The 72,089-nt window shown below is 32.1% G+C and overlaps 4 protein-coding genes and 1 long non-coding RNA gene across 10 annotated transcripts; 3 read left to right on the forward strand and 2 right to left on the reverse strand.

Annotated features, from left to right (window-relative positions):
• The first annotated feature begins 7,190 nt into the window (after window positions 1-7,190).
• Window positions 7,191-8,873, forward strand: LOC146931985 (protein PHLOEM PROTEIN 2-LIKE A1-like). The gene is made up of 3 exons (XM_085703562.1): window positions 7,191-7,604; window positions 7,796-7,914; window positions 8,298-8,873. Exons 1-3 carry the CDS (start codon window positions 7,212-7,214, stop codon window positions 8,665-8,667), a joined length of 882 nt encoding a protein of 293 aa, XP_085559688.1. The 5' UTR covers window positions 7,191-7,211; the 3' UTR covers window positions 8,668-8,873.
• A 274-nt stretch (window positions 8,874-9,147) lies between these two features.
• Window positions 9,148-17,162, reverse strand: LOC146931986 (alpha/beta-Hydrolases superfamily protein). The gene is made up of 11 exons (XM_085703561.1): window positions 16,748-17,162; window positions 16,295-16,386; window positions 16,088-16,206; window positions 15,411-15,546; window positions 15,224-15,275; window positions 14,192-14,292; window positions 13,217-13,399; window positions 11,808-11,965; window positions 11,605-11,659; window positions 11,330-11,383; window positions 9,148-9,881 (listed from the first exon to the last, which is right to left on the reverse strand). Exons 1-11 carry the CDS (start codon window positions 16,992-16,994, stop codon window positions 9,462-9,464), a joined length of 1,617 nt encoding a protein of 538 aa, XP_085559687.1. The 5' UTR covers window positions 16,995-17,162; the 3' UTR covers window positions 9,148-9,461.
• Window positions 17,163-20,377: 3,215 nt separating this feature from the next.
• Window positions 20,378-24,022, forward strand: CYTC6A (Cytochrome c). Its single transcript, XM_085703563.1, has 6 exons — window positions 20,378-20,745; window positions 20,862-20,997; window positions 22,975-23,072; window positions 23,178-23,209; window positions 23,394-23,457; window positions 23,618-24,022. The coding sequence occupies exons 1-6, from the start codon at window positions 20,695-20,697 to the stop codon at window positions 23,756-23,758; spliced, it is 522 nt and encodes a 173-aa protein (XP_085559689.1). The 5' UTR covers window positions 20,378-20,694; the 3' UTR covers window positions 23,759-24,022.
• Window positions 24,023-28,020: 3,998 nt separating this feature from the next.
• LOC146931988 (uncharacterized) lies at window positions 28,021-32,178 on the forward strand. Its single transcript, XR_015006897.1, has 3 exons — window positions 28,021-28,268; window positions 28,846-28,963; window positions 31,895-32,178. It is a non-coding gene; the product is annotated as an uncharacterized LOC146931988 (long non-coding RNA).
• Window positions 32,179-34,385: 2,207 nt separating this feature from the next.
• LOC146931989 (protein NARROW LEAF 1-like) lies at window positions 34,386-40,088 on the reverse strand. Of its 6 annotated transcripts, none has more exons than XM_085703570.1 (6): window positions 39,870-40,088; window positions 38,165-38,662; window positions 37,689-37,832; window positions 37,354-37,594; window positions 35,594-36,094; window positions 34,386-34,957 (listed from the first exon to the last, which is right to left on the reverse strand). In XM_085703570.1, exons 2-6 carry the CDS (start codon window positions 38,648-38,650, stop codon window positions 34,791-34,793), a joined length of 1,539 nt encoding a protein of 512 aa, XP_085559696.1. In that variant the 5' UTR covers window positions 38,651-38,662; window positions 39,870-40,088; the 3' UTR covers window positions 34,386-34,790. The 6 variants fall into 6 exon arrangements, with proteins under 6 accessions (XP_085559696.1, XP_085559693.1, XP_085559694.1 ...); XM_085703567.1 differs by having other exon boundaries at window positions 34,386-35,212; XM_085703568.1 differs by having other exon boundaries at window positions 38,165-38,672.
• Window positions 40,089-72,089: the final 32,001 nt, after the last annotated feature.

The raw sequence follows: 72,089 nt of genomic DNA on the forward strand, positions 1-72,089 counted from the left end.
CTTTTTGCAGGACGCGTGAGAATGCAGCAGGGTGTGAAAAGTAATAATCATTTTTTTTTTGTGTGGATTTTGAATGGATTGGGCCGAACAAATGGATAATATGACATGACCCATGGATCCAACCCTCACAGACCTCCTTGCGATCTCTGTCACAATGTATCGTATAATAAGGAGGCACGAAGAAGAGATTACGAACAGTGCCCTTTTTGTGGCGATGTCTTATCCGGACGAAAAACCAGTCCACGAGCTACCTTATTCCATGAACAACATAACAATAATGTTGAGGTTACTTACGGAGCTCTATAACCTTCAAGAAGAAAACGTCACGGTCTTAACAGATATGAACGGACGAATTTCCAGTGCACTTGTAAAAAGGATATTGAGAGAAAGAATCGCCTCCCTCATGAGAGGAGATTCATTGATGTTCTACTTCGCTGGATATGGCAGCCGGCAAAGAAGTAATTATCTGAACAACACACATTATGTGGAGTCTTTTTGGTTGGGGGGCAGTGAATATATTTGCGGTAATTTAATTTCTGGGTTTAATTTAATCGTTTTATGTTATATAATAATTTGTGTAATGAATTTAATGTGTAATTCAGATGTCGAACTGCGAAACATCACTACTCAAGTTGTTAGGGGGGCCAAGTTCACAGTCGTTGTCAATTGCTGCCATTCTGGCGGCATTATTGAGGGAGCCATCGAACAAGTAGGGAGCTCAATTGAATAACAATTTTAAATTCAGTTACAAAAATAATGTTAAATGAATCAAATGTTCAACATTATATGTCAAAGTTTAATATAATAACATATATCGATATTGTGCATGATTAATGTAAACTTATAGAACATGATTTGAATTTGTATCATTGTACACTGATAAATGTTTTGAAGGCTATGAGACAAAAGTTTGTCATAAATAAATATATATAGTTTTTAAAAAGTAATTAAACTAATGTCCACCATTTTGTCTTAAACAAATCTACTGCTAATGATATAATAAACTAATGCCCATCATTCTGTCTCAAATGTTCTTGGTTAGACTCTTAACCTAACTAGTTTAGTGAGCTTCATGACAATTTGTTGTTAATTAATATGAAAAAAATAATGTATTACGACATAAATATAAGAAAACAATTTATTCTTCTCTCCTTTAGCATACATATAAGATAATAGTTCAATCTCACTGTTTATCCAAGTATGTCGTTTGTTAATCACTTAATCTCACTAATTTGCATATAAAATAAAAAATATTTAATAGAAAAACTACGTTAATGTTGATATTTTGAAAATAGTCACTAGTTTTCAAAATGTTATCGTATCAACTTTCTCATATCGACATATAAAAATTTACTTCCACATGTATAAAGACATAAAAACCACAATTAATATGGTACAAATATTTAATGGTGTTTTGCATATGAAATAAAAAATATTTAATTGAAACACTATATAAATGTTGATATTTTGGGAATAATCATGAATTTTCAAAACTTTATCATATCGACATTCTAATATTGGTATATAAAAATTTGTTTCCACATATATAAGCACATAAAATTCACAACGATCGTGATGTAGATATTCAACGAAGTTTTTCATATAAAATAATAACATATTTAATCAAAACACTACATTAACGTTTATATTTTGAAAATAGTCACCAGATTTCAAACTTTTATGATATCAACTATCTCATATCGGTAAATAAAAGTTTGTTTTGGCATATATAAACACACAAAATCCGCAACGAGCGCGGTGCAAATAATTTATGGAGTTCATCATATCAAATAGAAAAATATCTAATAGGAACACTACTTAAATGTTTACATTTTAAACATAGTTACGAGTTTTCAAAATTTGATCATATCAACTTTCTCATACCGGTACACAAGAGTTTGCATCAACAGATATAAGCAAATAAAATCTGCAACGACGCGAGGTGCAAATAGTTAACAATGTTTTACATATAAAATAATTTTTTTTGATATAAACATTGTATCAATGTTGATATCTTGAAAATAGTTATGAATTTTCAAAATTTTATCATTTCAACCATTCCACATCGTTATGCAAAAAGTTGTTTCCGCATCTAATATTTAACTGATTTTTGCATAAAATAAATGTTTAATAGAAACATTACATTAATGCACGTTCTTTGATCATGTTTCAACAACAACAATTATTAAAACAATAATTTTTTTATTACTGTCATACCCATTAGTCACAACAATAACAATCATTACTGTTGAGTTGTAACTCTTATTTCTTACTTCAAACCTCATTGTTTTAATCCAGTAAAGTTCAAAGAGTTTTGATAAAAATGCTTACCACATGTATTAGAAACTTATTATTATGCATTTATTAGTTCGTTAGTTTGATATGATCTTAGTTGGTTATAATTCCTCTTTTATCTCCACTTTTATCTAATAGTTTGTTGTTAGATAAAAATTGGTTATAAGATTAGTAGCATTCTCTTTTGGGTTTACTACTAATATATATATATATATATATACACAACACACACACACACACACACACACACACACGCGCGCGCGCGCGCGTGTGGTAAACCATTCATTGTATTTCAATTACTTTTCCCTAGTAATAAATAAAGGGTAATTCAGTATATGTGTGTTGTAATATGGTATCAGTGAAAATATCATTATACTTTCCGCAAAAATAATATCATTAGTATTTAATTTGGCAATAACCTCAAATGAAGAACCAACCACCTTCAAACAAGCTTGTAAGCATATTTGTTGGAGGGAGGCTATGGATAGTGAACTTGCAGTTCTTTAAGACAACAACACATGAAAAATTGTAGATCTTCCTCATGGTAAGAAGCCCATAGGATGCAAATGGGTGTACAAGGTAAAATGTCATGTTAATGGTAAAATAAAAAGACATAAGGCAAAGTTAGTAGCAAAAGGTTATACTCAAATGACACCAATGGGATGTACATAATGCATTTTTGCATGGTGAATTAGAGGAGGAAGTAAAACCAAACCAAACCAAATTTGTAGATTGAAAAAATTCATTTATGGATTAAAATAATCTAGCAAACAATGGTTCTTCAAATTATCTCAAGCATTGATTTCAAAAGGATATAACACAATCCATTTTATGATTCCTCTTTATTTACTAAATATTTTCGAAACTCATTTACTGCTTTGTTGATCTATGTAGATGACCTTATACTTGCTGGGAATAACATAGAGGAAATAAATTCAATCAAGATTTTTCTGAATCAATCCTTCAAGATTAAAGACAAATATTTCTTAGGATTAGAAATTTCTAGATCACTAATCTCAAATCAAACACACATCAAATAAGCAATTAAATAAATATAATAAATAAATAATCCTAGCAAAAATTGGGGTGTTACAAAACCCGTCAAATATTTGAACTACGCTTGTTGCGGATCTTAAGTATTTTTTTAAAAACTATGTATATATTTATTAATGACAAATTTTTGTCTCATATTTTTAAAACATATATTAGTTTACAATGATATAAATTCAAATCAAGTTATCAGAGTTTACATTAATCATGCACAATATCGAAATATGTTATTATAATAAACTTTGATACAATATCAATATATGTTCTTTGCAGCACAAAAGATCGTACCCGTAATACTTGCTATGTAAGAAACTATGGTGTTCCTTATGGTGAGTACATCTGGATAAAGAAAGGAACTAACCTAAGAGGACCCAAAAGAAAAATAGGTACCTAAAAAGTACTATTAATTGCCTTCTAGGTACTTGAAGACCATATGCAAATCTTGTCAAATTAAGATTGGTTTTTCAAGATACAAGACCATTTGATAGGGTAGGTTTAAAGCTTTATTGAATTAAAGATGATTTGAGAAAGATTGACACTTTGATATCAGCAATGACATCAAATCATTGTGGAGAAGATAAATTTTTTTTTTATATAAAATTTGTTATTTCCCTTATATTACGACCCGAATTTTACTTTTTTTCTTCTTCTTTTGGTGATGTCAAAAGGGGGAGAAAGTGTATGTTTGTGTTTTATGCTTAAATTGTTCCAGGTTATCCAATTGCAAAACAAAGGGGGAGATATACAAGATATGGAGAGTTTCATTTGATCAAACATTGTCAAAATGATATGGTTTGTCATCATAAAAAAGGTGGAGATTGTGAAGAAAATTTCATTCTTAGACTTGACTGGGTTTTGATGATAACAAACTGACATCACAAAAAAAAAATGGAGGCACAAGATGAAGATGAAGACTTTTAAATTATAAAGTGTGAATCATTGTAAGTATGATCTTTATCTTTGATTTATTACTTTCAACATCTATATAACTTAGAATGCTCAGAAATTCATTTAAACTTAATCACAAATCATTTGCTAATTTAAATATAAGAGTCTGTTTGAAGCAAGCTTTGAAAAATGTTAGAAAATTTATTTTTTAAATCAAGTAATCGATTACCTAAAGGTTGTAACCCATTACTTAAAGGTTGTAACCCATTAACAACATTGTGTAACCCATTACCTAAAGTGTGTAATTGATTACCAACTCTATGTAATCGAATACACTTGTTAAATTTCAAATATTTTGAACGTTGGAAATTGGAAATCGATTACCATTTTGGTGTAATCGATTACCACATGCCAGAAAGCAATTTTTCATGAACAAGGGCGATTTAAATGATTAGTCATTGTTCATGGAATCCCTTGGAACTGATGTCTTGCTTCACGAACATTTTCTACAATCTCTATAAATACATTTGACATCTAAACAACATTAAGCAACTTTCATATTCAAATTTTCTAAGATCAAATACCACTTTCTCACTTAAACTTTTAAACTTTCATTTTTGTGAAATTTGATTATATTTTCATATCCAAAAAGGTTTATGAGCATTAAGTTATATTCATTTGAAAAGTGATATTGATATGATATAGCGAAACAATATTTTCTTCAACCATTGTTTGTAAGATTTTCATCAGAGGTGATCTCTGAAATCTTTGATCTCCCTCTCGAAAGTCATTCTGTATTTGGTGATGATTGGTTCCCTGAATTTCATGTTGAATTCGAAAATATGCATCAATTGTTGTTTTCACCAAAAGCTAGAGATCTTATCTCTGCCAATCTTTTACCAACACAAAAAATGCTAAATATCATGAGTCAGTAATTGCCTCAAAATGGAACTTTCAACCAAGTCCGAAACAATGATCTTTTGCTTATTTACCACCTATTCATGAAAGAAAAACTCAATCTCCCTTTTGTGATCATATGAAATATGATTCATACTTTCAAAACCTCTAACTAAAAGTTCAATGTGCCATATGAAATATACTCACCAAAATTTTCAAAAAATTTAATCAGGGGCGGATCCAGGAATTTAAAGTCAGGGGGATCAAATACAGAAAAAATAATTTGATTAAAAGAATAATTGTTTAAATATAAAAGGTATATAAGAAACCCTAAACTAATATTTTCTCTCTTGTTAAAGAAATTTATAACGATATTTAGTAGACATTAATCAGTAAATATATCTAACATATAAAAAAATAAAAAAATAAAATAGTTGTGTATATGTTCTAGGGTTAAATATGCTGTTAGTCCCTACAAAATTATTCATTTTCAAGTTTAGTCCCTCAAAAAAATTTGTTCAATTGAAGTCCTTATTTGCATTTATATGGACTATTGTGAGGACTAAAAATAATTCGTTTGACTATTCTTATAGAGTGGAATATTATGGAGGATTAAACTTATACTTAAAATTTAACAGGGACTAAACTTAAAAGCTCGTAATTTTGTAAGTAACTTTGAAATTTATTTCAAAAGGAGAACTTGGAAATGAAAAGTGTATTTCTATGATACACAAAAAAGACAATCAACCAAACAAATAAGCTCAAGTGGTTAACGAGTTCCACCAAAGGATAAATTGTTCAGGAGGATCCGAGTTTTGATTCTTGAGTGGAGCAAATCTTGTCCAGTTACCTACCTCCTGATCGGACACATTTACCATGAACCATTTACCAAGAGAACTGGAGGGTTAACACAAAAAATAAATGAAATATATCATTGTGGTTAATTTTATTTAAAATGTGTTGTCGAAATGGCTGCGTCGATATATTTTACGAAATATAAGATAATTTAAAATAATATGAAGTATACAATTAATGATATGTTGCCAATTAATCTAGTAACATGGTAAACATTTTTTTAATAGAAAAAAATATACTCCCTCCGGTCATATTTATAAGCAAAAATCAACTTTTTAGGTTCATTGAATAATTATTGCATCTAGTCACATTTATAGACCATGTACATTAGTCATTCAATGAACCTAAAAAATTACTTTTTTCTTATATATATGTGACCAGAAGGAGTACATTTTAATTAAATTAATTGGGGGGACCATAGCCTAATTATCCTTGATGAAACATTTTAAAATACTATAATTACAGTGTATAAATCTTTTTTATTGAAAATGTGGGGGAACTATGGCCCCCTAGTACCTCCGCCACTGAATTTAATGTTCCGTTGAATGATGAGGAGTCCAGCTTCGAGTACTCCAAATTTACTCCAAAAAATGTCAACCATATACAATTTAGATTCTCCAAAAAATTTAGATTCTCCCTTATTCTTTCGTTGTACTCCCTCCGTCTCAAAAAAATTATCTCTTCAGCATTTTTTTCTGTCTCGAAATAATTGTCACTTTAGAATATCAATTCAACATTTATTATTATTTTTCCACCATTATACCCTTATTTATTGAATTTAATCCAACTTAATTACTCTACTAACTATAATTAATAAGGTTATTTTAGTAAATGATATTAATTTTACTATTGAAATTAAAACAATTAATCATTTTTTTAATAATCATACACAAACCTTAAACGACTCATGTTGTGAGACGATGGGAGGGAGTAAATGTAATTCCAAATACAATTCGATTCTAAAGCAGAAAAAAAGTGCAAGGAGCATAAGAGATAGACTAGAATCTTTGTTAAAACATGAACGTTATCATTTGCTAACCGTTCAACTAATGCACATAAAGGTATTTTGAACAGACAATATTCTCCACCATCAACTTACGGTCTAAATCGAGTTATAGAGAATATATACATATTAATATTTCTTTCTAAAGTAATGTAATATTATTGTTTTGTATATAAAGAAAAGAAAGCATGCACGAATGAGCACATATAGCATATGAAGTGAAATGGGTGCTTCTCTATCAGAGCTAGAGCAACCACCACAATCACAGCCACAACAAACACATCAACATTCACAGTTACAGCCACAACAACACCAACACCAACAAAATGAACCAACCAATAAGGAAGAATTACGATCACCTTCGAGAAGGGAAAATCTGTTGTCGTCTCCTCAACATCAAACAAAATTACCCTCCAGCAAGAAGGCAGTACAAAACTCTACAGTTGTAAAATCCAATGAGACTCAATCAGCAACCAAACCTTTGATCAAAGAACTAAGTTTGCCACATAACTATGAGTACATATTGAAGGATGCAGATTCACCGGTTGATAAATCTTCAAGGGAAAAGATGTGTGATCAGCTATATGCTGGAGTGTTCTTACATCATAAGACTAAGGTAAGTTCAATATCATTTAGTTTCAAATGAACGAGCGTTTGAATATATTTTTTTTAAAGTGTGACGATGATGACCATTTTACAATTGTCCTCCTTGAAATTGAATTTAGTTATTTGAAAGTTTGAGCTAATTCTAATTGAAGAGTTGTTTTTATATATTGAACAAATTTTAATGATTAACGTTGTTTGTAGAAATATTGGGTAGAGAAGAACTCCAAAGCCAACTGTTTCATGTTGTATGCAAAAGCACTCTCAATCACCTGGGCAGAAGATCCAAATTATTGGAAATGGATACAGCAAAAAGATGTTAGGTACGCATCCTTATATCATTATCTTTTCCTATTATATCAACAATTTAATCCCAGTGATTACAAATAATTTCAACTTCATTTTCTTTATTCTGTTATGTTGAAGTCATCAGAAGCATCTATTGCTTAATTTTTCCTTTACATATAACTTAGAAAAATTAGAATAAATCATCAATTTTGTACATAAACTATCACTCCATCTTCAATTTAGTCCCTAAACTATATAAATTTTTTAAGCAGTCGCTAATTTTACCAAGAAACATCTATGAATTACAAGCTAATTCTATCTAGGACTTTTGTCTGGTTAAAATGAATCTAATATAATTTTGTAGCATACTCATGTCATATGATTTTTAGTCCTAATTAGATCAAGCTATGTTTTGCAGTGAGGGGATGACTGAGGTGGCTGAACTGAAGAGAGTGTGTTGGTTAGAAGTTCATGGAAAATTCGACACAAGGAAGCTTTCACCAGGAATTTTATATCAAGTTTCATTTATTATAATGTTAAAAGATCCAGCTCAGGGTTGGGAACTTCCGGTGAATGTTCGACTTGTCCTTCCAGGAGGAAAGAAGCAGCAACACAAGGAAAATTTAATGGAAAAGTTAAGAGCACGGTGGATAGAGGTTCCAGTTGGTGAGTTTGTGGCATCTGAAAAAGATGGCGGTGAGATGGAGATATCAATGTTTGAATATGAAGGTGGTATGTGGAAACAAGGGCTTGTCATCAAAGGCATTGCTATCAAACCAAAGGAATGAAAAATAGATAGATATTTACGTAATGTGTGAAAAAAGCTTGTTTCCATTTATAATAAATAAATAAATAAATAGAAGAAACAAATCACCATGAAGAGTCTGTTTGTGTAATTCATAATATGAAGGTGTGGTGATCCATGTTTGACACAGCAGAGCTAATTGCCTCTTATAAATTTCATAAACTCAATAATATATTTGCTGTCCCAACATATTATATATTGTATGATTGTTCCATTTTCTATTATTATTATTCTCTTATTTGCTAATTTTATATTACAAAATTACATATAACTACTGTCTCTATTGAAATAAGTTATTCTTACATTAAAACTGCTTCAATCCTATTTAGAAAATTAAAATTAAAACCGTCTACCCTGATCATTATCAAGGGACTGAATTATGTTTATTAAGTCCGAGTTCCAGATCCTCATTTTCCACCCAGGTCTGATTGTTCTTCAATAGGACATGGGACAAACAAAAACATACCAGAGAGAAACATAAAAGGTATTAACATTAAAGTTGCCAGGCTAACAAACAGTAATTTTTCAAATGAACTTAGTACATAGCTGGTACAAATATTAACAACACGCCACTCTTTACAAAGTCGGATAAATAAGAATGTCAGAGATGGTATTATTTTATCACAACTGACATCATATTATACAACATAGAACATGGAGGAATATGGCGGCGCAGCATCATATGAATGTCCTTATATATATACAAAGAGATGTCACCCACAATCAAATATACAGCAAGCATCCCCACCATGTTCACTCACACTTCAACAGAATGATTCATGAGGCATCAACTGAAACAGCTACAGCATTCAGTTCAACGTGCTGCTTACCGTCATTGTCAGTGTGGACAAAGACAGTAGCATGAGCCTCAGAATGGGTTTTAACGGCTCCTTCTTGAGAAACTGATATTGAGCTCAAAGTCATTTTATTATCACCAGTATTGCTTTGGCCATCATGGTCTTTGGAAATGATTTCCCATTCCTCTTTCAGAGATGCTACTTCTAGACCCTTCTCTTTATGTCTCTCCATTTCAAAAGCAGTAGGTAGAATCACATAATCATTGAGAGGATTGTAAAAGGGATCAGGGTCTCCTGCCTTCAGCCAGTGCTTGAGAATCCTGAATAGATGAGGCTCACAAAGTATACCCCGATGTTCCCCTGGTATTCCAACCCTCTCCTCCGCATTGAACCCATCAGCCTGCATATATAGCCAGAAAAATGCTAGATGTACTCGAGATAAAGGATAGACAGAAAAATGTGCAGGGGTGTAATGATGCCTCAGAGGAATCAATTAGCATTTGGGTTTCCCTTTCATTTAATCAGTTTAGCTTATAATATGACATTGCCATTTACTGAGAAACAGATACAACAGTAGGACCTATTTCAGGAAAAAGGTCCCATGAGCAGAGTAGCATCTCAAATGGCATAAGTCAAGTCAGGAACAAAAAAAGTGAAAGGATCCAAATTGCAAATCCAATTATGAAATTAAGGTATAACATCCTCAAATTCGTAACAATTAGATTTTTCCTACATAATTAAATTTGATCATAAGATGCATGATAAGTAAAGAACTCCCATGGTGTTTTTACAAAAATTGTGTTATTGTCTTATATTTTATTAAAATTAAAACTTGATCTATTTAGATAACAAACTTCAGTTCTCATTCTTAATAGTTGAATAACTTTAGTAAGTGATGCCATTCTCATATTAACCAAGTTCTCTCACATTTGTTGTACATGTATTATGGCTTTCATACCAAATCAACATTTCTCTCTTTAACTTTGCTGAGATTTTACATTCTTTAATTTCTTTATTCAATGCTCAAATTGCTTCAATCAACACTAGGCTTGGGGGGCCATTCAAAAAAACACTAGACTTGAGAGGATCCAAGGGGTGTCAGCTCAAGTGGTGAAATGTGGGTTAACTAGGATTTTGAGTAAGGATGTTAGGGGTTCTATCCCTTTCCCACTAGCAAGGAGCAATATTAACCCACTCACATTTGATGTTAAAAAAAACAAGACGTGGGGCCATTCTGAAGCGCTTATTTGAGCTTGTATTCTTATAACATAAGCACCTGTGTTTGTTAGGAACAACTTATAAAGGGTGCGTTTGTTTTAGCTTTAAAAAAATAGATTTTATGTAAAGAATCTAGAGATTTTTTTAGATTTTAAAAAATAAATCTGAAGCTATTTCTGTTTGTTTACAACCATAAAAATCACTTTTTTTTTTTAAAAAAAAAAAGTTTTAACTTGTACATGTATTGCCTCCTTGTTTTTGAAAAAAATGGATTTTAGGAAAAGCTAATCCGAATAGGTTTTCATTTTAGAGTCAAAATATTTTTTTGATAAAATGATTTTTTTTTTTAAATCCTCGGCAAACACTTGACAAAAGTGAATTTTTTTATTATAAAAAAATAGATTTTTAATTAAGAAAGCATAAGCTCCACAAAATAGCTTGTAAAAACAACATATACAGAGATTATTAGACAAAGAGTAGGGCCTGATTCTTTCTTCAATTCTCGAAATAACTTAATTAGTAGAATACCAAGAAAAAATGTACAACGTTGGAGATGTAAGAAGGCCTTTCATGGTAAACTTAGATTCAATAAATACCGATTGCATAAAGATATGAAGAGAGTTGGCAAACCTTAGCTGACTCTACCGGAACTGTTCCATCACCATCAACGCACACATATCTGGCCTGAATATTTAAAAAATTTACAAAATCATTACATTAATATACACAAAAAACCACACATGCAAACTTGCCCAGACTTTTCTCAAAGTATAGATAAAATGTTGTATTGCAAATTAGGGGAATCAAAACCATGTTCACCAGACCATATGGCTTTTGGCTACCCTCTGATATGTAAGATGCACCGATAAACATATATTTGGAAATTGGAACAATTACAAATGTACCTGCAAATAGCGTAACTCTTGCAGATCTGAGACAGGCTTGTCCGCATTTCCATAGCTGCGGAATAGTTGTCATGTAAAGTGAGGATCACAGATATTAAAAGGAATACTAAATACATACGTGCATGTACTAGACCATTCTAAATGTAATTGATACACATTTCTAGTGTAACCATGGTATAACCCAAAGAATTAATAGATATTACCAAATGCTATGAGGCGTCGCAAGATTGGTCCCATAAATATTGTAAAATTTAACACCCAACGGAAGTTTGGCAGAAGATAGGATCTCCCTTGTTTTGTTTGCCCATTCAAAAATATGTGAGTTGAAGGGCATAGGCAATTCCTCCCCGTCATGATTAACCTGGATATCACACCAATCTAAATTAAGGTACATACAAGTAAATATCCTAGGGTTTGTTTGTTTCATGGCTTGAAATTACATTCCTCGTATGATTCCCAGGAATAACATTCCTACTCATGTGTTTGGTAAAAAATATAAAATATTTCCCATGAATGTTTTTAAAATTTGTTTAATTTAAAAAATATAACAGAAACAAATACAAATGAATGTGAGTGGTAGTGGGAAGTTATAGTTAATTAATATTTATTCCCACGGGAATGTTAGATTCCTACTCTTAAGCATGGGAATAAAAAGTGAAGAAATAATGTGTAAATAACATTCCTTGGAATAAAAAATACCTGAGAATAATTTTTTAAAACTTGAAACAAACATGTGAATATCTTATTTCCAATCTCACATTTCCAGGAATAATTTTATAAACCTTACAACAAACACACCCATAGATAACTTTATCTTGAATAGCAACATGTGTACTTCTCAAACATATTAATGTATTTCAAGCTGTCAAATAGTGGCTATAGTGTTGCAGAATTTCCACTATTATTGTGATACACTATTTAGTACAAAATATTTTCAAATAGGGACACTGTAGCATATTGGAATTTGAACAAATCATTAATTTCCGCTATCTGCAATTGAGAACACTATTTCAAGCATACGAAACCTCCTCCTTTCCCCCCACCCCTCCAAAAAAAAAGTTTAAACCACAAGAATAAATACATCAAGTGAAGTTCCAAGTTCAGCTCAAGATAGGGAAAAGGTAATGTTTGTAAAGTGTTCTGACAATCAAGTCGTGAGACTATGATACATTCGATATGATGGAAATATAGACGACACTCAAATTAGCTTAAATAGACATTTTCTGTCCCAGTAAATATACCAGTAACCACTCTTGGTCTCCGTATTTGTTTTTGGTTTTATTCCCTCAAATGTAAAATATTAGAAAGTTTCTTTTTGTACTTGTTACTTTGGGTTTGGTTCGTATAATCTTTGTTCTTGTTGGAATTAATCCTTCTGTCATCCATGTTCCAAGGACAAATAATATGGTCCACAAATCACAGGGAGAGGACTGTGACCAACGTAAGCAAACATTACAGGGACATAAATCAACAGAACAAGAAACAAAAACATAATTTACTATGCTTCAAGGACTAAAACAGCAACAAAAATTACGCTCCAACAAAAAACAAGAACATTTCCAGGGACAAAAGCATATTTTAAACTACACAGATTTAACTATCTGCAACTCACTTTGTTGTTAACAAGGGCTTGCTTGAAAATCTCAACGCTTTCACGTGGCGGGTATGACTCCAGAATAACATTAGATTTCCCATCCTCATGAAGTCTCTCACGCCACAATTCCAGAAGAGGAATGTGTTTCCAATGAAAATTAGGACAAGCCATCAGTTCATATATTGATGGACATTCAATCAGCTGTGACATTAGAACAAGCTTCAATAAATAAATCTGAAAATCAAGGCATCTAAATACCAAAAGAAAAAGTACAAATGTATCATAAGTTCATACCCAAATGCACACATAAAGAAAAACAGCATCGAACAATAAATAGAAAATAAAAAGCATGCAAACAAAATCAAGTATACATGAAAATGCTATTTAATTGATATAATAATAACTTTACAAACTATAAATAATAGCAGCTAAAACTATTTTATATTTTTTTCTTAGGTACTACACCACTGCATACTATATTTCTTTTTATATAGACATAAATATCAAATGCATGATTGTGAATTTTGATTATCATTTAGTCATTTTAGCTTTTTGTCCATGGTTTACGCTTAATATATCTGCACAACTATATCACTAAAGGATAAACTACTGAGACGATCAAATAAACTCAGGACAATGAATACAAGTATAATACTCAGCTGCCTCAAATATCTGTATCCAACAAATATTATAGATGCTATGAAGCACGGACACTCCTCGGATTAGGCGTGTCCCGGTGTCGGACACGTGTCGTGTCCGACACCGACACGACACCGACACTTGTAATTACACTGAATTATGTGATTTTTTCAAATTACTAGCTGTGTCGGCGTGTCAGTGTCCGTGTCCGTGTCGTGTCCGGTGTCCGTGTCCGTATCCGTGCTTCATAGTATAGATGACTCTGAGAAGTCCCCACTCCCCGTAATAGGGGTTGTTGAACTAATTAGTGAACTCAAAACACAAATTCAGAAAGCCAAAATAATTGATCTGTACCAACTGGTGCATGCTCCATTTGGAAATAAAAAAGTTTTGCTCCCATCCTTCCACAAATGACATTCCATTTAAAAAGGTAGAATTGATACATCCAGGTGCACCTGAATAACAATGTATAGCTGCGTCAAGATGCATTTCCAACGGTAAACAAGATTTTAATAAACTTCTAGCTATCTGCTAAAACACAGATGATATAGAAACCAATACATGAAAGGCTGTAAAATCAGGGAGAATCTGAAGTTTCTTAACTGAAATTATTCGAAAAAGAATTGACCAATGTGAAAAGATACAAGCCCAACATATATAGGGCAAAGACAAAGAAGATACATGGTTGCAGAGCAATATCAATACTGCTGGATGACACAGCCCAGGAAGAGAAAAAACAATGAGTTAAACCAGGTGTCGACTAAAAGAAATGTATTCTCTAAAAAAGGCAACCAAAGAATCAATCAAATTAACCATACATCGTTGTTTAAACTAAAAAGTTCAGTCACATTTAGGTCACCATCAAGAGACATGGTGACATCGTTGTTTAAACTATAAAATTCAGTCACATTTAGGTCACCATCAAGAGAAATGGTGGTAAAACCATTGCGCCTGTCACTTCAAAATTTGGTTTTTGCTTAATGATCTCGTTGTTTAAACTATAAAATTCAGTCACATTTAGGTCACCATCAAGAGACATGGTGGTAAAACCATTGCGCCTATCACTTCAAAATTTGGTTTTTGCTTAATGATCTCTTTCACCAAGAAATGCACAACACCATGCATAACTTACATCTCCCATTCTTTCTTATTTTGCATACGACATTTCAAAATTCCTCCTTTAATGCATATTTTTGTGCATCAACTAGTTACTCTGAACTCTATATAATTGATATTGCCTTATCCAAAAAGATTAAACAAGGAAAACAAATTTCCAACAGTCCCAGCTTTAAAAATTGCATTGAGGTGCTAGAAGAATCATCTCTGTCAAATATCCTTAACTTATACTTATGATCTTCTGAGCAAATATAGAACAGAATTACTTACCCTGGAATGGTGCACAAATTGCAATCCAATTCTTAACATATTTCTCAAATATCTGCAAACGACAACAAAATTGCGGAATTCACATATCAGCAGCGAAAAAAATTCTAAAATTTTGATAGATAAAAGTGACAAGGTTAAAGGAAACTACAACATAAAGTAAAACAGATTTGGAAAGTGGATGTATTACATCACTATGCAGGGTCATGAAACATTTCACCAAAAGACCACCCATAGAATGACTTATGAGGTCTATCTTTTTCCCTCCAGCAGCATTATAAATTAATTCCAATTTTTCAGCAAACCGATCCATTGTTTCCTGCAGCCTGAATGAAAATAAACAGAACATTTCTCAGAGAAAATCAACTTTGCTGAAGAGCAAAAATTTGTTTGAGACCTTTATCTTTTGGATTGTGGGAAATCATATCAATGGGATGCTAACATCAACAAAAAATATACAATTTGGAGACAGCAATTCAGATTAAATTATTTGCACAGTTGAGTCTACTTTAGGCACTGCTTATTTTTCACATAATAGCTTCCAATTTGCACAGTTGAGTCTACTTTAGGCACTGCTTATTTTTCACATAATAGCTTCCAGAGAAAACTGTTCCTTTCGTAAAAATAATCACAGAGAAATATACACAGTACAAATATTACTAACAATAAAGTCTACTATTAAAATGAGATTAGACAGAATGTAATTTTTCCTGCAGAATAATGAAAAGAAATAATCTCATATGAGTGGAGTGTCTGAAAATTTCATACAGTCGTTAATTTGTGTTAGTAATGAGAAGGGAATTGACTCATTCTTCTTTCAATCAATTCATTATCACTAAACTGTTCTGTTAAGAATTAGTTAGTTACCTATTGCTTTGACGAAAATCATACCCAAAGCCAAAAAGAGTCTTTCCCTCTTGATACCCCCATTTCTGCATTTGAACTATCATATCATGGAAATAATATACAGCCTCACTTCCAATTACCTAATCACAAAATGTATACATTATTAAAACATTCAATTATTCTGCCATCAGCAACGCAGTCACACAACTCGATCAAAAAAAGGCATACCAAATCAGGATCTAAAACATCAATTGCATGGAGCCCATGTCTATCTTCAGGAACCACAATTCTCGATTTTTGATCCAGAGTTACGGTTTTTCCTGGTCGCAATAAACATTATCACATATGTCATACATACCCTTCTTGTCACAACTATTCAAGGTAAAACAACACAAATGAGAGTATGTTTGGTTACACTTTTTGAGGAGCCAAAATTGCCTAAAGTCCTAAACAATTAATTCAAGTTGAAGCTAACAATTGTAGCTTCTAATTCAAGAATTGTTTTTAAACTCTTTTATTGTTCAACTCACTTTTACATTAATGTATCTGAACACAAATCAATTCATTTCAGCTCAATTTAATACATAATCAATTCACTGGAAATCAATTTTTGTCACAAAATAATTGAATTAAAGATAGACCGATACGAAATGAAATTAGAATTAGTAATATTTTTTTTACCAGTAGAAGGATCATAACGTGACCAAAGCTTAGTTTTCAACTTATACTCAGCGGAGAGAAAACGAACCCAAACACGTTCCTGGCTACCATCGCTTTCATTCACGGCGTTAAGAATGGAGCCACCAACGCCAGGAACCAACAAAACAGGGTCGAGATCGGGGTTAACGTAGGATTGAGGTTGGGGTTTCTTAATGAGACGCAACCATAGCTCGACGGATCGAAGGACGTCCTCCAACAACATCGTCATCGACAAATTGAAACCCTAATTATTATGAATTGTTTGAATTGGGAATTAGGGTTTGAATTTGGGGAACGTGTTGTTGAGTACGCCAGGAAGGAAGGAAGGAAGGAGATGATAGCGGAAATGGATAAGACTTAGCTTGCGTGATTGCCAATTCTGTCGTTCTTTCAACGTAAATTTCGCTCTTTTCATTTAATTCTCATTAAAACTTGGAAGAAATAATAGAATTGATGATTTATTTACTCAATAAAATTGATCATTTTTCTTGAAAAAAAAAAAAATTGATCATTTTTTTTTTTGGGTCTTGTCTTATAGAGCCTAGCTTACAATATGCATCGGTCAACGTTTTAAACTCAGACATCTCATTTATTCACTTTGAATAAAAGGTGAATTCCTGACCAAAAAAAATAAATAAAAGGTGAATTCTAACTATCAAACTATTACTTCAAAGGAGGATGTATCTAGTGAGAATGACATATTTATATGAGAATGATGAGAATGAATCTCAGCTATCAAGATTAAAATAAATGGTCTAGATTAAAAAAACAACACATATGCCTTTCCACATGCTATCCTCAATCCATTCAACTTATCATCTTCTCAAACCTTCCATCCTGTGTTTTGCTCTCCGGATTGTTCCTCATATTTTTTTTCTACCTTTTATCTGTGTCGAATTGCACTAATCCATCATCAAACCCATATCCCTCTCTTTCAACTCTCACCAAATTTCTCCCTCTCGGTTTCTCTCTTAAATTAGTGCACCAAACTATGAAGCACGGATACGGACACGGACACCGGACACGACACGGACACTGACACGCCGACACAGCTAATAATTTGAAAAAATCACATAATTCAGTGTAATTACAAGTGTCGGTGTCGTGTCGGTGTCCGACACGACACGTGTCCGACACCGGGACACGCCTAATCCGAGGAGTGTCCGTGCTTCATAGGCACCAAATCTTCTCCCTAATTTAAAATTGTAGAATGAAATGAAACTTTGGAAAATCAGTAAAACAATAAGAAAGGAATGAAGCTTTTGAGAATAATTCTATTTCAAACATAAAATTGTTGTGTTCAGCACAAAACTCAAAATTATCATTTATTTATTTTCAATTGGATTCAATTGTAAATTAGGTTTTGCCTCCATTTTTTATTGGAACTCTGATCAGACAATAGACAGATGGATGATGCTCGAAACGAAGAGGGTTAACAATTTGGGAGACCGGAGAGAGAGATCTGCTGGTAGGTTGGAGAAGACAATTTAGATTTTTTTTCAAAAAGAAAAGGGGTTATTTTGATAGAGTGGATCATTAATTTAAAATTGAATCCAATTGATGGACTGAAAAATAGAACCAGAACGATATGCAATGATTTTAATCTATTTGGATACGTTGGTGTTATTCAGAAGAAAGTCCATTTGAAAGGCAATATCTCCAATGATTTTAATCCTGTGCTGGAAAATTTGGAACAGTTCAGGTGAGATTGTAAAAATTGAAATTGAAAATGAACGTAAGGTTAAAATCTGTTGCAGATGATGGTCTATCCAAGAAGATGAAAAGGTAAAACAGGTTTATAAGAAGAGAAATGATATTTTGACAACCACTTTTTAACAACTTTTGGACAACTTTCTCTCTCATACTCACATGATGTTGTTATCCTCTCTCTTCCTTTTTCTCTCTCCATTGTTTTTGACCAATAAGAAGTGAGAAAAACAAGGTTGTCAAAAAAGTTGTCATCAAATGGATGTCAAAATATCATTACTCTTATAAGAAATGATAGACTAGAGAGAGGCACATGTGAGTCTTTTTAATCTCAACAAGGGTTGAGAAGTATTCTCACCATTCTCATATAACTAAGCCATTCTCACTAGATATGTCCTCTACTTCAAAGACACATGCATTCAAATTCTTAAAAGTTGACATATTATATTTTACAATGCAAAGTTGCTCTTTTAGGTTGCTTAACATGTACCCTAAAGGCACAAGTTAGCGTGACCTTCTTTTAAAAGGAATAAAATTGATCATTAATAATTTAATATTCCTCCCTCCATATAATAAACTTGGAATAAATAATAGAATTGATGGTATTTTTTACGTCACTCTTGATAAATTGAAGGTAATTTACCCATATCAAATAAAAAATCATCTTTCTTCATTTTTATTCTTACAATAAGTTACTATTATCATTTCAAGAACATCAAATTTCTTCATCCCTTTTGTTTAACATGTGATTTTCATCTCTTTTCTTCCAAAATCGAATTATATTTGTCACCGCGGTAAATTACTCCCAATTTATCAAGAGGTAAAGTAGGTTTCACTGATAGGGTTTCATCTAAGAACAACAAACTTCTTTATCCCATTCATTCAACATGTGATCTCCATCTCCTTCGTTTCATAATCAAATCATATTTGTCATTAGAGATAAATTACCCTCAATTCAACAAAGGATAATGTAGACCTCAAGTGGTTAAAAATTTATTGAACGAATGGAGAATTTAAAGTTTCAATACGGTCATATTACAATATTACTATCAACTGAATTATGCTCGTATGAATGATATATTTTATCTTTTATTATTTATTACTCAATTTTCTTGCAATTATTTTAATTTGTATTTCATATGTTGTTAAAGGATAATTTTATAAAATTACTCATAAATACAAATAGAATTAACTATGTTTTGTCTGCGTGAGTTTGGTTAAGTTGGTAAATTCATTGTATAATATATACATAAGTTGAATCTGAAACACTCCATGTATTCGCCTTAAAAAAGTGAATTTTTAACCAAATCCATAAAAAAAAATATGTTAGTAAAGTAACATACAATTAAAAACTGAAGGAGTACTATTTTGTTTTTTGTTTGACAAAATACTCTGGTATTTTCTGATAAAAAAGGTACTACTACTAATTTGTTGAACTTTTTTTATTTGAACTTTGATGTGTCCATTTTAGGTTTCTTTTTCTCGTTTTGACATAGTCTTCATGCATATTGATTGCTTCTTTCTATGAAAATAATATTGAATATTGATGATTGTCCAAAAACAATTATTGAATATTGATGTTTTTTTTATAACAAAGGTAAAACCAAAATCATGAAATATAAGCATGAACATTGATGACTTCATATGTATTTCAATCATAGAGGTTGGATCTTACTCAAACAAAAAATAAATCAAGAAGTTAGATCTTGCATTGACTTGCACTTATTCAATGTGTTGCAAAACTGAATTATTAAGGTTTAAATTATCAAAAACTGTAACTTAATATATAAGTTACGTGCACAAACCTCCCAAATCAAATAACCACTTGAGTTTATTTAATAAGATATGTTATTTAAACATTTAATTGGTGACACTATTTAACATTGTTTCTTAGACAATTTAGTTATATATTTTTCTGTTGTCAAGCATAGTGATATATTTTATACTTTACTAAAGAAATATTTTATTTATTTAGTATCTTTTTAATAAAAAAATATATTTAATTTATTTGAAGTTACCGATATATTTAGGAAACTAGTATATACTAGATGGGAATTTTAAAAGAACAAGATAAAACTAATGGCAGGTAACATGGAATGGAACATCTAACCCAATTCCTAGTGTGTTTCCCGGTAACAAGTGCATTATACTTGCACGTATAATATAATCCATCTATCTGAGATACGCACGCATACATGATAAAAGTATAGAAAAGAAGCCAAATGAAGCTTGCTTGTCTGATTTCTGGTTACAATAATCCTGTCTCCATAAAGGTAAAAGACATTGCTTCTCTCGCTTTTAATTTTCTTGAGTGTGATTGTGAATGATGATGATGATACATGCAACCTCAGCCTCACAATATAATATTAATTAAGACATTTGATTACAGGATAACGTGAAACGGGAAGAGAAGCATGTGAAGCTCATTCATACTAAGACAAAACAACAAGTCAAGTTTTTCAACAACTTGGCTCCTCCTCTTGCGGCTGCCTTTCTGCTATTTTCTCCAATTTGCGCCACTCCAGGTTGGTTACCTCTTTTTTAAAATACTAAACTGCCCCGCTTTTTTGTTCAAATTGCTCTACTGTCCCCATGCCATTCACTCTTATTTGTTTTGTTTATAGTTAGTTAGTTAGTTAGTTAGTTGTACAAACTAGAAAGTAGTGGAAATCAATGTTAGCCTGTGACCTTGAATTATGCACCTCTCTAGGTCTGAGGTTTCATTCCCCCAATACCAAATTAGTTGGGCTAGTCTATATAGAGAAAATTGAATGGGCCCCCCACAAGTGGACGGTGGGATTGGACCCTTCGGATTAGTCAGTCCTTAGCCGGATACTGAGTTTTAAAAAAAGAAAGTAAAAATCAATGTTCATCTTCTGTGTATGCCATTAAATCAAAGCTTTTTTCTTCAAGAAAGTAGCTGTTTCCAGTAAAACAGTAAAATATGCTACTTATGTTCTTGAAAATTATTTAAGATTTATATGAAAACTGAAAAGAATTATATATGTGTGTAACTCAAAGTAATGCAAGGTTTATATCAAAACTGTAAAGAACCATCTTAGGTTTGTGATTTAACCATGTAGGATCTTTGAACATTATATGTGAAAATCCAGTCTGTGCAGCACAATGAGACTAATAACTTTGCTCCTTGTCCTCCCTTCAATTTAATTTAGAAATGGTAAGCCCAAACTTTCCCTTGGCAAATGACTCGTTGAAAATTAAAGGAGCATTGTGGTGTTGCAATTTTGATCCTAAATTCCTAATGTATGTCCAAGATGTTTGTAAGTTCAGGAAACAATCATTTGTGTTTTGAGGGATTGTAACGTGACTATGGATTTGTGGGAGAAATTTATAAGTATGGAAGACAAGCAATGAAGTTAGTTTTTTAGTCTTGGTCTGTTTCAATGGATCTCATTTAACTTAAAAACTCCCAAAGTTGGTTCGGATCGGATCAGTGGCATTGGCCAATGGTATTTGGTATCATGACTCATGCTATGTCTAGAAACAAATCAACTAGTTTTTTCAGGAACAACCTTTGATCCTGACAATTTTTGGCATCTTTACACAGCCAGCTTGCTTTGGTCCATCAACATCTGTTGCAAAAGCCCCCTGCTTTATAGTGAAAACAACCATATTGAAATTTATGCAAAGTGGTATCCACCTCTTTCAATCTTAACATTGATGGTTCTCATTACAGTGTTAATGGCCTTTTAGCTTGTAGAGGCCTTACCAAGGATTCTGAGGGTCGGTTTATTTGTGGCTTCGTTTGTATCCTTGGTCAATCAACTTCTATATTGGCCGAGCCTTAAAGTCTTGTTCGTGGCTTGAGATTAGCCAGAACCAAGTATTTGTCCCTGCAATCTATTTATGTGGGTCTAGATTCCTTATTGTAGAGTTTTTTTTTTTTATATGAAACCTTAGTATATTAATTGTTATGTTAGTATTTTTTCCTTCACCAGGAATTTCCTTGTTTAGTTCACACAGTCAAACTGTGTCATTTCCTTAGTTTACATCTCAAACATCTTCTTACGGAAGCCCTGATGCTGATTGATTGAGAGAGACGGAGTTGCTCCAATAACCATATGTATCGTAAGGCGAACAACAGTGCTGATGAGTTAGCAAACCTTGGGTATGATGATATCTTCAAGGTGATTGATTCGCTGCAGCTTCCCTCTTAGCTGAAACTCATTTTAGATGATCCCTCGCTTAGCTAGTTAGCTATTCTTTTTCGTTGCATTATTTATCAAAAAAACATATTGGAAAATCCCAGTTCAAGAGGAAAAATAAATAACATGATTGCCAAATAGTCAATGAGCATGTAAGGATTGAATTTGAATAATAGACAAGATCTCCATACTCAGGATTCTGATTAATTGCAAGTAGCAAGTGATAAATAGGCTTGAAGTTGTTAAACACGTTATTTGCATGTTCCAATCGACTTGAAGTTGTTATAAACGTTTTTGTAGCAAGAATTTCATTTTTCTTAGTTTCTTGTTCTACAGTTTCAATTGCCCAAACAATAGATATCCAAAGAGGAGCAACATTGTTCAGCCAAACATGTATTGGATGTCACGATGCAGGTGGAAACATTATACAGCCAGTAAGCATCATCCCCTTTGGCATGATATATCTAGCTTTATGTTCTGGCAAACTCAAATTAACTTTTTGTCTTCTTTATCCCTTTCCTTTTTTTTTCTCCTTGCAGGGGTCAACTCTATTCACAAAGGATTTACAAAGGTAACTGAAAGCACTAAATTTATCAAAAGGGGCAACTGAAATTTTGAAAGCTTTTTTCTTTTCGAATTTGTGTAGACGGTCTATCATCAACTATTCATATAAAAATTGCTCTGGCCTAAAATGAAAGCTAATCAATGTTTATTTCTATCATATCTTTGAAATAATAATAAATGTTGTTCTATAGAAATGGAGTTGATACAGAAGAAGAAATCTACCGTGTCACGTACTATGGCAAAGGAAGAATGCCGGTAAGATGTCTTACTTAGACTTCAGACATAGGCACGTAGCCTTCTGCTTTAATGATTATCCTTCATAGTTTATGCCTTATGGTTAGCTAAGCTTAGGTTTAATTTTTCATGCAAATACTGAGATTCTCTATCAAAGAAAGTCATGTATAGTTCTACGCAGGGGTTTGGTAAAGAGTGCATGCCACGAGGGCAGTGCACATTTGGTGCTCGTTTGGAAGATGAAGATATCAAGATATTGGCTGAGTTTGTCAAGTTACAGGCTGATAAAGGGTGGCCAAGCATTGAAACCGAACAAAAATGATTTAGCAACTAACTTCTCTCTTCCATCTTTTCATTATGGATTGGTACAAAATCATTGACTTAATTGCTGTAGTTATATTACATTATATTTTTGTATATGTTTTGTATATTTTTGTATATAGACGATCTCATTCATATTAGTAGATCCATGAATATCCTCATATGTTGGAAGTTAATAGAATACTTCAATATGTGAAGAAGGGAACTTCCAACTGTGGTGGAATTATATATCCTAAAAATGCAGAAGTTTGCTTGGTTATATTCAGATTGGTGTGGTGATAAAAATAATAGCAAAACACAGTAGATAATGCTTTTGTGTGTGGGAAAATCCTCTGGGTATCGGACAAATAGTCTATGGCGGTGGCCAAATGTAAAGTGAGGTCGAGCATGTTTTTACAATGACTATGAGGGCTTGCACGCCTTATGGCTTGATACATTGCTGCAGGAGATGAAAGTCAAGGTATTGCAACTGTTAACTTGCTCAACAATTAAGTTGGCTAAGCGTCCAATTGCTCACGGGAGAACCAAACACACCAACATAACGACATTAGGTTTCATTTGCTTAAAAGTGAAAACTGAAGAAAATATGAACATGGAACTGAGGAGAACATTGGCTCTGGTTTCCGTTGGATATTTAGTTATATGTGAAAAGTTTAAAATCATGAATTCCCACATCACTGACTGAAGAATTTAAAATTCTCTCTATTTAAACCCCACCTACTTACCTATTAAAACAAGCATTTTCCGTATGTTACTTAAGATTATTCTTCGTGGAGCCTGTCGAATTCTGGAAATTTTTGTCTTCGGTAAATAAATTCTTAAGCACGGTGTGCCTTCACACGCCTCTGCCTTATCATCACTATGACTAATTGATTCGTGATTGTTCCTCTGTGAGTTGTGATCGTGATTTAAAGCATTGGTGGACAATAATTTTCAACCATTTATTTAGTGGACCTGAATTAAGGGGGGTCTAGTAAGAGGTTTTTCATTGATGTGTCATGACAGTTAGTATTAGTTAGAAAAGAGTAGTTGTTATAGTGTTGTGTTATAACCGAATATATGATGGAAATTTATTTATAGTCAATAATAGAAGTGAATATTTTCCATTGTGATTATCTTTCTCTTTTTCTATGTTTCCTTCTTTCTGCATGCTCAAAATTTGGATTTTCATTTGTGATTAATCAGAGCATGAGAAGAAGAGAAAAATAGACGCACACATATTCTACACCACTTGTGAGTATTTGGATTTGGACAGTGATAAAGAGATGAACGTGACTCTTGACCTTACATGCACCACGCGTAAGGAAAATGCAGCACGCTAGAGTTTTCCAAAGAAAATTGATGGCTTTTGCGTTCCAAAAAGTGTGAAGAATTGGCCCAGGTCGTCTCTAGAGGGCCAGTTTTCTTAGATTCTGACAGAGGATTGGAATCATACTGCGGTGACTTTTAACAATGCAAAAATGTATACGCTAGTATGTCAAATTTGTTGTCGAACCGAAAAGTTCAACAAGCGATTCGGCTAAGTAATACTCATGTCATTTCTTCAAACATTTCGTTAAGTTAATGAAACTTTGTGGCTCGACAAATTCTTTAACTACTCTAAAGAGTGTTAAGTCATACAAAGAATGGAGAAATTTAATTATGTGATAAAAACATAAGTAAATAAAGCATAAGCAAATGAAACAAAATATACGTGTTGATAGAATGTGGTTTTTGCCTTCACATGCCTTGGCACACACATGTTCTGTGGCTGAAGTTGTTGAACCCTAAACCTCTTTTCTCTCTAATTGTAACCTCCAAGAAAATAGCTATCACACCAACTTATTTCTTTATAATCATTAATTTAAATATATATATAAATTGGCTAATAGGGCCAAATTGTCTTCTTACTTCAAAGTTGAAGTCAGTTTTACTACTAAAACGACCCAATAGTCTTATTTGTAGTCCAGAAAAATTCGACTACACTAAACTTCAATTGTCTTTAATTCAGCTCACCTTTACTTCGATTATGGGTCCTTCTTGACTAACAACTTTTTTCGTTGTTTAACTCTAAAGGATGATAAATATTAAATATGGTTTATCTTAAAAGTCTCTACCCTGATTTTATTTAGGTAAATACTATATTAGCATCTATATATGAGAGTGAAGGCATGGAAATCAAGAGCATCTTAAGAAAACTACCTCTATAAAGGAATTAATTGATAATACCTAATGCAAAAGTGGGGCCAAAGATAATGAAATTAAATAAAGAAGAGAACCCTAATACGTTTGGTAAAGAAAACAGGCGTAATATGACGGGTTTTCTTCACAACCACCTCATACAAGTCACAACTAACATAATCAATTGAAGATAAAAAACTGATTGGGCAAAAATACAAAAACAAAACCATGTGACTCTATCCACTAATCACTAAGAACTATTTTAATAAAGGTCACATATGTGGTCCTTGGCTTCCATTTGGCATGTTCATATGCCATTGTTTGTCAACCAAATACACCAAAGACAGAGAAAACAACCAAAGCTAAATACAAAATGAGAGCATCCTCACCTGATTCCACCAACCTGGCCAATTTATGCCGTTTAATTACATTTAATTACCGGACATTGTTTAATTTTGATTATGTGCTTGTAGGGACAAATAGGTCTCAAAGCACATGGGAACAGTTTCTTTAATTACTACCTATTTTAGTGTAAGATTAATTGAAATTGAAATCCAAAGATATTCTAATTAAGTGGTGCTAAAATATTGTGATGTTTTCTAGTACAGCGCCTCTATGCCACAAGAAAACGACCTTTGCTGTATTATGAGAGGTTCGTATTATTTGCACTCCATAAATTAATTTTAAAAAACTTGTTCTCGAAATAATTTTTACCAAACAAGGTATAACTCATTGTTGTATATAAATGAAAACAATATAACTCTCCATCTTGGTAATTTCTTTTCGCAAATGCACTCTCCTGTTAAATTAAAATAAAAACGTGAATGATGTTTTATTAAGCTAAGGAAAAAATATTAAATCTTATTCTCAACATTTGTGTGTGTCCAATAAATATTAATTTAATTTTGTAAGATTATTAATATTTACGTAAGTATATATCTTATAGATCTAAAGATTCATGAGCTTGATAGATATATACATATATGATCGAATATTATGACGTCGTTTGATTTATATAACTGACTTCATTTAAAAAGCATCATCATATCTTAAAGTTGATTTATAAGACTAACTTTCCCTCAATAAAAAAATAAGACTAACTTAATTGGTGTGTCGTATGTAATTATCTTACACACTTAAAAAGCATCATCATATCTTAAAGTTGATTTTAAACCTCTTCATCTGTTGGAACGATCAGCATGTTAGTGTGGTGGGATATATTATATATTTGGCTTTTAATTGACTTCTCCTTTCTCTTAAGAGCTTCTCTAGTCTATATATTATAATATTTTGTAAGTTGATCTTCGTACTTTTGATCTTTTTATAGAGTTAGAACACTCTCTTCTTTCTTAATATCAAATTCTTTTCAATTTCAAAAATAAAAATAGTCCAGCAACCCCTTGAGCCAATGCAAGAGTCATACCAGATCAAATCATAAACTCTTAAGTGTTAGTTGATAATATTAGTAATTCGTATTAGCGGTAGATATTATTAATAAAAAAAAAAAATCGAGTATATGATAAATACTGCAATTGCATAAAGATAAATTAATTATCTATGGATAGCTTTGTTAGACACAAACGAATAAAACTAAATGTTAGCTTAGTCAAATAGAGAGAATGACTTGTTCATCTTTATCGAAAATGGAAACATGACTTTATAAGCACATTACACTTGTAATTGAAAAGAGAAAAATATGCAAATGCACTAAGCTCCTATTTTGTTGCATGAGACACAAGACTAAATCAAAATAGAACCCTTTAAAACTAGAACATAATATGACTAAATAAAACTCTAACAGAAATAGCCTAATTTTAGCCAATAGACTCTTTCAAACCTAAATTTGAAAAAAAAAAAAAAAATGTTAACTATATCAAACCATTTCCTAATAAATAATAGCGGTGCACATAAAATTTTGGCAACACTTTTGGTTGTTGTTTGTAAAGAATCATTGTGTGGTCCCATTTTGTCTGAGTTATAATATGCTCATTAACAAATATAAACACTACAGAGTGAAAGAGAGGAAAGGAGTCAATGTCAATAGCTGTAAAAGAAGGACCAAAAAAACACCATTAAATACTCACTCACTCCCTCTACTATAGCACAGTGAAAGCAATAGACATTAAATTCATATGGATCCAGAGAGAATCACGAGCTGGGCTATAATCTCTCTACTCCATCCAAACATGCACGCCTAGGTCGTGCCAGCCAGCCTTTTTTGTCAATTTCTACGTCTGCATCTATATATCTATCTATCAAGAGCTTAATCTATCATCATCAATATCTCTTCATTCATTCACAAGTATGTATGTTATGTTGGTTTGAGAGGCTGAAGCTGCCAGCATGATCTGGTAATTAATTAACCACACTCCTAATTTTTATACATACATATTTTTTTGTAGGGATATATATACATATTTTTAATATTCAATTTATATATGAATCAAATTGTTATTAAGAAAAGCAATAATAAAAATTTATTGGCTGGATTTGTTTTTTTTCTTTCTTTCTTTTTACAAATTGGTTGGGTTTCTTGTAGTGTAGATAATTTGTTATTCTTAAGTGGTGTTCCTAAGCTAGCCAAGTAATTGTTTGGAATCACTTAGGCTTTGCTTGCGAGTCTGAAAGGAAAACGAGGGAATGCCTTTGTAAAGAAGGAGAGGAAGAAAAAAATTAGGAGAAATTTCTCTTTCTTAGCAAGAGGGTTTTTTTGAAAAGAGTCAAATGATTTTTTTTTTAAAGAATTTTAAGAGAAATATAATGATTTCAAAATCTCAAAAACCCTAAAAAGCTCTCTGTTAATTTGAATTTTAAGAGAAATATAATGAACCACTCTTTCCCATTAGTCATTAATCCTTTATTCTTAAAGCTTTTCCTTTTCTTTCCTCCAAACTTTCACATAAGAAGGTGCCTTATTTTTGTTATAAGATTAAGACGTGGTTCCATCAGATCATCTTGCAGCTTCAATCACTCAAATACCAACATATAATTAACTAGCTCCAGTACTTCGGGACTCATGTTCAACATCTCAATTTCAATTTCGCAGGTAATTAGACTTAATTTCAGTCTCCAATTATCTCTTCTGATCATATATATACGTACAATTGTGTTCATTTAATTTTTTGTTCCAACTATACATGTGCAAATACACGTGCTTTAACTCTTCTTGGTAATTATAAATAAATTACTTTACAGACAGATACGTACACATATTCACATGCACGTAGTTGTTTATTAGTAATTTTTATATTATGGAAGAAAATATTTGCGAGAAAGAAGACGAAGAACCCAAAATATGGACATCATACAAGACAGTGTCTATAAGCATAAACCACGGCTGACTTAAACACTTTAGCGGTCTTATTCTAATCTTAAAAATTGAGCCCATCATAAAAAGAAAATGTTGTTTAGATCCTAGAAATTATTTCAACATATTATATTTAATATTTCCGTATGAAATGCCAAAAACTCAAAATTTTGTCCGAAATAACCAATTAGCCGGCCCTAACATGAACTATAATATATTCATCGTATTATAGCAAATATTTTTAAATTGGGCGAGAATATTTTATATTACTCTATATTATGTATAGTACTATTCCACATTTTTGCCTAATTTCTAAAATCAAATTTTTTCTTAACTCTACCGAGAGTGAGGGCGCATGTAGAATTTATTGGGCTAAGTGAAATAAGGTTTACTTATTTATAGAAAATGAAGAGTTGATAGTTCGTACTTCAAGAGTGTTAAATCGGTTAGTTGGGAAATTGGTGTTGGAGATTGAGAGTGAATATGGCTGGGTTGCGGTTTAAAATTTCGGCAAAAACATATGGGTTGAAAAATGGAGGTGTGCGTTGGGTCTTATTAAGGATTATGTGTGGAGAATAGATGTTCTTGGTGTTGAGAGAGGTGTGAGCACTCGTTTTGATAGTTTGTTCTCCAATTACCTTTTGAATGTGGTCGGAAATGGTGGAAATATCTTATTTTGGTTTGAACCGTGGTTAGATTAGAAGTTGTTGAAAGATAAATTTAGTAGGCCTCTTAGCTTGACTATTACTACCTCCGGTCCTATTTATAAGAGAAAGTTGGGTCAATAAAAGTTGATGAATCTGGACGGGATTGTTAACCAGATACGTTGATTTTTATTGACTAAAATTTCTCTTATAAATAAGACCGGAGGGAGTAATAAATAAATATGAATGAAATAGCAGAGAGAATAATGTTAAAGTTGAGTGAGCCTGATGGAGGTGTAGGCTGGAGGTAAAGAGTAAATCTTTTTTGGGAAATGTTAACCAGGACATTTGTTAAGGAATTATAAAAGGAAATATTGTCTTGAAAATTGTGTATTCTACTTTTTGAAAGTAAAAAAAGTGTTCTTTTCAATACAAAACTTGACTTTTCTTTCTACTTTTGGTTCTTTAACTAGTGCCCCCGGGGCACTAGTTAACATGTCCCATCTTTTTTAAGGGAGGAAGATTTAGTGGTGGAGTGTAGGGATTTGTTAGATAACATATCTTTGCAGGTTAATGCAAAGGATTTTTGGCGATGCAATAAAAATCAGAAGAAGCCTAAAAAAAGAAACTTATTTCATGATTACAAATGATAACTCTATAACAACTGATTATCTGCTTTTCTTTCTTTCAAAAAAAAAAAAAACTGATTATCTACTTTGTGATGTCACTTGGAGCAAGTTTATTCTAGTTATCATTGTTTGAGTGAAGACTGCTGAATTATCAAATTTTAGCAAAAGACAATTTGGTTCGTAGTAAAACTACTCAGTTGGATTCTCACTTATGTGTGTTGGTTGTGAAATTAAAGAAACATCACAACATCTAGTTTTTTATTGTCCTTTTCCGGAAAGTGGATGAATGTTTTGGGTTCGCTGGGTGTAAGAAAAATGGCATATCTTAGAGATGGCATATCTTGTACAATGAGTTGACTTTGTTAGTATAATTTCAGTTTGTTTCGCATTTAAAAAAATAATAATAATACTCCGTCCCTAACTATAGCTCCATTTGAAAAAGAAAAGAAAAGTTTTTTTTTCTTTCTGTAAATATAAGCTCATATACAATTTATTAGGTATATTTATTATTATTTTTATTATTTTAAACACATCACTTCTTAATATCATTAATTTATCGTCGTTCAAAAAAAATCTTAATTTATCTATGAATATGAAAAGTTTTAGATGTCAATACACAAAGAATTTTAGGAAGATCCGCATACAAAATGGACACCTTAAATTCACTAACCATTTTCCTTAATATATGTTGAAAAAAATAAAAGGTTCTTATAAAAAGGGAACAAATGTAGTACTATAAAAAGGGATTGAAAATGACAAATTTTTAACTTTCAAAAAGTTGACATAAACTTCTAATTTTGTTTCTTTAACAAATGTCATAAGACACTTTTTAGCATTTTCTATAAAAAAAAATGATATCCTTACAACAATTTTACGACAACTTTTGAATCAATCGTCTCTTTTAGTTTTGCACTGTGTTCTTAGTGTATTTCATTCTTTCTTTCTAGTCCTATTATTTTTGTCTCAAAAGAGTAGAAAAGAAATGGTTATTCCAAAAATAATTCTGCAAGTATCATTCATCTTTTTTCTATTTCTATTTTTTATCAAAAATAAAGATATGTGTGATTATACTTGTAGAACAAGAAGTGATATAAGACAGAGACAGAAAAAAATGTTTGATTTATGATTCACACGCGTTTTATTTCTTTTTTAAGTGGCAGTGATGATTTGTCTCGTAATCTGAACAACCTTTATGTAACTTTTTTCGGATGCATTTAGCACGAGTACTGCGAAGACAAAATTATGGAACGGTTTTCATTTGTTTTGTTAGTTTCCTCCGTAGACAACTGTATGTGCGGTGGTCCAATACTACGTACCGTCGCAATCTACACACTTAACTTTGTCTTCTGCCTTCTTTCATTAATTCATTTAACATCTACTATACTATCTATCTGCAGGTACATTCAAACCAAGGGCATATATGGACTATATATATATTTTGTGCAATTCCTTTGTCCATAATTCCTTTGTGTTATATGCTTCTAATAGATTGTTTAGTATCGAAGTAACCTAACGTGATTCTAGCAAACTCATTGTGATATCAAATATGTATTACTATCAATTTTTATTTTCATTTTCCTACTTAGATGATAATTTTACTACTCTTATGTTTAGGATGTAAATATTATACCAAACTTCTAGATAATTGACTTTATGGATACGTAGTGGTGATTTATTTTTATGGTGGAGTGTAGGGATTTGTACATATAAGTTAAACTTCTCTCTAATTGTCATTGAATTGAGAGTTAAACTTCTCTCTAATTGCCATCGAATTGAGATTCTCTCCATTTCTTATCTTTAGGGGATGGAGAGGATCCCAACCTATTGTTATCATCTCAAACTTCGCTAGTTATATATTTAAAGATAAGAGAAATGTTAAGGTCACACATTTTAACACACTCCAACGATAAGTTGTTGCTTCATCCATTTTTTTTATTCTTTTAAACTACATCTTCTTTAGAATTTTAGAGATGGAACTTTCCGATCTATGAAAGTAAAGTTGGTATAAATAATAATTGAGGGTATTTTAGAGATTTAGAAAATTTACGGGTGCCCAACAAATTATTGGATGCACTTAAAAATTGTAAAAATAATACCAACAATGGATTGGTCTAAGTAGTTAAGGATTTGGGCTTCTTAAGCATGTGGTCAGAGGTTCGATTTCTGACTCATGCGTATAAAATAATCTGGTTGGAAGGGGATGACCCACCTTGTGTGCCACACAAGTTTTCTGATGGAGATTAATTGTTGCGAAGCGGTGAAAACTTTGTACCAATACAATATCGCAGTAACAAAAAAAATGTCAAAATAATGTCTCAATTGTTGGATTCAATCAAAAAATCAAGATTGGGCTACAAAACTATAGTGCTGCACAAGATCCAAGCTACTTATTGAGTTGTGCAAGCAAAAAATAAGAATTGCTCTATGGCCCTCAGTTTTGCTCAAAAGTCCTTCGATTTATTGGAACATAATTTTTGATTGTATAATATTTTCTATTGGAAGATACGATCCGATCATCTTTTTTATTCATCGGATGCTATCTTATGATCGGCTTATTTCAAATGTTGAGTAATCCAATGGACACATGGAGCAATTGTCGGGGGAAAAATTGAAAAGTGAAGTCTATTATGACCAATGTTTTAAAAATCTTAATGAACCCTAAGATTATGTGGATTAAATTGAAAATTGACCAATCCTCTAATTAGTTCAACTCTCTTTGAATTCAACTATCTTTGAATTATAATCTAATTAAACTTGATAGAACTAGATATAACTATGATTGGTTTGATCCATTTTATTTTGTATTTATTTATTAGTCATTTGATTCAATTTGGTTGCTTTTTTTTTCTTTTTTATGTTAAATAGACGAAATGACAATAACTATATGAACAATAACTATATGAAAACTCACAAGTGGTGAAGTCAGGGCGTAGTCCCCAATCATGTCATCTAGCCTAACAATTGCAACATTTTTATCAGTTGAGTTAGAAATTTTGATGGCTGAGATACAATACTGCATGCACTGGCATAAATTGAAGAACGTATAATATAGGCTATTGTTTTCTAACTTTATGCAAACTTTACTTTAGTCTCATTCCTTCCTTGATCGTAAAAAGCGGTCTTACGTAAGAGGTTACACGAAAAGCATTTATTTGAATAAGTGTCTAACAATGTTGTATATCTAAACACCAAAAATGTGATGACAATGTATTGTTGATAAACTTACAACATTTTCAGAACACAAGTTTTAACAATTCACTTTCTTCATAAAAATACTACTGAAATTACAAACAACTTCATATAGGTAAAATACTTATCAAAGTACGGAAAATACAAATTTTCTTTGTTTCTGCAGGCTGCAGTTAATAAATAAATAAAATTAATTTGGATTGACATAAAAAAATATATATATAAAAAAAAAAAAATACATGTCATAACATGAAAAACGGTCTGCTGCAGAAGAAGTCTTCCCAAATCAAAAGGCGATATTTATCTTCTGCACATAGTTCACTCATAGTTGAGTAAAATCCAAACTATACCAAATGCAATTATAAGTAAGGTTCAAAAAGTGATAATTCAAACCAAACCTGAGCTGATATAGCAGCCAACAACCAGTAAAAACTGAACTACGACTGTGGTAACATATGCAATCCTGAATATCATGTAGAAAATTGCAGTTACATACAGGTACTTCGCCTCAGTAATGGTTGCAGAGGCATCCAAAATCATTGTCTCGTGATCCAAATCACAGCTGTGCAAGCTAAATGTATCACCAAGAGGAATAGTGAATACTACGCACGGCTAGAAATTACCTTTTACTTAAAATCATCAGCAATCCAATGAATATCAAAATTTAAATCAGAGAAGATCGATATTCGAAACTGATGCTAATGTACAAGGGTAAAATTCCCATACCGAATAGATTGAAGCTCAACAGGCATATATTTTACATTCCTTTAACTTACAGTAGGTGTTCCCCTTTCAAGAGTGCTTATAATACAAAGTCTACAAAGTGGTATAGATCAAAGATTCATATAACACAGTGCAAGCTAAATGTCCTCTTTAAAATACTACACAGCTCACAAGTGACTAATATTATCACCTTATCGAACATGAAAATAAAAAAGAATAAGAATTTTATCCAGAAGTGAACCTTGTTTATTTTTCGCTTTTAAAGCTCCACATACTAAAGGCCTTTGCTTTTCTAAAGCGACGAGAACAACAATGCAAATGAGTGTTGCCTCAATGAGTTTATATGCTGCATTTTACTTCATCTTTTCAACCCCTGCTGCTTTAATTCTTCAATGATAAGGAAGAATTTGAATGTTTTCTTCTCTTCGCTTCAGGTTCTCCTAAATGCAAGGAAACAAAATTATCTTCATCAGGTTCATTCCTAAGTTCAGATAGACTTTTGAATTCCAAGTCTTCTTTGAGGAAGCTTTGATGAACCGGAGATTTTCCTGCAAAACTTGTTGGTATGAACTGGTGTTCAACATTTGGAACTGTTTCAATCTCATTTCTGATATGAAATTCACAAGGCCTTAATGACGGTTTGACTATCGTAGATGGTTCTTCAACTGGAACGTGTTCCATATTCAAACAAAAAGGCTCAAAGCTCTCTTCAAGCTTTTTTTTTATTGGCACAGTGGGAGATGATTCTCCAACTGTAGAACCAATTCCAGCAGTAGAACCATTCATTTGCTCTTGCCCCGAATCTAAAATACAGCCAAAGAAAGGAAAAGTCAGCTCTAGGTATTCCTCAAATAAATAAACGGTTCAGGAAAGGGATACCAACTAACAATTGATAATGATTGTTTTATACATTGAAAGAAAAAAGGACATTTGTATGCAGGAAGTGTATGCATAATCCATAAGAAGGTTGGTTCTACTCCTGAGACTGAGATGAAAACGGACACATTAACTTTGTTTATAACGGGATTTGATAATTTTTAAATGCTTTAAGAGATATAGCAATATTTATTATTGGAAATGATGTTAGAAATTATTGGCCCAGCTCCTTTTATAAACTTGTATAAATCATAAACGCTCGTTAACACATAAAGACCTTTGAATTAAACCACATTTTGAAAACAAACCTTGGAGTGCTTCATTTGTTGTTACGAGATCAAGTTCAAGGAGATCAAGAAGCCGTCCAAGGTCAACACCACTTGTCCAATTCTCAGGGGGTTGGCCAACTCTTAGTTTCAAACGACCTCGATTAGCTGTCCCGCCCCAGATAATGCCAACAGGGCGGGGCTTCTCCCTATTCTGACCAGTCAAGAGAATAAGGCTTCCACTATCGCCTTCAAGGTCAAACGTTTGCTGGTTCTCACCAACGACAAGAAAATCAGTGAGAAAACAAATACCTTTCTCATCATTATACTCAAGGGCATAGGCCATTATAGTCCCTGTAGTCAAACCAGAACTTCTTCCAACTTTAATCACTTGCCTGCCAATAAGACTGTTGATTGGAGACTGCAAATCTATGCGGTGGACTTCACCAATATCACCCACACCTCTTATAGATGTAATTACATTGTTCATGTTAAAGTCTTCTGCGAATGGGATGAATGCCCCATCAGCTCGAACAAATGTTTCTGCAAGATAACAAAATGGTAATGAGAATGGTGATTGTAACCCTTCAAGAAAGTTAAATCATAATCAACAAGTTTGAAATGACATTAGAACAAGTTTGACATTTTTCAAAGGATTGCCTCAGGAAACTCGCAAACTATATTGACCAAGAGATAGTTTTATTGAAGTTATAGGGTATCAAATCAAGAGAAAGAGAAAGAATCAAGACTTTAAATTGTAGTTATATTTTGATATTGTTGGAGAACCCACGTTAATTAGCAATATGGCAAAAAATAGTGGTTAGAAGTGAGGGACAACCCGCACCCTTTTAGCTAAATTTTCGGGTTGAATTAGGCCTAAAACTCAAATTCTAAAATGGTACTGGAATCTTGTCGGTTGTCATGAATATGTTGTTTGGACAACTATTATCAGGCCACAGCAGATGTTCGGTCCTGCAAACTTCACACTTCAAATTTTGATCTTGGACATGAGGGACTGTGGTGTGAATCTCACATGACAGTGATATGGCTAAAATAGTTGTTATAAGTGGGAGGCAACGCAGATTCGGATCCCCTTCAGCCAATCTTCTCGTGCGATCTGTCCTGCGGTAGTTACAACCGTTGGATCTATACATGGATGAGAGAGAAAAAGTAAAATAAAGTAATTAAATAGTCTCAACCATTGGATCACCGCATGAGAGATGGCAGCACAGACTTATGCAAGAGATGATCCTTGTCCGAGGCAACGCTCACCCCATAAGCTAGCTTTTGGGATTATATAGGGCTAAAACCCAAATTCTAAGAGATATGATTGATGATTTAATAATATACAAAAAGATCAAACCTTAACCCTCACTTATACTAATACAACACTCTGAATCTGAATCAAATACTGAACAAATCGCGATAATAACTTAAAAATCCGAAACTAATCCTAAGAGATAATTCAAGACGCTCTAGGATAATATTGAGATACTCATATTATGAGATGCTTCCTTATTTAATAAGAATTGGGAGTTTCATATTAGAATAAATCAAGATTAGTGTTTATGTTATTGTGATAACATCCAACATATTATTCACACCATATCAGTAAGAAATTACTATTCAGAGTATTCCTTTTCCTCTTTTAACTCAGACTAAAACCTTATAGCTTCAACATGGTAACAAAGAGGTATCATCCTCTATGACTCATCCAGACTCTATGACCCGTCCATTATTCTTTTTCATCGATCACCACATGTAAAATATTCATGATGATCTGCAATTTGAAAACAAATTACCTGGGTTTGTTCCAGCAAAAATGCCATACCAAAGATCATCAGTAATAAACGATGTTGCTCTCTCCACTGCACCAAGATATACACCAGGTCCAAGACTGGGTGGCAAAGGATGAAACATCTTTTGGTTCGGATAGTCCAAATCAACAGCTACATGTCGATTTGTTAGAAAACCAACTTCTCGATTTCCTGTTCGGCTTCTAACAATAGCACCCAAGGTTCCATATGTCTCTTGACTTGCAACCTTCAAGGAGAAGAAGTTAAAAGGTTATATACAAAAAAGAGGAAAAACATCATCAAGACTTGCATTAGAAGTTGATTCTCATGAGCAAAAGGACCTGAGAACCAGAGCCAACGCATGAATCGCTTCCCCTTAAGCCATCAGCAAGCTCCGTATATAATTGTTCTTTAGGAGTTTGTGCCGGTGCACCATAATAAGAAAACTCCACAACATCTACGTCGCACCAAACACCTCCTGGCCCCTGTTTACAAGAAATAAGAAATGGCTTTAACTAACTTCATTAAAGATTAGACCAACCTATATACCATAAAAAGGCTGGCATGGTTCCTTTATGGCTTTGAGATGATATTTTTACAGATAAATGGAATTTATATTGGTTAAGGTTATCACTGATAAAGCATTTGTTTGTTCCCCAACAATCTATAAAACCTATCGGTCGGATTAAATTACTAAAAGAAAAGAAGAAAAACTGTGTGGTGTATAATAATGAATATTTGAATTGAAAAGTGTAATGAGGTCCACTAAAGCCATGTAGAAACCTGCAACATAGCCAGAAGAACCAAAATTCCCCACCTCAAGGGCAGCAGGTAGGCATTGAACATGGTTGAGCCATTGCCTGTGAACTTTATGCGCAACAAAGACAAGAATAGCTGGAATATCAGTCAAAACACCTCCTCTGATCCGAAATCCAATCGCAGTGCCAAGACTAAATCGCCGTAAAATCTTACTATGAAATGCCCTAATAGTCATAAGTTCAAGCAAGGTAGTAGCCTGCTGTCCTGACGGCAATCGACCCAAAGTTTCAGGTAGAACTCCCTTTTGCAGATTACCAAAATAGTTAGCCCTGTCTTCTGCTGCGTCATTCCAGCGATTCAATGTAGGCCAAGAAAAGTAGGCAGCATTGCTCTCAGAATGTTGAACACCAACTGCAAAAGTTTGCATGTGTAAAGGGCTGGATGAAGGATGACCATAGTAGTTTCTTTCCAGGTCCAGAGCCGACTCCTCCGATTGAGTTGATCCAGAATGGTGAGCTCTCAATCCCAATCGATTCCGATTCATCTGTTAGCTCTCCTACATCACACTAAATGTAGCTTACAGATCAAAATACAATATTTCATGTTATGCTCAAATTTACTTAACTTTTAAATCAATGAAGATCTTCAACATAGACTACTCTAGCAAAATACAAACTATTGGAGATAGAGATAATTTAGCAAGTTTGTCTGTTGCAAAGACCACCCCAACTCTAGAAACACAATGCTTCTAAAAATATGTATACAAAAACTGGAACACTTCTTTGAATACTAAATTTAAAAAATAAGTAAAATTCTTTAGTGAGAGTATATGACTATATGTTTTAGATTTGTGTATAGACTTCACTAGTCAAAGTAAAATTCATCCGCATAAAATAAACCTAACGACTAATAGAGTGTCAACTGTATGTGCATAATATCAACAAAAACAACACATGCATACAGCTATACAGGCAAGACCGGCACATTTAAATTGTATTTGTTCCGAATCAAAAGGCTAGCAAAATAAAAACTAATGAAGAAACCAAGCAATTAGGCTCAAGTGGTTAATGAGCTCTGTTAATGACGAATTGTTCAGAAGAACCTCAGTTCAATTCCTGGGTGAAACAACTCTTGGCCCGACTTTACTTACATCCTGACCAAACTCTGGATTACCAAGGTTCCTTTCGCTTGAGAACCAGAGGATTGACACGGAAAAAAAAAGAAGAAGAAAAAAACTAATGAAGATAGAGATGATTAAGCAAGTTCATCCGTTCTAAAAACTCAATCCCTCGTAAGAGAACATACAAACATAATATGCATACAAAAACAGGAACACTTCTTTGAATACTAAATTTGACAAAATTAGTATAACAATCTCCTTAAACCCAAATTTTTAGCAAAATCTTCCAAGTAATAAAACAAAGCGAATACATGAAAATAAAAAGGTAGGAAATTTACAAATCCTCATGCAGTGTAAACACACTAAAATCCTGAAACAGCTTAAAAAATCTGAAGAACATCACAAGCAAGATACGGAAAAATGAGTAATCAAAAACGGAAAAATGGACCCAGAAAGAGAGAAAGAGAGAGTAGACCCAGAAAGTCATCTCAAGTAATAATGAGTAATCAAAAACGGAAAAAAGGACAAACACTATGTGCAAGAGAAAACGAAAATCACAAAAACAAAAAGAAAACACAGCCCATTAAAGAGGGTTATGAAAAGATAGAATTTTGGAAGATGGGTTGGAGAAAAGTGAACTCACCGATAGGCAATGTTGTTGGAGGTAGGAAGAAGAGGAGGTTGAAGGTTTTCATGCCCTAGTAGTTGTTTCCAATCATTTTTGAGAAGATTATTAAGATTTGCAGACAAAAAAGTTTCACACTTGAGTAGGGGGCATTAGAAATTAGAAGCTTCCCTTCTTTGTGGTTGTGAGAAAGAGCAAAAGAGAGAAAACAGTGATTCAGTGACGATCATCATCATTAAAGACCACTTACTTAGTAACAATACAAATACTTGTGGATTGTGTTCTTTACTTTATTTTTTGAGTCAATTGGATATTCTTTAGGGGTAAAGATTAATATCTCGAGTTTGATAAGATTAATATCTCGAGTTTAAAGTAATTATAAAAGATTCATTAACATCTCGTTTAAGTGTTTTCAGACTCTTTACTTACCAACATATGTTATAGTTTTGTTTTCTTTTGGTAGAGAGGAGTCAGGGTTCAAACTTCAATCAACACGTCCAGTTTAATAATTTTGACATTTTTACCGTTGATCCAGTACTTATGAATGTTACGATGTTTTCTTTAATGTATCATAAATACTTTTATGCAAATAGTAACTAATTATATCTCGCATAAAATGTAAACTTGTAAATCAATATAAATTATGAATAATTTTTAAATTTTCATAATATGCTCAAAAAAGTTTTGTATCTAGAGGCGAGAGGAGTCTCTACACGTATCTTTTCAGAGCCTAAATTATATAGCCCCTATGCAATTTATCAAATGCATTTGTTATTATTTTTTCTCAAACATAGGCCTTATTAATAATACTAATTTATCTTGAAATTTGATAGATAAAATTACACACTAATATATAAAGGTATTTTTGGAAGATCAACGTACAAAATAGACACTTTAAGTTCACTTACCATTTTTATTAATATACATGTGTGTGTATATGGAAGAAAAAAAAAATCAAAGGTGCTTATAATAAGAGACGGAAGGAGTTCCTTCAACAAAAAAAAAACAGAGACGGAAGGAGTATATTGCAACACCTAAACTAACAAAAATCAATGCATCGGCGGATGAAACAAACAACATATAAATGGAATATATTGCAACACCTAAACTAACAAAAATCAAGAAAACCATAAAATCATCAACCCTAAACACAGGAGAGGTTGCTCACACAAAAAATGTAGCAAGGAGTTATTTTATAGACAAAGTGTTAATTAATTGTTATGTTTATATTTTTTCTTTCATTAGAGTTTGAACCCAGATTTTTAAGTCCTTTAAACCGTAACTCAAACCATTTAAGCTACTCAATGGTCGTGATACAATATGTAGTTAAAACATTTTCCATAATAGTTAATCTTTAGCCATGATAAGAATTGAGTGTTCTCAAGAACATTACTTCCATTGCTTTCCTACCGACATAAGATCATATTTTTTTCTTCATTTTCATATGGACCAAATGCAAACTAACTATATAGAATGAGGCTTCTCATGCATAATCATGTCATGAAAAACTATCCATTAAACTTATAAGCACAAGCTAGATTGTTATTCATCATTGCGCAATTGATGTCCATCATATAAACTTTAAGACATTAGGTATATTAGTCACATCTCTTTTATATCCATTATTTCCCCCCATTCATGGCCGATATTTGACTAATCACTCACATTTTAACATAAAATTCTCTCTTAAGTGTGATTCTCCCACATCATATATTTTCATTGCCATTATTACCAACAAAGCACGCCTCCTAACTTCATCAACATGAAAACTTTTGATTCAATGATCCAATACCAAAATCCACCCCCGCTCTTCCCACCAAGCCAAACTCAAACTCTAATACCACTTGTTGGGGCAACATGGGGATCTCTAGGAACGACAACATAAAGTGCTCCACGACCACACGAGGGAGAGACATCACATGTTCACATAAAACTTTAAGACATTAGTGATACGAACCACCCCTTCTTTATATCTAATTTTTTGCACATTTAATAATTGATGCAAGACTAACCACTAACTTTTAAGCCCAACAAATTCAAAATACGAGACGGCACATTTCTAAAACTTGACAATAATAAACAGATGTTGTGCAGATTCGTCACACATGCATTCAACTCAATGTTCAAGAATACATCAAATGCATGAATATCTCTCTACCAACCAAAATTTCTATTCGACCTCCCACACAAAACACCATTTTCCAACTTATACTTTTGAGTTAGCACTTTAAATCATAATCATTCCTTATCACCCTCTCGACCTCTAAAATTATTTCCCTAATAAAGCAAGATTAACCTCTCTAAACTTACGACCACCCAATTCCTTGCCTCTAGCACAACAAACCTTATCCTACTATTGATTTTTTGGTTACAATCCTACTATTGATTTGAACTTGATTGAAAAATCTGAGTTTATTATTTTTTTTAGAAGGATTAAAGGTAATTAATCATTTAAATTCAAATATTCATTGTTGGTTTAAATATTTTTTAAACTGTCGATCAATCATAATTTTAAAAATCATATGTATAATATGTTGATTGTGTAAACTTTTTTTCCACATACAGCATATCAAAACTTTATTGATTTATATATGTGTGTATTTTTATTTATGTTATTATGAGTGGAAAAAATATATCAGAGGAGACATGGGCACTTGAAAATAATAGTAGTATATGTATTTATTGGATACAGATGATATTTATCAATTTCTTTTATGTGGGTTTCTGTCCAAAAAAAAATTCTTTTATGTGGGTGGGGTTTAAGGGGCCATCCTTGTTTGCTCCCCAAAAGTTGCGCATCCTTTCAAACTAATAATTCATTCCCACCTATATAAACCTATAAATATATTTCAGCCTTTCCATAAAATTAAAAATTCCCAAAAAGAAAAAGAAAAAGGTTGGTGCCCTTATACTCTTTGTCTACTTCCAGCTCTAGTAAAAAAATTGTTTTTGACAAAAGCTATAGTAATTTCTTGTTGTTTTACAAAGCTTTGATCTCTTAGGTTGGTTTTTATTTTTGGCTTAATACACCCTTCGGTCACTAATATAAGCAAAAATCCATTTTTTAGATACATTCAATTAATGATGTATGTGACATATAATAAAGACCACATACATCATTAATTGAATGTATAAAAAGTGAATTTTTGCTTATATTAGTGACCAGAGGGTGTAGCAGTTTTAACCTCCTAACTTTTTCAAAGTTGCGATTTTCGTCTTCTAAGAAGAAAAAAAACAACAAAACCGCCCCCTAAGTTTTGCACATGTGACAGTTTTGGCCCCCAAGGCCAATTTTGACTCGGTCTACGCTGACGTGGCAGCCTAAGTGAGGTGTCACATGTTATTTTTTTATTTTTTATTTTTTTGCCTTGGGGGGCCAAAACTGCTACAGTTGCAAAACTTAGGGGGCGGTTTTGTAGTTTTTTCTTAGGGGGCCAAAATCGCAACTTCGTGAAAGTTAGGGGGTAAAAACTGCTATTAAGCCTTTATTTTTCTTTCCTTTTTTTTAGGCCAAATACATCCTTTTGGTCTTTAAGTTTAACAAAAATATCGGATTAGTCATTTAATTTTTTCCAGTTTCAAATATACCTTTAAGTTGTTAATTTAATACACCATTATCCTTTTAAGGATCTATTTGAAACTTAAAAACTTAAAAAAAAATTAAATAGGTGAAATAAATTAAAAACTTAATCCGGTATTTTTGTCAAACTTAAAGAATCAAAAGAGATATTTGACCCTTGTCTTATTATGATAATTTGAGTTTTTGATACAGATTTAGCTGTAAATATGAGAAGAATTGTGAGTTTTTATTTCTAAATAGTAATGACAATCGTCATTGAAATTTCTGATAATTTTAAGTATAGGTCTATGGTGAACCAACTGTGAAGATGTTTTACCAAAAAACTTATCTCTTAATCTCTTAACTTAATTTCAATTAGTTTTAAATTACTCATTTATAACTTTGGTTTGAGATTTATGGTGGGTCAAATACCTTTTGCGGCCTTTTAAGTTAGATGTTTATAAAAATTAATCATTAGTGTAACAAATTAGTCTGTTAATTTTGTTTTTGTAATGATTTTTTTTAGCAAAGTTTTGTAATGAATTGATCCTTAAGTCATAAAATATTTACATTTTTATCCTTTTTTTCATCAAACTTCGTTAAAAAAAAGGTTTATATTGCAATTTAACATTGAGGTGACATGTCTAAAAAGTTTTTATGACTTCAAACATGATTATTTACACCAATTTTCTCCTTGTTTCTGAATTCAAATCTAATTGTATACATAAATATTTCGTGCACAACATTATAGATCAAGTAATTAATCGATTTCGTTTCAAATCAAGACTAGATAATAAACCCATGAATCCTATTTCTGATATCAGTGAATATCCACCAACTTAGTATTAAACATCCACATAAACATTTTTTAACTGAGTTTGATAAAAAGCTGATGATGGTGAAAATATTTTGACTTAGAGACCAACTTGTTGAAAAAAACTTAAAGACTAATTTGTTTAAAAAATATAACTTAAATAATCGCATGAGGTATTTGACATTTATGTTATTACAAAACTCTTTTAAAAAAAAAAAACTAGATATCTCTATATAACTATAGAGATTAATTTTTTGAGCTCCGTAGAATTCATATGAATGGCAACACAATCCTTAAATTTTTTAATATTATTGCATATATATATATAATAAAATGCGAACCGAGATATTGGTTAAGCTAAAAACACATACAACATTCTCACTTAACTATTTTTGGGTATGTTATTAAAAAAACATTGATTAATTTTTTTTCTTTCTTAAATTAAGTTAAATTTACGCAAGACTGCAACAGTACACATATGAGATTTTGCTAAACAGTAGTTTTCAAGAAAACAAACAAGAACCATTTATCTATGTCTCATTCTCTCTCCGTGTCCAATCATCCATTATCCTTACATTATCTTCACTTTATTAGTCACATCATATTTTCGATTTTCAATCATCAAATCATGATTATTTTCCTTACACGCATCTCTAGTGGTAAGTAAGAACCAAATTTCAAACAAGTATGGTAGACTTATGTGGCGCCTTCTGGGAGACCTTAATAGGTCTCCTACCGTGAGTGAGTGAAAAAGTTGCAGGTGTATTGTACATCCGACCACACACAATCAATTACTATTCTCTTTCCTCTTTTTTACTATTCTCTCGCCTCTTCTTCCTGGTTGTTTCTGCAAGTTTGATTGACCATGGATAGACTCTCTCTCCCCTTCATCCTACATACTTTATTTCACTCATTTTTACCCATTTATCATTTTTGTTATTATTTTTTATAATTTAATTTTCAATCAGAATAATTAATTGTGTTCTCTGTTTTAAATCTGGTTTTAAAACACAAGTTAATGCAAATCACAGGTATGTAGGATTATACCAACAAAATACTAATCCACAAGAGAGTTAAAACAAACCCAGAAAGTGAAACTTATTTTTTATAATTTAATTTTCAATCAGAATAATTAATTGTGTTCTCTGTTTTAAATCTGGTTTTAAAACACAAGTTAATGCAAATCACAGGTATGTAGGATTATACCAACAAAATACTAATCCACAAGAGAGTTAAAACAAACCCAGAAAGTGAAACGGGACCAAAATACCAAGCCTTATGCTACAAAACAAGCAACCAAACCACTTATTTCTCTTGGCTAGATTTTCTTCATCGAATTGCAGAGAAGGGAATAAAAAATGGACTACAAAATATATATGCCCATTGTAATGTTTGAAAGCAACAAGTGGTAACTGGTAATTTCACGGCGGCTGATAGACAGCATGCGGAGATATGTGGTAGGTTGATGGCGGCAACCCATACGAACAGTTCTCGTCGTACAACAGTACTGCGAATGGATGAACCTAAAGATCCTGATGAATGTTGATGAAATCATATATATGATACCATCAACATGTTGAAAATTGAAATTGAAGGTTTTTTTACTATAAATTAAAATTAAAGATAGCATACTCTCTAGATTTTTTGCAATCATAAATTTAAATTCAATGATTAAAAGGAATAGAAAGGAAACAGATAGGAAAAAATATATCTGTATAGGACTGCAATGGGAAGGAGATGACGGAAGTGGTATGGGTGTTTCTTATGGTGGAGATCTGTGAGAGAGAGAAAGAAGGATAGGGATGAAGAGGAAAGAGAAAAGGAAAAGTGACAATTAAATAAAAAAGTATTGGATGTTGTTGGTGTATGCTAAGAATCATACAACTTTACAATCAAATGGTTAAAATTTGTTTCATTGTTTCTACCAAAAAAAAAATATTGTTTCATTCACTCACCCACGGTAGGAGACCTATCAAGGTCTCTCACCTTAGACTGAGCCGACTTATGTTGTTTGAACACTCAATTTCTTAGAATGAACGTTGGTAATCGACAATTCGATCGATAGATAAATAAAGTTTAGTTAATAATTATTTTTTTAAAAATTGAGTTGAGGTTTTTAAATAATTTGTCCTTGATCAACTCATTGACTATTTAAACTTGAGGCATCTCCTGGTTTGCAATTTAATTTTCCTAACTTTGATAAAAAAAAAAAATACTACATTTTTTCAATTTTTGTAATCTCTCACTCTTATTATGTTTTATAAATGAGATTAATGAAAAGCAACTTTGGAAAACATACAATAACTTTTATAAAATTAACAAACTTAACTAGTATATGTAGAAGGGGATGAGTACATGCTGTACCAACAATAAGATATTCTAGGATATGCCTTTAAAATTTCGCATTTGCCATATTTGAAACTTAGTATACTTATGTTTATGCACTTGTCTTTATCAGGCTGAAGATTATTCAAAACAGATTTTGTGAATCCAAATGGAAAAAAAAGGGAAAAGTATTTTCTCCCTACTTCTTGCTGAAAGGAAAAGTTCAAGAAGGCAATAATTGGAGTGGTAGATGGGTCCACCACAATTTGGTTTCTTATCTTACGCATGCTAATGTGGTCAGCGCACAAAAAGTAAAGGAAAATGCTAACTACCCAAAAAGAAATACACCATGGTATATTGGATGTTCAATAGGTCTCTTAAATTGTTAAAATGATTGAGTATTACTTTCTGATCAACTTGTTATTTTGTGTAAATATTAATTAAGTCACAACTTTTAATCAATCTTTTATATAAATATGAATGATTTTGAGGGGTATATTAAACAATCATCCAACAAAACAACCCAATTATGCAAAATCAAAATTCAAAGGACCAATGTGATCTTTAGGCCGGTCTCATCTACCGTGTGCGTTCATCGTCTGAAATTTGAATTCTCTCAAATTAGTAAGATATAAAGTGAAAAAAAAATCAAATACTGATATTTTTAAAAACTAATGATTTTTTAAAGGGTTGTGTTAACTTGTGCCCTGAGGGCACAAGTTAAGAAGCTAAAAATGGAAGTAAAACATAATTTCTGTCTTGAAAACATAAGATTTTAAATTTCTAAAACATAGAATGCACAATTTTCAATAAAATGTTTCTATATTTAATCTCTTAACTTGTGCCTTAAGGGCACAAGTTAACATTTCCCTTTTTTTAAACCATGTTATATGCATGAAATTTACACCATCATCTAATAATGATCAATCTTCGTTGAAAAATTTGTGAAGTATATAGGAAGGATTCTCCTCTCAATCAATTTTTTCTTACTCCCTCCGGTCCTATATATAAGAAAAGATTCTTTTTTTAGATACATTTAATAATCAATGTATCTAGTCTTCATTGTAAACGAGATACATTAATTATTCAATGTATCTAAAAAAAGAATATTTTCTTATATATAGGACCGGAGGGAGTACTTAAGAACCAAAGGTTGAATCTATGACCACTTACTTAAAGTTTTAAATTCCTTACCACGAGCATCAATTCATTTTTACTATAAAAAACTAATGATTTATTATGATGTAACTTGTCCCCTTATGGCACATTAAAAAAAAAACAAATGTAGAAATATAATATTTGAAATTGTGTGTTCAATATTTTGAAACTGTAATTTTATCTTTTCAATACAAACATCTCTTTTTAATTCGTTTTTTTAGCTTTTGAACTTGCGTCCTTATGACACAAGTTGGCAACATGGATATAATATTAACTTAATTGTAATTTTGGTCCCTTATTTTCACTATTTTATGAATTTGGTCCCTATATTTTAAACTGTACAAGTTTTCGGTCCCTTCATTATATTTTTAAACTAAAGAAGTGGTGATAAAATATATTTTAAATAACGTGGTATATTATATGATGGTGAAAAATTATCGACATCGATCAAATTGTTATAAAAACATCGATTAAATTGTGAGAATTTTTCTTAAAATTTCATTTAAAACACCCTCCAATGTAGTTAAATTATATTATTGTTCTTTCCTCTTGTATTAAAATTTATACTCTTGTATGAAATTATACTAAATACTTTTTTCTTCTAAAGATCATAACCGCAAAACTCAAACAAATTAAGTGATGAGGAGTAGAATTTTCGAGTTCAAACATACGTTTTTTAATATCAAATATTATTGCAGCTATCATCTTTTTCTTCTAAAGATCGTAACGGCAAAACTCAAACAAATTAAGTGTTGAGGAGTAGAAATTTCGAGTTCAAACATACGTTTTTTAATATCAAATATACTTGCAGCTATTATCTTAGTTCTATTTACATAATTATAATATTTTTTTAGGAAAATTATAATAATTTTTGTATTAAAGGGATATTGATTTCCTTATTGCCTGCCACGGTATTCTAAGAATATAATTTTTTATTGCCGGCCTGCCACCATTTCCGACTTTTATGAGTATAGCGCATAATTTCATGAGGATAGAGGAGAATTTGATTTTCCATAAGCCACCCACGCCACTTTCCATCTTCATTCGTTTGCCTTATCCTTATGAACTGTTGTTTGGAAAAATAAGCATAGAGAAGATAAAAAGAACATGATCACAATACAAAAACATAACGTGAAAATTTTAAAGTCGGAGTAAAAACTACGGTCATTGTCGCGATAATTAGAGAATGACATTATATGCAAATTATTATAACAAATAGACTATTCTCAAACAACCATTGACTCAAACAACCATGGTTTATCTTTAAGTTCTATTGTTTTTTGGAATGTTGTACCTGATTTTGCTAAACCTAGTTTTATTCTCAATAAGACTGGTTGGCCGAATTTTAGGGTTTCTTCTTAAGTTGTGGGAGTCTTGGCCTAGTCCCCTCCCTTTGTATTTATCTCTCTCTTTTATATACATTTTGGGTTGGTTAGCTCCTTTGCTACCAACTTTTGGTTTAAAAAAAAAAAAAATTTGTAAGGCAGTGTCGATGCTACTATTACTCCCTCCGTCCTGCAATAGATGACCCATTTGAAAATTACAATTTTGACATAATTTACATTGACCATATTTTTCTACTAATATACAAAGATAAATAATATTATATAAGATGTCGTTAGATTCGTCTCGATAAGTATTTTCAAAATATCAAACTTTCATAATTTTTTCTAACATATTATACAAGATATTTAAGCTCAAAATTATGCATTGACATGCGTAATAGGGTCAACTGTGTCATGTATTATAGGACAGACGAAATTTTAGTTTGCAAGACAATATTGCTACTGTTTGGTGAATTGTTTGTTGGTTAATAAAGGAGACAATGCTAGTGTATGGTGAATTGTTGATTTAAAATTTTGGTGTTTTTGAATTTTGATCTTGGTTGATACTTACTATTATCATGGACAACACAATGATTCAGTGGCGGAGCCAGAAATTTTACAGAGCCATGGCAAAATATTTTCAAAATATATATTAAACAGTTTTATACTATTAGTAAAATTGTGATGAATTGGTGCAGTGGCTTGTTTTGTTGAAATTTAGATGGAGAATGGCGGTTCAAGTCTCCACATTTTTAGATGGAGAATGGCGGTTCAAGTCTCCACAGGACCATTTTTTTTGAATAAAAATCAAGTCTCCACAGGACCATTTTTTTTGAATAAAAATACTTTTAATACAATAGAAGATAAAAAAGGAGGGCTACCATGGATCGAACCCACGCCCTAGGAGGTTTGGGAGCGCGCTTATCCACTGCAACACCATGGAACATATACTTTTAATACAATAGAAGATAAAAAAGTAGAAGATAAAAAAGGAGGGCTACTAAAAAAGTAGAAGATAAAAAAGGAGGGCTACTAAAAAAGTAGAAGATAAAAAAGGAGGGCTACTAAAAAAGTAGAAGATAAAAAAGGAGGGCTACCATGGATCGAACCCACGCCCTAGGAGGTTTGGGAGCGCGCCTATCCACTGCAACACCATGGAACATTTCAGGTTTGGGAGCGCGCCTATCCACTGCAACACCATGGAACATTTGAAAATATTATGGATAATATGATAATTATAGGTAAGTTGAGGATTGGAGTGGCACCTATGGGTGTAACGCCCTCCTTTTATTTAATTATTTTTATTAAGTTAGAATCTATTTATGTGATTTATTTTAAATATGTGAGGTGCTAGTTGTAACACCCCGTTTTCCCAACGTAAAAATTTCATAACAAATATCAGAGTTTTTCATCACAAAACGGAATGTCACATTTCTTAAAAATCATAAATGAATAAATAATAATTTATCCTTCAAAATTCAATCAACAAATTATTTAATATCTCGCAGCGGAATTAATTCAACATCTAAAATAGTCTTTGGCACGCAGGCCTCATCATAAAAGTCTCATAAATCTTAGTTCAAAAATAATTCTTAAACTTCAAAAACAATACGTAAAGGAACAGAAAATAGTATTAAAATCCCCATCCCGTTACGTATCAGAGCATCCTAGACACGATGTGAGGAGTCTACTCACGAACACAGCTAGTCTTTATTACCTGCACATTACCCACGGTCGAGGCAACATATACGCAGAAGGGGTGAGATTTCTCAAACAATAATATTAAGCTTATAAATCATAAATTACATTTAACAACATAAACATCTTATAATTTAACAACTATAATTAAATACATAAACATCATCATTCATCTTAGCAAAATATCATCATATAGCAGTCACAGTCATCGTCACATATCATCATACTAAAAGACATCACAAGGCAATTCGTTAAAACATCACAACTTAACAACTTGACTTGACAATGCATCTAGACTCGACTATGCAACTCTTAACGTCTTAAACCATCTCGAATCATCATGAAATGCAAATGCATGTGGTACCATTTTAGGGCATAAGCCCTCATCGTCGTGGTTGAGCAAAAGCTCCATCGTCATGGTTGAGCAAAAGCTCCATCGTCGTGTTTGAGCAAAAGCTCCATCGTCATGGTTGAGCAAAAGCTCCATCGTCGTGTTTGAGCAAAAGCTCCAGGGCATGAGCCCTCATCTTTAAATGAGTATGCATGGACTCAACATCTTACGTCTTAGAAACTTCATGAACATCTATGACATCTTAACATCTTGACAACATAACATCTTAACAACTTGATGACTTCATAACGACTCGACGACTTAACAAACTCTTTGACTTAGACCGACACTTACAACTTTATGACATTAATGGTCAACAACAGCAAACAGCAACAAGTGCAGCATATAACAACTTTTATATAACACATCTTTAAATCACACAACTTCAAATAACATATCTTTATATAACACACCTTTAATTCACACAACTTCAAATAGCACATCTTTAGATGACTCGACAATTACACATCTTTTTCACATCATCATTAAATCATACATCTTCAAATAACACATTAATACACATAATATAATATCACATCAAATCAAACATCACAATCATACTATAAGTCAATTATTCAATTTTAAATCAAGCAAAAACTGACATTTTCATATATAGAAAATGATGCTAAAACTGATTCACGTATACCAAATAAATTTTTAAATAGAAGAAAAGAAAATCTAAAATCAATGGTTTTCTAAAACAAAAGAAACAAATCTTTATAAGAATAAACAACCAATTCTAGAATCCGTATTTCAAGAAAAATTAGAAGAAGCCAATCCTTATTTTTATAACGACAAACTGTATTGGCTATAATAGTGTTTAAAGGCCATGAATGGTATATACTCGTAGCTAAAGAAGACTGTTAATCCTAATTGCATAATGAAGGACACCATGATAGATAGATAAACAAAAATATATATATTCCTAAGAGCTCATCTAATGGATGTATTGAAGAAATTCAAAATACAACTATCATATTACGGGACAATTCCTGGGCATTATATTATGAACCATTGCTTGGTCTTACTATCCGATATATATAGATATAAGGAGTATCTAATCTCGATGTCTTCAATTTTAAAACTTTTCTACATATTAATATGGTGGAGTTTAACATGGGAAAGGTTAATCCTTTCCCACCATGGGTCACATAAGATAAATGGTTAGATTGTGCAGTTCTATTAAACCTTATCATGTTCTCCCACACCTAATCTTAACAGCTTCTCTTTCCAAACTTTTCTCATCATCTACTGCCGCTGCATCCCCATCACCTTTAGCTACAGCTACAAACCCATTGTTAATTCAATCTTCAACCTCAAACCCATTTCATGGAAGGGAAAATTATCAAAGGGTCACCAATCAGTTTAAAATACAGTCAAAAGAGGGAACAAAATCTTAGAATTTTGTCAAATTTGAAAAGTAATTTGTGAACAGAAAAACTAAAATAGAAAAAACTCGGATGTCCACATAGGAGATGAATGGAAAACCCAAAAATTTGATGGAATGGGTTCATATGTTTAGTTTTAATTATTCCTTTTTAATAAATTTCAAACAAGGGGTTATGTGTGTGTTTGAAAGTGAAACTAACAAGAAACAAGAGGTTTCAACAAGCAAGTTTTTGCACTGATTTTGCTTTGATTCATGGGTTGCTGGAATTGAATGTTGATTTTTCCTTTGATTTTTATCATGATTTATGGAGGAAGCGAAAATATTAAATTTGGGCCATGAGTTATTCTTTAAGATACTAAAAGAACGTATGCACAGCAAGATTTTTTATTTGATTTTTGTTTAAGAAGTTTTTCCAGTTTTCATTGTTGAAAGGTTGAAGATGAAGTAAAAAAAAATCTAGTGTGAAGAGTCTATGATAAGATCAATGTTTCTCTTTTATCTAATGATCCAAACTTACTTTCCCATGGTGGGAAAGGATTAACCTTTCCCATGTTAAACACCACCATATTAATATATAAGAAGATGTATCTTTTTCATCTACAAACATATAAATATTGCTGACTTTTAAAATTTAAACAGTAGCAGAAATCTTAAATGGTATACATCGGTTTTCTAGTGCAATAAAAATACTTAAAATCAAACGTATAGTTCAGCAACATAAAAAAACAAGAATTTAATCATAGATTCATCAAATAAATAAAAAAAAATGAAAATTAACAACCCTTCACTACCCACATGTTCATACAACCCTTACGGTGAATAGAGACTCCCCCTTACATCAATTCAACGGGTTTTCATCACCTAATCATCAATTCTCACTCAAACCCTAATTCTCATAATCTTACAATACTCATCCTAAAACACGTTAGATGCAATCTAATGATCTACAGACTTAATATTAGTGAAAGATAGTCTCACCCTTACCTTAGATTGTTTTTCTGAAATCAAAAGCAGCGTTCTTCGTTCCTAGGGTTCTCTCTCTGAGTTTTCCACTTTCTCCTCTTTCTCCAAAAAGCGGTTTAACGTAAAAATTCTTTCTAACCTAAGCTTCCTTATTTATAATACTAATCACTCTTCCTAAATCTATTTAGGCCCAATAACTTATTCTTATTTCTATTCTAACCTTCAATTTTACTTACACTAATAATTCTCATATTCTAATAAATAATAGAATAATGCCACATAATAAAATACTAACACCTCATATATATAAATAAATCACATAAATAGATTCTAACTTAATAAAAAAAATAATTAAATAAAAGGAGGGCGTTACAACTCTCCCCAACTTAAAAGAATTTCGTCCTCGAAATTCAGAGCATAAGAGAAAATGAATTTAATTATTGCTTAAATATCTTAAACAATATATAACACAATAGAACTTCAAACAATACACAAAAATCACATCAAAGTTAGTCAGTTAGACATGATCACGTAAAAAAACATAACTACTAACTAGAAAACATGACGACACGACACAACGACTCATCTACTTGGCCGGACGGACCGATCTGCTCTGATACCAATTGTAACACCCCGTTTTCCCAACGTAAAAATTTCATAACAAATATCAGAGTTTTTCATCACAAAACGGAATGTCACATTTCTTAAAAATCATAAATGAATAAATAATAATTTATCCTTCAAAATTCAATCAACAAATTATTTAATATCTCGCAGCGGAATTAATTCAACATCTAAAATAGTCTTTGGCACGCAGGCCTCATCATAAAAGTCTCATAAATCTTAGTTCAAAAATAATTCTTAAACTTCAAAAACAATACGTAAAGGAACAGAAAATAGTATTAAAATCCCCATCCCGTTACGTATCAGAGCATCCTAGACACGATGTGAGGAGTCTACTCACGAACACAGCTAGTCTTTATTACCTGCACATTACCCACGGTCGAGGCAACATATACGCAGAAGGGGTGAGATTTCTCAAACAATAATATTAAGCTTATAAATCATAAATTACATTTAACAACATAAACATCTTATAATTTAACAACTATAATTAAATACATAAACATCATCATTCATCTTAGCAAAATATCATCATATAGCAGTCACAGTCATCGTCACATATCATCATACTAAAAGACATCACAAGGCAATTCGTTAAAACATCACAACTTAACAACTTGACTTGACAATGCATCTAGACTCGACTATGCAACTCTTAACGTCTTAAACCATCTCGAATCATCATGAAATGCAAATGCATGTGGTACCATTTTAGGGCATAAGCCCTCATCGTCGTGGTTGAGCAAAAGCTCCATCGTCATGGTTGAGCAAAAGCTCCATCGTCGTGTTTGAGCAAAAGCTCCATCGTCATGGTTGAGCAAAAGCTCCATCGTCGTGTTTGAGCAAAAGCTCCAGGGCATGAGCCCTCATCTTTAAATGAGTATGCATGGACTCAACATCTTACGTCTTAGAAACTTCATGAACATCTATGACATCTTAACATCTTGACAACATAACATCTTAACAACTTGATGACTTCATAACGACTCGACGACTTAACAAACTCTTTGACTTAGACCGACACTTACAACTTTATGACATTAATGGTCAACAACAGCAAACAGCAACAAGTGCAGCATATAACAACTTTTATATAACACATCTTTAAATCACACAACTTCAAATAACATATCTTTATATAACACACCTTTAATTCACACAACTTCAAATAGCACATCTTTAGATGACTCGACAATTACACATCTTTTTCACATCATCATTAAATCATACATCTTCAAATAACACATTAATACACATAATATAATATCACATCAAATCAAACATCACAATCATACTATAAGTCAATTATTCAATTTTAAATCAAGCAAAAACTGACATTTTCATATATAGAAAATGATGCTAAAACTGATTCACGTATACCAAATAAATTTTTAAATAGAAGAAAAGAAAATCTAAAATCAATGGTTTTCTAAAACAAAAGAAACAAATCTTTTTAAGAATAAACAACCAATTCTAGAATCCGTATTTCGAGAAAAAATTAGAAGAAGCCAATCCTTATTTTTATAACGACAAACTGTATTGGCTATAATAGTGTTTAAAGGCCATGAATGGTATATACTCGTAGCTAAAGAAGACTGTTAATCCTAATTGCATAATGAAGGACACCATGATAGATAGATAAACAAAAATATATATATTCCTAAGAGCTCATCTAATGGATGTATTGAAGAAATTCAAAATACAACTATCATATTACGGGACAATTCCTGGGCATTATATTATGAACCATTGCTTGGTCTTACTATCCGATATATATAGATATAAGGAGTATCTAATCTCGATGTCTTCAATTTTAAAACTTTTCTACATATTAATATATAAGAAGATGTATCTTTTTCATCTACAAACATATAAATATTGCTGACTTTTAAAATTTAAACAGTAGCAGAAATCTTAAATGGTATACATCGGTTTTCTAGTGCAATAAAAATACTTAAAATCAAACGTATAGTTCAGCAACATAAAAAAACAAGAATTTAATCATAGATTCATCAAATAAATAAAAAAAAATGAAAATTAACAACCCTTCACTACCCACATGTTCATACAACCCTTACGGTGAATAGAGACTCCCCCTTACATCAATTCAACGGGTTTTCATCACCTAATCATCAATTCTCACTCAAACCCTAATTCTCATAATCTTACAATACTCATCCTAAAACACGTTAGATGCAATCTAATGATCTACAGACTTAATATTAGTGAAAGATAGTCTCACCCTTACCTTAGATTGTTTTTCTGAAATCAAAAGCAGCGTTCTTCGTTCCTAGGGTTCTCTCTCTGAGTTTTCCACTTTCTCCTCTTTCTCCAAAAAGCGGTTTAACGTAAAAATTCTTTCTAACCTAAGCTTCCTTATTTATAATACTAATCACTCTTCCTAAATCTATTTAGGCCCAATAACTTATTCTTATTTCTATTCTAACCTTCAATTTTACTTACACTAATAATTCTCATATTCTAATAAATAATAGAATAATGCCACATAATAAAATACTAACACCTCATATATATAAATAAATCACATAAATAGATTCTAACTTAATAAAAAAAATAATTAAATAAAAGGAGGGCGTTACACTAGTATTTTATTAAGTGACATTATTCTATTATTTATTAGAATATGAGAATTATTAGTGCAAGTAGAATTGGAGGTTAGAATAGAAAGAAGAATAAGTTATTGGGCCTAAATAGATTTAGGAAGAGTGAGTAGTATTATAAATAAGGAAGCTTAGGTTAGAAAGAGTTTTGACGTTAAACCGCTTTTTTTGGAGAAAGAGGAGAAAGAGGAGAACTCAGATAGAGAACCCTAGGAACGAAGAACGCTGCTTTTGATTTCGGAAAAACTATCTAAGGTAAGGGTGAGACTATCTTTCACTAATATTTGAAGTTGAAGTAAATGTCACTAGAAGGGGGGTTGAATAGTGACCCGTTAAAAATTTATCTATACTCTTTAAGAGTTTGAAAACTTAAGGCTTTGCTTCGAATGAAATGGTTAGTAAAACAATAAATATGTAATGCTAAGCAAAGCAGAAAGTAAAGAGTAGAGTTAAGAAAGATCACACAGAGAAGTTATCCTGGTTCCCCCAATATGGGTTAGTCCAGTCCCCACAACTTTGTGAGATTATCCACTAGTTCTTAGGAGTTTCTTCCTCCTTTTTGCAATGTGCAAAACAGTATGTATTCTCTAAGCCTCACCAGGCTTACACTCAAGCTCGAGCTTTTACAGAGGCTGAGCTTGTACAACTATGTATTCTCTTAGCCTCACCAGGCTTACACTACTGATATTATGAGCTTCAGCAAGCTTACACTATCACTCAAGATTTTACAGTCTAGAGGATATACAATCAAAATCAGATTTGATGTTTGGATCTAGTTACAACTTTCAAGCTACTAAGAGAATGAGAGATTGTAATTTGTAATACTCTTAAAAAGGATGATCCGAAAATATAATTTGGTACTGTAAGAGTATTTCTGATATTTGAGATTGCTTGATGAATTTGCTTGTTTGTAGACTTGAGATTGTATTTCAAATTCATGCTTTCTTTGTTGAGAGAAAGCTTCTATTTATAGCCAGCCTTCATCCTTCAATATCTGCAGCTGTTCATTCTTGTGTAGAGACCCTTGCTGTTGATGGGAATTGCAAAACTGCCATTGTCCCATACTTTTGTATGTTGAACTTGAGCTTGTCAGCCTCGACCTCAACATTTAACACTAAGAGCTTGAGCTTGTCTTTGTACCAGGAGCGTGTGTGAACAGTGAAAAGTACATGAACAGTAAAAAGATCTTTTCTTTTTACAGCTGTTTCATGCTTGTTCTCCAAGATGTATTGTTGTTCATGTCCTTGCATTTCTTAGTCTTTAAGACATCATTATTTAATTATTTTGGCATACTTGGTCACCAAGTCTTGTTCCTTTAAGATATTTTGCTTGCTTGCTCATCAAGATTCAACTTAAGGGCTGTCATCATCTTTAGCTTTACCAAATGATTAGCACATGATTGAAAGATAATTTTCCCTAGCATTTGCGCATGGCTTTCCTTTGTGATTTGTTTTATTAACCTTTCTTGGTTAATAATGAATTACCATCTTTAATGTTTATGAGAGCTTGAGCAAAATCACAATGTTCATGAGAGCTTGAGCATAATCATCCAAGGATACATGGCTTTATCATAATGTGAGAATTTGGACTTTACCTATCCTTAATAAAATCCACTCAAGAGCACACATTAAATAACCAAATAAAATTATAATCTTAATTTTAATACAAGAGTTTGTTTATCATTTAAAAACAATTTCAAAGGGATTTTTGCTTCAACAATATTAAGTCTGTAGATCATTGGATTGCATCTAACGTGTTTTAGGATGAGTTTTGTAAGATTATGAGAATTAGGGTTGAGTGCGAATTGATGATTAGGTGATGAAAAACCATTGAATTTGAATCTGTTTGTGTGCCCTAATATTATATGAATTAGAACTGGATTTTAATTATGAATCTACACAGTAAATTACGCTTGAACATTGAGAAAAATAATGTTTGTGCCGTTTTTGTTTGTTTTTCCCGATACGGTCGTATTTTCATGTGATCCTCACGATATAATTTTTGGTTTCGGTTCCCTGATTAAATGTTATATATACTAGATCTTATATGATTTGTGATTTCCTTATGATCCTTATGGCATCATTATTTATTTATATGAGATATAAATTTGTTAGGTTTGTACTCATATGTGTTGTATTATCACACGTTTCATTTATATGTCTCCCTAAATCAAGAGTTCAACTTAGCCTATGATATAATATAGGTTTTTAATTAATTCATAGGTGTGTCGATATGTATATACATATGTATTTTGCAATGATCATGACTTACAATTTTTGGAATTCGGTTTTAATATTTTATATTGTGTGACGAATTAAATAATTGTGAAATAAATGTGTGATTTAAAGAGTGTTATATAAACATGCGATATTTGACGACTGTGTTATTTAAAGATGTGTTATATAATGAAGTGCTATTTGGAAGATGTGTGATTATATGTGTTATTTATGATGCTTATGTTGATGCGATGTTTAAGATGTTGATGTTTATCATTTGATACTGTTAAGTTATGATGCTGATATGATGTGACTTTATAAGTGTTGCATATGTTGTTGTTGATCTTATTTAAGATGTAAATGTCGGTCTAAGTCAAAGAGTTTGTTAAGTCGTCGAGTCGTTATGAAGTCATCAAGTTGTTAAGATGTCATGTTGTCAAGATGTTAAGATGTCATAGTTGTTCATGAAGTTTCTAAGACGTAAGATGTTGAGTCCATGCATACTAATTTAAAGATGAGGGCTCATGCCCTGGAGCTTTTGCTCAACCACGACGATGGAGCTTTTGCTCAACCACGACGATGGAGCTTTTGCTCAACCAGAGACGAGGGCTCTTGCCCTAGGAGCTTTTGCTCAATAGCGACGAGGGCTTATGCCCTAGGAGTATATTTATGCTCATAAGCGATGAGGGCTTATGCCCTAGATTGGTACCACATGCATTTGCATTTTCATGATGATTCAAGATGGTTTAAGACGTTAAAAGTTGCATAGTCGAGTCTAGATGCATTGTCAAGTCAAGTTGTTAAGTTGTGATGTTTTAACGAATTACTTTGTGATGCCTTTTAGTAAGATGATATGTGACGATGATTGTGACTGCTATATGATGATATATTGCTAAGATGAAATGATGATGTCTATGTATTTGATTGTAAATGTTAAATTATAAGATGTTTATATTGTTAAATGTAATTTATGATTTATGAGCTTAATATTATTGTTTGAGAAATCTCACCCCTTCTGCTTGAAAATGTTACTCTTCATATGGGTAACTTGCAGGTAATCAAGATTAGCTGCGGTCGTGGGTGACTATCTCTCACTGTGTCCTTAGGTGCTCTGATACGTAACGGGATGGGGATTTTGATACTATTTTCTGTTCCTTTACGTATTGCCTTTTTGAAGTTTAAGAATTATTATTGAACTAAGAATTTATGAGATCATTTAAGATGAGGCCTGCGTGCCAAGACTATTTTAGATGTTGAATTAACTCCGCTGTGAGATATTAAATAATTTGTTGATTGAATTTGAATGATAAATATTAATTTATTTCGTTTATGATTTTTAAGAAATGTAACATTCCGTTTAACGTTGAATTACTCTGATTTTTAATTATGAAATTTTAACGTTGGGAAAACGGGGTGTTACAATTGGTATCAGAGCAGGTCGGTCCGTCCGGCCAAGTAGATGAGCCGTTGTGTCGCGTCGTCATGTTTTCTAGTTAGTAGTTATGTTTTATTATGTGATTATGTTTAACTGACTAACTTTGATGTGGTTTTGTGTTTTGTTTGAAGAAGCAATAACTAAATTTATTTTCTCTTGTGCTTTGAATTTCGAGGACAAAATTCTTTTAAGTTGGGGAGAGTTGTAACGCCCTCCTTTTATTTAATTATTTTTATTAAGTTAGAATCTATTTATGTGATTTATTTTAAATATGTGAGGTGCTAGTATTTTATTAAGTGACATTATTCTATTATTTATTAGAATATGAGAATTATTAGTGTAAGTAGGATTGGAGGTTAGAATAGAAAGAAGAATAAGTTATTGAGTCTAAATAGATTTAGGAAGAGTGAGTAGTATTATAAATAAGGAAGCTTAGGTTAGAAAGAGTTTTGACGTTAAACTGCTTTTTTTGGAGAAAGAGGAGAAAGAGGAGAACTCAGAGAGAGAACCCTAGGAACGAAGAACGCTGCTTTTGATTTCGGAAAAACTATCTAAGGTAAGGGTGAGACTATCTTTCACTAATATTAAGTCTGTAGATCATTGGATTGCATCTAACGTGTTTTAGGATGAGTTTTGTAAGATTATGAGAATTAGGGTTGAGTGAGAATTGATGATTAGGTGATGAAAAACCATTGAATTTGAATCTGTTTGTGTGCCCTAATATTATATGAATTAGAACTGGATTTTAATTATGAATCTACATAGTAAATTACGCTTGAACATTGAGAAAAATAATGTTTGTGCCGTTTTTGTTTGTTTTTCCCGATACGGTCGTATTTTCATTGATCCTCACGATATAATTTTTGGTTTCGGTTCCCTGATTAAATGTTATATATACTAGATCTTATATGATTTGTGATTTCCTTATGATCCTTATGGCATCATTATTTATTTATATGAGATATAAATTTGTTAGGTTTGTACTCATATGTGTTGTATTATCACACGTTTCATTTATATGTCTCCCTAAATCAAGAGTTCAACTTAGCCTATGATATAATATAGGTTTTTAATTAATTCATAGGTGTGTCGATATGTATATACATATGTATTTTGCAATGATCATGACTTACAATTTTTGGAATTCGGTTTTAATATTTTATATTGTGTGACGAATTAAATAATTGTGAAATAAATGTGTGATTTAAAGAGTGTTATATAAACATGCGATATTTGACGACTGTGTTATTTAAAGATGTGTTATATAATGAAGTGCTATTTGGAAGATGTGTGATTTAAATATGTGTTATTTATGATGCTTATGTTGATGCGATGTTTAAGATGTTGATGTTTATCATTTGATACTGTTAAGTTATGATGCTGATATGATGTGACTTTATAAGTGTTGCATATGTTGTTGTTGATCTTATTTAAGATGTAAATGTCGGTCTAAGTCAAAGAGTTTGTTAAGTCGTCGAGTCGTTATGAAGTCATCAAGTTGTTAAGATGTCATGTTGTCAAGATGTTAAGATGTCATAGTTGTTCATGAAGTTTCTAAGACGTAAGATGTTGAGTCCATGCATACTCATTTAAAGATGAGGGCTCATGCCCTGGAGCTTTTGCTCAACCACGACGATGGAGCTTTTGCTCAACCAGAGACGAGGGCTCATGCCCTAGGAGCTTTTGCTCAATAGCGACGAGGGCTTATGCCCTAGATTGGTACCACATGCATTTGCATTTTCATGATGATTCAAGATGGTTTAAGACGTTAAAAGTTGCATAGTCGAGTCTAGATGCATTGTCAAGTCAAGTTGTTAAGTTGTGATGTTTTAACGAATTACTTTGTGATGCCTTTTAGTAAGATGATATGTGACGATGATTGTGACTGCTATATGATGATATATTGCTAAGATGAAATGATGATGTCTATGTATTTGATTGTAAATGTTAAATTATAAGATGTTTATATTGTTAAATGTAATTTATGATTTATGAGCTTAATATTATTGTTTGAGAAATCTCACCCCTTCTGCTTGAAAATGTTACTCTTCATATGGGTAACTTGCAGGTAATCAAGATTAGCTGCGGTCGTGGGTGACTATCTCTCACTGTGTCCTTAGGTGCTCTGATACGTAACGGGATGGGGATTTTGATACTATTTTCTGTTCCTTTACGTATTGCCTTTTTGAAGTTTAAGAATTATTATTGAACTAAGAATTTATGAGATCATTTAAGATGAGGCCTGCGTGCCAAGACTATTTTAGATGTTGAATTAACTCCGCTGTGAGATATTAAATAATTTGTTGATTGAATTTGAATGATAAATATTAATTTATTTCGTTTATGATTTTTAAGAAATGTAACATTCCGTTTAACGTTGAATTACTCTGATTTTTAATTATGAAATTTTAACGTTGGGAAAACGGGGTGTTACAATTGGTATCAGAGCAGGTCGGTCCGTCCGGCCAAGTAGATGAGCCGTTGTGTCGCGTCGTCATGTTTTCTAGTTAGTAGTTATGTTTTATTATGTGATTATGTTTAACTGACTAACTTTGATGTGGTTTTGTGTTTTGTTTGAAGAAGCAATAACTAAATTTATTTTCTCTTGTGCTTTGAATTTCGAGGACAAAATTCTTTTAAGTTGGGGAGAGTTGTAACGCCCTCCTTTTATTTAATTATTTTTATTAAGTTAGAATCTATTTATGTGATTTATTTTAAATATGTGAGGTGCTAGTATTTTATTAAGTGACATTATTCTATTATTTATTAGAATATGAGAATTATTAGTGTAAGTAGGATTGGAGGTTAGAATAGAAAGAAGAATAAGTTATTGAGTCTAAATAGATTTAGGAAGAGTGAGTAGTATTATAAATAAGGAAGCTTAGGTTAGAAAGAGTTTTGACGTTAAACTGCTTTTTTTGGAGAAAGAGGAGAAAGAGGAGAACTCAGAGAGAGAACCCTAGGAACGAAGAACGCTGCTTTTGATTTCGGAAAAACTATCTAAGGTAAGGGTGAGACTATCTTTCACTAATATTAAGTCTGTAGATCATTGGATTGCATCTAACGTGTTTTAGGATGAGTTTTGTAAGATTATGAGAATTAGGGTTGAGTGAGAATTGATGATTAGGTGATGAAAAACCATTGAATTTGAATCTGTTTGTGTGCCCTAATATTATATGAATTAGAACTGGATTTTTAATTATGAATCTACATAGTAAATTACGCTTGAACATTGAGAAAAATAATGTTTGTGCCGTTTTTGTTTGTTTTTCCCGATACGGTCGTATTTTCATTGATCCTCACGATATAATTTTTGGTTTCGGTTCCCTGATTAAATGTTATATATACTAGATCTTATATGATTTGTGATTTCCTTATGATCCTTATGGCATCATTATTTATTTATATGAGATATAAATTTGTTAGGTTTGTACTCATATGTGTTGTATTATCACACGTTTCATTTATATGTCTCCCTAAATCAAGAGTTCAACTTAGCCTATGATATAATATAGGTTTTTAATTAATTCATAGGTGTGTCGATATGTATATACATATGTATTTTGCAATGATCATGACTTACAATTTTTGGAATTCGGTTTTAATATTTTATATTGTGTGACGAATTAAATAATTGTGAAATAAATGTGTGATTTAAAGAGTGTTATATAAACATGCGATATTTGACGACTGTGTTATTTAAAGATGTGTTATATAATGAAGTGCTATTTGGAAGATGTGTGATTTAAATATGTGTTATTTATGATGCTTATGTTGATGCGATGTTTAAGATGTTGATGTTTATCATTTGATACTGTTAAGTTATGATGCTGATATGATGTGACTTTATAAGTGTTGCATATGTTGTTGTTGATCTTATTTAAGATGTAAATGTCGGTCTAAGTCAAAGAGTTTGTTAAGTCGTCGAGTCGTTATGAAGTCATCAAGTTGTTAAGATGTCATGTTGTCAAGATGTTAAGATGTCATAGTTGTTCATGAAGTTTCTAAGACGTAAGATGTTGAGTCCATGCATACTCATTTAAAGATGAGGGCTCATGCCCTGGAGCTTTTGCTCAACCACGACGATGGAGCTTTTGCTCAACCAGAGACGAGGGCTCATGCCCTAGGAGCTTTTGCTCAATAGCGACGAGGGCTTATGCCCTAGATTGGTACCACATGCATTTGCATTTTCATGATGATTCAAGATGGTTTAAGACGTTAAAAGTTGCATAGTCGAGTCTAGATGCATTGTCAAGTCAAGTTGTTAAGTTGTGATGTTTTAACGAATTACTTTGTGATGCCTTTTAGTAAGATGATATGTGACGATGATTGTGACTGCTATATGATGATATATTGCTAAGATGAAATGATGATGTCTATGTATTTGATTGTAAATGTTAAATTATAAGATGTTTATATTGTTAAATGTAATTTATGATTTATGAGCTTAATATTATTGTTTGAGAAATCTCACCCCTTCTGCTTGAAAATGTTACTCTTCATATGGGTAACTTGCAGGTAATCAAGATTAGCTGCGGTCGTGGGTGACTATCTCTCACTGTGTCCTTAGGTGCTCTGATACGTAACGGGATGGGGATTTTGATACTATTTTCTGTTCCTTTACGTATTGCCTTTTTGAAGTTTAAGAATTATTATTGAACTAAGAATTTATGAGATCATTTAAGATGAGGCATGCGTGCCAAGACTATTTTAGATGTTGAATTAACTCCGCTGTGAGATATTAAATAATTTGTTGATTGAATTTGAATGATAAATATTAATTTATTTCGTTTATGATTTTTAAGAAATGTAACATTCCGTTTAACGTTGAATTACTCTGATTTTTAATTATGAAATTTTAACGTTGGGAAAACGGGGTGTTACAATTGGTATCAGAGCAGGTCGGTCCGTCCGGCCAAGTAGATGAGCCGTTGTGTCGCGTCGTCATGTTTTCTAGTTAGTAGTTATGTTTTATTATGTGATTATGTTTAACTGACTAACTTTGATGTGGTTTTGTGTTTTGTTTGAAGAAGCAATAACTAAATTTATTTTCTCTTGTGCTTTGAATTTCGAGGACAAAATTCTTTTAAGTTGGGGAGAGTTGTAACGCCCTCCTTTTATTTAATTATTTTTATTAAGTTAGAATCTATTTATGTGATTTATTTTAAATATGTGAGGTGCTAGTATTTTATTAAGTGACATTATTCTATTATTTATTAGAATATGAGAATTATTAGTGTAAGTAGGATTGGAGGTTAGAATAGAAAGAAGAATAAGTTATTGAGTCTAAATAGATTTAGGAAGAGTGAGTAGTATTATAAATAAGGAAGCTTAGGTTAGAAAGAGTTTTGACGTTAAACTGCTTTTTTTGGAGAAAGAGGAGAAAGAGGAGAACTCAGAGAGAGAACCCTAGGAACGAAGAACGCTGCTTTTGATTTCGGAAAAACTATCTAAGGTAAGGGTGAGACTATCTTTCACTAATATTAAGTCTGTAGATCATTGGATTGCATCTAACGTGTTTTAGGATGAGTTTTGTAAGATTATGAGAATTAGGGTTGAGTGAGAATTGATGATTAGGTGATGAAAAACCATTGAATTTGAATCTGTTTGTGTGCCCTAATATTATATGAATTAGAACTGGATTTTAATTATGAATCTACATAGTAAATTACGCTTGAACATTGAGAAAAATAATGTTTGTGCCGTTTTTGTTTGTTTTTCCCGATACGGTCGTATTTTCATTGATCCTCACGATATAATTTTTGGTTTCGGTTCCCTGATTAAATGTTATATATACTAGATCTTATATGATTTGTGATTTCCTTATGATCCTTATGGCATCATTATTTATTTATATGAGATATAAATTTGTTAGGTTTGTACTCATATGTGTTGTATTATCACACGTTTCATTTATATGTCTCCCTAAATCAAGAGTTCAACTTAGCCTATGATATAATATAGGTTTTTAATTAATTCATAGGTGTGTCGATATGTATATACATATGTATTTTGCAATGATCATGACTTACAATTTTTGGAATTCGGTTTTAATATTTTATATTGTGTGACGAATTAAATAATTGTGAAATAAATGTGTGATTTAAAGAGTGTTATATAAACATGCGATATTTGACGACTGTGTTATTTAAAGATGTGTTATATAATGAAGTGCTATTTGGAAGATGTGTGATTTAAATATGTGTTATTTATGATGCTTATGTTGATGCGATGTTTAAGATGTTGATGTTTATCATTTGATACTGTTAAGTTATGATGCTGATATGATGTGACTTTATAAGTGTTGCATATGTTGTTGTTGATCTTATTTAAGATGTAAATGTCGGTCTAAGTCAAAGAGTTTGTTAAGTCGTCGAGTCGTTATGAAGTCATCAAGTTGTTAAGATGTCATGTTGTCAAGATGTTAAGATGTCATAGTTGTTCATGAAGTTTCTAAGACGTAAGATGTTGAGTCCATGCATACTCATTTAAAGATGAGGGCTCATGCCCTGGAGCTTTTGCTCAACCACGACGATGGAGCTTTTGCTCAACCAGAGACGAGGGCTCATGCCCTAGGAGCTTTTGCTCAATAGCGACGAGGGCTTATGCCCTAGATTGGTACCACATGCATTTGCATTTTCATGATGATTCAAGATGGTTTAAGACGTTAAAAGTTGCATAGTCGAGTCTAGATGCATTGTCAAGTCAAGTTGTTAAGTTGTGATGTTTTAACGAATTACTTTGTGATGCCTTTTAGTAAGATGATATGTGACGATGATTGTGACTGCTATATGATGATATATTGCTAAGATGAAATGATGATGTCTATGTATTTGATTGTAAATGTTAAATTATAAGATGTTTATATTGTTAAATGTAATTTATGATTTATGAGCTTAATATTATTGTTTGAGAAATCTCACCCCTTCTGCTTGAAAATGTTACTCTTCATATGGGTAACTTGCAGGTAATCAAGATTAGCTGCGGTCGTGGGTGACTATCTCTCACTGTGTCCTTAGGTGCTCTGATACGTAACGGGATGGGGATTTTGATACTATTTTCTGTTCCTTTACGTATTGCCTTTTTGAAGTTTAAGAATTATTATTGAACTAAGAATTTATGAGATCATTTAAGATGAGGCCTGCGTGCCAAGACTATTTTAGATGTTGAATTAACTCCGCTGTGAGATATTAAATAATTTGTTGATTGAATTTGAATGATAAATATTAATTTATTTCGTTTATGATTTTTAAGAAATGTAACATTCCGTTTAACGTTGAATTACTCTGATTTTTAATTATGAAATTTTAACGTTGGGAAAACGGGGTGTTACAATTGGTATCAGAGCAGGTCGGTCCGTCCGGCCAAGTAGATGAGCCGTTGTGTCGCGTCGTCATGTTTTCTAGTTAGTAGTTATGTTTTATTATGTGATTATGTTTAACTGACTAACTTTGATGTGGTTTTGTGTTTTGTTTGAAGAAGCAATAACTAAATTTATTTTCTCTTGTGCTTTGAATTTCGAGGACAAAATTCTTTTAAGTTGGGGAGAGTTGTAACGCCCTCCTTTTATTTAATTATTTTTATTAAGTTAGAATCTATTTATGTGATTTATTTTAAATATGTGAGGTGCTAGTATTTTATTAAGTGACATTATTCTATTATTTATTAGAATATGAGAATTATTAGTGTAAGTAGGATTGGAGGTTAGAATAGAAAGAAGAATAAGTTATTGAGTCTAAATAGATTTAGGAAGAGTGAGTAGTATTATAAATAAGGAAGCTTAGGTTAGAAAGAGTTTTGACGTTAAACTGCTTTTTTTGGAGAAAGAGGAGAAAGAGGAGAACTCAGAGAGAGAACCCTAGGAACGAAGAACGCTGCTTTTGATTTCGGAAAAACTATCTAAGGTAAGGGTGAGACTATCTTTCACTAATATTAAGTCTGTAGATCATTGGATTGCATCTAACGTGTTTTAGGATGAGTTTTGTAAGATTATGAGAATTAGGGTTGAGTGAGAATTGATGATTAGGTGATGAAAAACCATTGAATTTGAATCTGTTTGTGTGCCCTAATATTATATGAATTAGAACTGGATTTTAATTATGAATCTACATAGTAAATTACGCTTGAACATTGAGAAAAATAATGTTTGTGCCGTTTTTGTTTGTTTTTCCCGATACGGTCGTATTTTCATTGATCCTCACGATATAATTTTTGGTTTCGGTTCCCTGATTAAATGTTATATATACTAGATCTTATATGATTTGTGATTTCCTTATGATCCTTATGGCATCATTATTTATTTATATGAGATATAAATTTGTTAGGTTTGTACTCATATGTGTTGTATTATCACACGTTTCATTTATATGTCTCCCTAAATCAAGAGTTCAACTTAGCCTATGATATAATATAGGTTTTTAATTAATTCATAGGTGTGTCGATATGTATATACATATGTATTTTGCAATGATCATGACTTACAATTTTTGGAATTCGGTTTTAATATTTTATATTGTGTGACGAATTAAATAATTGTGAAATAAATGTGTGATTTAAAGAGTGTTATATAAACATGCGATATTTGACGACTGTGTTATTTAAAGATGTGTTATATAATGAAGTGCTATTTGGAAGATGTGTGATTTAAATATGTGTTATTTATGATGCTTATGTTGATGCGATGTTTAAGATGTTGATGTTTATCATTTGATACTGTTAAGTTATGATGCTGATATGATGTGACTTTATAAGTGTTGCATATGTTGTTGTTGATCTTATTTAAGATGTAAATGTCGGTCTAAGTCAAAGAGTTTGTTAAGTCGTCGAGTCGTTATGAAGTCATCAAGTTGTTAAGATGTCATGTTGTCAAGATGTTAAGATGTCATAGTTGTTCATGAAGTTTCTAAGACGTAAGATGTTGAGTCCATGCATACTCATTTAAAGATGAGGGCTCATGCCCTGGAGCTTTTGCTCAACCACGACGATGGAGCTTTTGCTCAACCAGAGACGAGGGCTCATGCCCTAGGAGCTTTTGCTCAATAGCGACGAGGGCTTATGCCCTAGATTGGTACCACATGCATTTGCATTTTCATGATGATTCAAGATGGTTTAAGACGTTAAAAGTTGCATAGTCGAGTCTAGATGCATTGTCAAGTCAAGTTGTTAAGTTGTGATGTTTTAACGAATTACTTTGTGATGCCTTTTAGTAAGATGATATGTGACGATGATTGTGACTGCTATATGATGATATATTGCTAAGATGAAATGATGATGTCTATGTATTTGATTGTAAATGTTAAATTATAAGATGTTTATATTGTTAAATGTAATTTATGATTTATGAGCTTAATATTATTGTTTGAGAAATCTCACCCCTTCTGCTTGAAAATGTTACTCTTCATATGGGTAACTTGCAGGTAATCAAGATTAGCTGCGATCGTGGGTGACTATCTCTCACTGTGTCCTTAGGTGCTCTGATACGTAACGGGATGGGGATTTTGATACTATTTTCTGTTCCTTTACGTATTGCCTTTTTGAAGTTTAAGAATTATTATTGAACTAAGAATTTATGAGATCATTTAAGATGAGACCTGCGTGCCAAGACTATTTTTAATTATGAAGAGTAACATTCCGTTTAACGTTGAATTACTCTGATTTTTAATTATGAAATTTTAACGTTGGGAAAACGGGGTGTTACAATTGGTATCAGAGCAGGTCGGTCCGTCCGGCCAAGTAGATGAGCCGTTGTGTCGCGTCGTCATGTTTTCTAGTTAGTAGTTATGTTTTATTATGTGATTATGTTTAACTGACTAACTTTGATGTGGTTTTGTGTTTTGTTTGAAGAAGCAATAACTAAATTTATTTTCTCTTGTGCTTTGAATTTCGAGGACGAAATTCTTTTAAGTTGGGGAGAGTTGTAACGCCCTCCTTTTATTTAATTATTTTTATTAAGTTAGAATCTATTTATGTGATTTATTTTAAATATGTGAGGTGCTAGTATTTTATTAAGTGACATTATTCTATTATTTATTAGAATATGAGAATTATTAGTGTAAGTAGGATTGGAGGTTAGAATAGAAAGAAGAATAAGTTATTGAGTCTAAATAGATTTAGGAAGAGTGAGTAGTATTATAAATAAGGAAGCTTAGGTTAGAAAGAGTTTTGACGTTAAACTGCTTTTTTTGGAGAAAGAGGAGAAAGAGGAGAACTCAGAGAGAGAACCCTAGGAACGAAGAACGCTGCTTTTGATTTCGGAAAAACTATCTAAGGTAAGGGTGAGACTATCTTTCACTAATATTAAGTCTGTAGATCATTGGATTGCATCTAACGTGTTTTAGGATGAGTTTTGTAAGATTATGAGAATTAGGGTTGAGTGAGAATTGATGATTAGGTGATGAAAAACCATTGAATTTGAATCTGTTTGTGTGCCCTAATATTATATGAATTAGAACTGGATTTTAATTATGAATCTACATAGTAAATTACGCTTGAACATTGAGAAAAATAATGTTTGTGCCGTTTTTGTTTGTTTTTCCCGATACGGTCGTATTTTCATTGATCCTCACGATATAATTTTTGGTTTCGGTTCCCTGATTAAATGTTATATATACTAGATCTTATATGATTTGTGATTTCCTTATGATCCTTATGGCATCATTATTTATTTATATGAGATATAAATTTGTTAGGTTTGTACTCATATGTGTTGTATTATCACACGTTTCATTTATATGTCTCCCTAAATCAAGAGTTCAACTTAGCCTATGATATAATATAGGTTTTTAATTAATTCATAGGTGTGTCGATATGTATATACATATGTATTTTGCAATGATCATGACTTACAATTTTTAGAATTCGGTTTTAATATTTTATATTGTGTGACGAATTAAATAATTGTGAAATAAATGTGTGATTTAAAGAGTGTTATATAAACATGCGATATTTGACGACTGTGTTATTTAAAGATGTGTTATATAATGAAGTGCTATTTGGAAGATGTGTGATTTAAATATGTGTTATTTATGATGCTTATGTTGATGCGATGTTTAAGATGTTGATGTTTATCATTTGATACTGTTAAGTTATGATGCTGATATGATGTGACTTTATAAGTGTTGCATATGTTGTTGTTGATCTTATTTAAGATGTAAATGTCGGTCTAAGTCAAAGAGTTTGTTAAGTCGTCGAGTCGTTATGAAGTCATCAAGTTGTTAAGATGTCATGTTGTCAAGATGTTAAGATGTCATAGTTGTTCATGAAGTTTCTAAGACGTAAGATGTTGAGTCCATGCATACTCATTTAAGATGAGGGCTCATGCCCTGGAGCTTTTGCTCAACCACGACGATGGAGCTTTTGCTCAACCAGAGACGAGGGCTCATGCCCTAGGAGCTTTTGCTCAATAGCGACGAGGGCTTATGCCCTAGATTGGTACCACATGTATTTGCATTTTCATGATGATTCAAGATGGTTTAAGACGTTAAAAGTTGCATAGTCGAGTCTAGATGCATTGTCAAGTCAAGTTGTTAAGTTGTGATGTTTTAACGAATTACTTTGTGATGCCTTTTAGTAAGATGATATGTGACGATGATTGTGACTGCTATATGATGATATATTGCTAAGATGAAATGATGATGTCTATGTATTTGATTGTAAATGTTAAATTATAAGATGTTTATATTGTTAAATGTAATTTATGATTTATGAGCTTAATATTATT

The sequence above is a fragment of the Medicago sativa genome, chromosome 4 (genome assembly GCF_051527215.1).
Source record: "Medicago sativa cultivar Bolivia chromosome 4, Bolivia_mono, whole genome shotgun sequence".
NCBI classification, from domain to species: domain Eukaryota; kingdom Viridiplantae; phylum Streptophyta; class Magnoliopsida; order Fabales; family Fabaceae; genus Medicago; species Medicago sativa.

Coding starts and splice junctions, on each gene's coding strand:
- LOC146931985 (XM_085703562.1), top strand. CDS start 7,212: ATGGGTGCTTCTCTATCAGAGCTAGAGCAACCACCACAATCACAGCCA. Junction 7,605..7,795: donor TCTTACATCATAAGACTAAG/GTAAGTTCAATA, acceptor CGTTGTTTGTAG/AAATATTGGGTAGAGAAGAA. Junction 7,915..8,297: donor ATACAGCAAAAAGATGTTAG/GTACGCATCCTT, acceptor TATGTTTTGCAG/TGAGGGGATGACTGAGGTGG.
- LOC146931986 (XM_085703561.1), bottom strand. CDS start 16,994: ATGACGATGTTGTTGGAGGACGTCCTTCGATCCGTCGAGCTATGGTTG. Junction 13,400..14,191: donor AATGGAGCATGCACCAGTTG/GTACAGATCAAT, acceptor CTAATGTCACAG/CTGATTGAATGTCCATCAAT. Junction 11,966..13,216: donor AAGCCCTTGTTAACAACAAA/GTGAGTTGCAGA, acceptor TGTGATATCCAG/GTTAATCATGACGGGGAGGA.
- CYTC6A (XM_085703563.1), top strand. CDS start 20,695: ATGAAGCTTGCTTGTCTGATTTCTGGTTACAATAATCCTGTCTCCATA. Junction 20,998..22,974: donor TCCAATTTGCGCCACTCCAG/GTTGGTTACCTC, acceptor CTTGTTCTACAG/TTTCAATTGCCCAAACAATA. Junction 23,458..23,617: donor ATGGCAAAGGAAGAATGCCG/GTAAGATGTCTT, acceptor AGTTCTACGCAG/GGGTTTGGTAAAGAGTGCAT.
- LOC146931989 (XM_085703567.1), bottom strand. CDS start 38,650: ATGAATCGGAATCGATTGGGATTGAGAGCTCACCATTCTGGATCAACT. Junction 37,833..38,164: donor GCCTACCTGCTGCCCTTGAG/GTGGGGAATTTT, acceptor TCTTGTAAACAG/GGGCCAGGAGGTGTTTGGTG. Junction 36,095..37,353: donor TTTTGCTGGAACAAACCCAG/GTAATTTGTTTT, acceptor GTTATCTTGCAG/AAACATTTGTTCGAGCTGAT.